Source organism: Lemur catta, chromosome 12 (assembly GCF_020740605.2).
Source record: "Lemur catta isolate mLemCat1 chromosome 12, mLemCat1.pri, whole genome shotgun sequence".
NCBI lineage: Eukaryota > Metazoa > Chordata > Mammalia > Primates > Lemuridae > Lemur > Lemur catta.
In genome coordinates this window covers 71,278,863-71,350,951 of record NC_059139.1, presented here as the reverse complement: position 1 = coordinate 71,350,951, position 72,089 = coordinate 71,278,863, and the positions used below count along the sequence as shown (strand labels likewise).

Sequence of the window (72,089 nt, the reverse complement as noted above, 5' to 3'; positions counted from 1 at the left end):
ACTCACCATCTTTCACATAAATATATTTTAAAAATGTTATCCCCATTTACTGGAACAAATCATAAAATGAGATGTATTATCATCAATGTCACGGAATTCTAAAGGGCTTCTTGGTGAGATTTCAACAAGTGTTTTTGAGGGGAATTTTGTAGAGATTTACAGCCACTTGATTTTTTAAAAAAATAAAATTATCAACCTCTCATATATGAGTTAACCTTTGCTATTTCCTCAGAATTAGCTGAGTGATACATTATGTTCTAGCTGCTTATTGTGTCACAAGGAATAATATGATTGATGAAGTTAGAGTGCTATAAGATTAAATTGCTATAAGTTAAGGTCTGTGTATTTGGTTTTCATAGCCAAAAATCCATGGACTTGGGCATTAAAATATTCTCTAGGCAGATACCATGCATTTTTATAGTTGTTAGACATTTTTACATAGCCACAATAATAAAAATAAAATATGCCATTGAAATTGAGGTCTTAACATATCATTACTTTTCTTCATACAATGAGATAGAAAGTTTATAATTTCACTTACTGCCTTTCAGTTTCCAACCCCTACTGATAATAAGCAATCAAGCAAACAAAGCAGGTAGTACTGGCATTATATGCATTATTAGTATTTTCTTTACAAAGGAACTTTACTTCCACTAATAGGAAGTGCAGTTAGAGCTACTCAGTTTGACCTAGAATACAGTTTTTACACACATGTTAAATTTTCTAAAAATTAGATATTTTCTGAAGCAATTTTTGTTTGTTCAGATGAAAACCCTTGAACATCATGATATATACACACCACTGTAAAGAGAAAAAAGGCAATTTAGTTCACTCTAATCAAGCTCATAAAATTTGAATAGAGAAAATGATATTTGCCTCAAAGGAATTGTAAAGAATTTACTGAGGAAAATGGTAATTAATGATGCTGAACTCAAGCCAATACCTTAAATTATCCAGATGAAAAATGTTCTGAACTCTTCATTGCTTTCATGGTTATCCTTACTTTGCCTCATTATCTGCACCAGATTTGCACATTCTGAGCCATCTTTTCCAGTGTTAGACCTAAATTACACATGTAAACTTTGTAGTTGGCCATGAACTTCTCATTTATGCAGAACAACTTTGCAGTTATTTGTTACACAAACCTATTGAGAGCATACTAGCCTGTTGGCTTGTGTGAACATTTGCTGAACAGCTGCTCTGGCTTTAAAATTTGGACTTTCCAAGTGCTGTTTGAAATACCAACAGAAAATGTGGAAGGTTCAGAAGAGAATAATTACTTAAATATCATTTCTTGAAATTTATGTTTTTTTCTATTAAAAATAAGAGAATGAACATCAGATTCAGAAAACAAAATGAAAGATATCTAGAAACATTTGACTTCATGACATTTAAAACTATGCAAAATTGTGTGTTTGTATGTGAGTGTGTAAAACTTGGAAAGTAGTAACAATTATAAAAAGATTACAAATTATTTAAATAAAACATGAAAATAAAAAGGCTATATAATAAATCATTATGAAGAGCACAAGTATAAAACTATTATCTATACCAAAGGATGTCGTCGATGTTTTTGGAATCCTGAAGTGTACAGCCTAAAAGTTCTTTCGATAGGATTTATTTAAAAGTGGTATTTGTTTAAAGAAACTGTGTTGTAAATAATGTAAAACCACACAGCCATTAAAGGCAATATTGAGGGTCCATTTTTATTAGCATGAAAATGTCCACACTAAATGACTCAGTGAATCAGTTCACTTCCTTATAAGTTGAAATACAAAGAAGTATTTTTAATATGATGCCATTTGTATGACGACACTAAAGCACTCTGTGTGTGTATGAAGATATATTAATAGTATATTAATCAGGTCTTCGAAGTAACAAAACAACCCTAATGTTTCAATGGCTTATTACAATATTCTTTTGTTATATGTTGGTAGCTGTGGGCCAGTTGCTGGAGCTCTGTATTTCTCTTCTGCTACTAAGTAACAAATATCACCAAGATGGTGGCTTAGAAACCACACTCATTTATCATCTCACAGTTCTACAGGTCAGAAATCTGGGAGGCTCAATGGGGTTCTAGGCTTAGGGTCTCATATGACCGAAGTCATGGCCCTGGCCAGTTTAGGTTCTTATCTGGAAGCTCAGCAAAAGAATCTGTATCCACGTTCGTTCAGTTTTTCGAATAATTTAGTTCCTTACAGTTGCAGGGCTGAAACCCCCTCTTTCTTGCTGGCTGTCAGCCGGGAACTATTCTCATTCCCTAGTGGCTGCTTTCAGGTCCTTGCTTTGTGGACTCCCCCACCTCAGATAGAGAATCTTTCTTACATTGAATTTCCTTCATACCTGGAATGTCTGATTTCCTCTTCTACCAAGTCAGAAAACACTCTCTCTGCTGTTAAAGGACTAGAGTGACTAGGTTAAGTTCATCTGGGTAACCTCTCTATCTTAAAGTCAATTGATTAGAAACCTTCATTTTTTATTTAAGATTCCTTTGTTTCGTACCATAACATAACCATGGGTGTAACCTCAGAGGGTAAAGGTCAGGGAGGCCATCTTAGAATTACACAAAGCACAAGTTCTAATCCATTTTTTTCTCATTCCAGGACTCCGGGACCCAGGCTAAAAGAGCAGCTGCTGTACGAGATATTCTTTTCTAGTTGAATAGAGAAAAGAGCAAGACAGCAGGCAAAAATATACAATGTTTCAACAGCTTTTGCTCAGAGAAGGTATACATAATGTTTACTCATACTCTATGGGCCAAAGCAAGTCACATGGACAAACACAATGTCAATGAGGCAAGGATGAATACTTCTCTTTGGAGAAGCTACAAGTGACATGACAGCTTGACTTATATAGGAGTAAAGGGGAGAGTAATACTTGGGGAACATAATTCAATCTACCAGACACAGGGAAAGAGATATAAAATGTGCTTTCCATAGTAGTACAAGAATTAGTTCTGGATGGGAGAAACATTATTGTTTATTTATTTATTTGTTATATTATTTATACTTTTCAAAAATTATGTGACTCATATAATTGAGAAAAAATATTTTAGAAGAATATGCAATATAAGCCATGGGGTTAGGGTTTTTCAAATCTGCTTTATAGATCAGGAAAATGAGTCAAAGAGAAGCTGTCTCTTCTTAGTTATAAGTAGCATTTATGTACTGCATATTGTTTCTAAAACATTTAAAAATATCTATTTAAATTTAATCTTTGATTAATCCTAGGTAAGAATTGTCATCTATATTTTACTTACAGGAGAAAGTGAAGCTCAGATATATTTAATAAAATTCCCATGATAAGAATTGGAAACCAGGACTTTTGACTTTGGATTCTATGCCCTTCTAAAATGGTATTGTACCACTTATTTACATAAAAATTAAAAATAGCATCTAATACCAATGGGCACTTGCTATATTTCAAAGTGTCTATTATGGAATTAACAGAGATGCATACATACTGATCATACATTCTGACATGGGTGCTGTTATCCTCTACCTTTGCAACTATCTTTAATCTACACTGAGCCACCCATCTGACGCATTGGCAAGAAACTCAAATTAGGTTATGCTTTGAGAATACCTTCCCCCCTCCCTTCTGCTGTGCTAAAGATCTATGATGCTTATCTAGTCCAAAATATAAGGGATATCTCTGTGGTTTTCTAAGTTAGATAACACACTAATTTTTTAAAGCTTGCATGTCAATTGCTATTATTGTTCATGATGATGATGATGATGATGATAATGAATAATTGGTTGGAGCACATTGTCAATTTAATTCCTAAATTTATGACAGTTCTTAAATGAGTAAGTATATCCTCACTAATTTCTGCCTGAAAATGAAATGGGTTGACATGGAGCTAAAACTGAGGCAGGAGGAAGCTGAGTAGGTTGACAGGGGTGTTTGTGTGTGTCTATGTGTGTGTGAGTCGCAGGGGGTAGGGGTAGGTAGTACAGACACTATTTAAGTTAGTAAGGAGCCCAAATATCAGGTATTGAGACAGTCAAATTTTGTATGAAATGCTTCAGGAAAAGGAAGTGGTCACCTGGTCAGCGGTGACAAAATGCCTCTTTAACAAAGCACTTTGGTCCTGCCAGGATGCTCCACTTGGCCTCGATTCTCTTCCTCTCTCTCACTTCCACACCCACAGGGAACTTAAACATCTTTATATCCTGCAAAACATCAAGGTCCCCGTTTCCGTTCTAATGTCCCTTTCTGTGTTGGAGATAATAGTTCTCCTAATTGTGCTTATTGTCTCTCTAAAGAGTTATTCATTCAAAAAATAAACATTTGTGAAGTTGATTCTGAATGTATGGTGGCGTTATCCTTCTCCTCTGATAACATTTAGCCTCCTCTCAGCCACCTTTAGAATCTTTTAAGAATGTAGACACAGAGAATGCATTGCGATTCTAGGCCATTTTCCTTCCCTAATATACTTCAAATGATTGAAGGGACTAAAAAAGATTCATTTCTGGAACATTTAAGTTTAATTACAAAAGATGTTTTGTATTTAAGCACATATTTTAGTTTTTTATCAGAATTAAAAAAGCAAATATATTTAAAATGTATAGCATTATTCTTGCATTTATACTTTTTTGTTCTTTGGAGAGCAGTTACTATATGATGGAAAGCCATGAGAGCATCTGGCTCCTTGGCAAGTCCCAAATACAACTGGCAACCCAGAGATACTGAACGGCTGTCAGAACGGATGCTATAGATGAGCTTTCTGTCTCAACCCATCTACAACTGCCTCCATTCTTTATATTCAATGTATTCAATTTTCTATATAAAATAAATCCATCATTTATACACATTTTTTTCTTATTTATAATAATGTAATTAATTACACTTGCCTAGTTTTTTCCGTATTTAAAATAACTATGTTGGAAGTATGGTGTCTTTCTGAGTAACCAGATTTTATTATATACCCACAGCAGTGATGCCTATAGGCAGGTTTCTATTCTTCATGTACATTCCTCCACAGTGATTAGTGGATTAGTGCCTTTTTTTTTTTTTTTGGCTTGGCGCATTTAATTATTTTAGGACAACACTTTCCAAATAATGCTATGTCTCATATTTCACTAAGGACCATGGACTTGTTTTTTTCTAATAAATAATTTAGATTCCAAATCCCTGGACCAAGATGATCTTGACCTTCCGGCATGTATGCCATGTGGAAATCACCCCAGGAACAGACTGAACCAAAGGCAAACAAACAGAGCTGGATTGTTGCCTCCTCATAAATCTGAACTTGCGGTCAGTGGGCAACTGCCAAGTCATAGTGAGCATTCAGACGGCATGCCCAGCAAGCAGCTGAGAGGAGAAGATGGTGCATTCTAAATATTATTTAAAGTTTTAATTCATTTCCAAGCATAATATGCAAAGACGTTCTAAAATAAAGCAACTTATATAGAAATAATAATTTTAAAAATAACTTACTGAAAATTATGAAAAAGATTTAAAACACTATTTCTGTTTTATTTTGCCATAAAGATTTTAAAATTCCAGTTTATAGCTTTCTTTACACTAAATGTATTCTGGTTTTGTATCATTCCTTATCCATTTACTTCAGAAATAATTTCTGTGATATTAGAAAGCTTTTTCCCCCCATTTAATATCTTGGAAAACATGATATGGCAATGAGACTTTAAGCATTTATCTTCTCTTGTTACATATCTCATGCCAGGATTGACCCATCAGAAGTGATTCTGCCTATGTTGAAATCGCAGTGTGATTTACTTTTAGTTTTGAAAAACATATATATAAAGGTTTTCTGTATTACTAAATATACCAATAAACCAATTTTCTATAACAGTTTATATGTGGGACAAAAAATTAGGTCTTGTCAATATAAATTAAATATTTGAACATATACTATCCAGTTAAGTGGCTGAATCTATTTTCCTGAATGGAGTCATCAAAAATTAGGTAGTTATCAGATTAGTTAGCTCAGTGATTCTCAGTTTTCATAGAATATCACAGGTGTGGTAATTGGCTTAATTTTGAAGCATCTCACTCCATCACAGCTGTGTAATTCATGCGGTTGTGGACTTGGTTTTGTTTGGGTCACTGTTTTATCTTCAGTGCAGACAACAGCGTGAGGCACATTGGTGCTTCCTAAACAGTCTTCAAAATGAAGGCTTACTAGATGCATGCTGGTTGGTGATTTACTTACACATTTTATAGAAATTTTAAAGACCTAGGATAAGAATTTTTAAAATATATTTTATGATGAGGAGCCACTGAGTGTCTTACCTGAAATTTTAAGTCTGTTTTGAAGATAGCCTGAGGACAAAGTACAAGCCTGAGTTAGAAAGGGGAAACAAGAAAATAGTGCTAGAAACACTCAGAGTGCAGGAAATTGGGAATATAACATCTTTGTAGTCGGTAATGTAGGGTTATCACTTCTATTTTTTTAGGAAATGATCTGATATAGAAAAAGAAAGCTCCACTAGCCATATTGTCTCCTTTCTAATCCAATGTTGAGCAAAGGGAGGTGTCACATAGGTGATGTGTGAGATAATATTATAGGTGACTCTGTGGCCTACTGTTTAATTTCTTATTGAGTCTTTCAACCCATAAAAAAAGAATAGAATCTCTTAAAGAACCAGTTTTATCTCCATTCCATAAAGGTGATGTAGGCTTCTAAGTGATTTAGAACCAATAATTTCTTACCTTTACCTCCATTGTTATCCACTGTGGACAATTAATAGGAAAGATAACTATCTCTTCTAGTCCTTTAAATAAAGGAGAGACATGTTTTCAAGGGTACATCAATCAAGTTCTTCCCAGGAAAATAGAAATTATGCTAGGTCATTAAACATGGAATTTAGAGAATTTGCTGAAGAGTTGTGAGACCAGAAAAAGCAAACAGGAACTGATGTAACATGGCAATCAAAATTTTTGAAAGCAGATAAAAGTCACGGGGTTACCATCATGAAGGAAAGGTTTGGGATAATCAGAACTGAGAAACACAAAGGAAGAACACCTTGGAGCTAGTACATGGGTCTCCAAGAAGCCGTCAGTGATCAGTTGCTTCTGGCATTCCAAGAACTTAGCGGAGGATAACTATACAAGATCTAGAGATTTTAGATCTCTGAGGAGAGACGCAATTAAGCTAGCCCTGAGAGCTGAAAATTAGAACCAACTGCTTTTGCTGAGGGTGCAGTACTGTTGATGATGGTAATGCCAACAGGAAACGAGTAGACAGCAAGAAAGGAGTGTTATCTTTCTACTCCTGTGAATCAGTCTCTAGTACCTCCTACAGGAAAAACCTAATAGAAAGTCAGCTGGTTCAAAGAAAATCAGAGTCTCAGCGAGAACACAACAGCATCATAAAACAGAATGTATAATGAGTTTGAAACTTAGAGACAGCAGTATGTAAGTGACACAAAGTTAAAAGCTTATAGTTAGTATGTTCTCCTAAATAGCAATGAGACAATAGAGAAAATTAATTCTGTCTTCAAAGAAATACCAGTAACTAAATAAACAAATAGGTGGAACAATTCCTAAGAATAGTGGTTTTAGTAGGAAAAATAAAGAGTTTGCTTTTAGGTACAGTTTCCAGAAAAATCTGACAAAGTAAAATTTACCAAGATGAAGGGTAACCAAAACTTGTTTGCAACATTGAAAAATTCCCTAGAACTTGAACAATACTGAAAGAATAGACACGAAGGAGCTAAATGAGGAAATCACTCAGATAGCTACATATACATGTTAATCAAAACAACCATGTGGCTAAAAGACTAGTCAGAATGATGAGGAGAGGCTTGAGTCATTACTATTGACTTATATTTGCCTATATCTACTGAAGGGGGAGAAGTAAACACTAAAAACATAGCAAACAAAAAACAAAACAAAACCACATATTTAACTTGGAAATAAACATATTACTGTGTCCTTATGAATATGATACAAATGGATCTCCTCCCCCAAATTCACTTTATTTAGGTGAGTAATCAAAACAGAGCCAGCACAGGATATTTACTAAACATGGAGGGAAGGTACCAGAAAATAAATGTATTAAAGATGAATTGTCATAAGAAACAGTGTTTCATGAAACAAATAAAAATTGTGATCATTTACATTATGTAGTATAAATGTAACAAAATTGCAAAGCAATATAATTTATAAGATGACTAGCAAAGATAATAGAACTCAGAACATTTAGGAGAAAAGGGGAAGAAAGCACAACTGTTTTAAAGATAAAGGTGTATTTGAAGTACCTGGTAAAAGCCAAAACTGGACAATGAAGTAAGGAATTTAGATGATAAGAGACAGGAATGAGAGATGAGTACAAAAGATGAAATGGAAACACTTGACATGTTTAAAAGTATTATAGAGAAAATATGGCGATTGACTATAACAGTCAACAATCCAAGATCCACATAATTTCCCAAAGAAGAAAATTAAAATAACTAAACAGAAGTTTATAAATGTATTTAATAACTCAAGAAAATATTTCCAGAAAGAAAATAATAATTTTGATTTACAGATTAAAAGGACATACTCTGGCCCAGGCAAATTTGACTCAGATAGTCAATAATAGTGTGCCCTCTCATAAAATTGCTTAATTTCAAAAAGTCTGCTTGTTTGGGTATATAAGCAAAATAATGAAGTTTCAAAAAGAAATAATGATCAGGCTGGCTTACATAACTTTACAGCAATAGTCAATGCTAGAAGATAGTGGAGCAATCATTAAAAGTACTCAGAAATAAGTAAGCATATCCCTAATTTTTACGTCCCAAATATCTCTAGTTCCATTATAATGTTAACAAGTATTCTTGAATAGAACAGAAATCAGAAATAATTCTATGATACCTTATTAAATTATTTAAATAATAAACTAAAACATATTTCTAAATAATTTTAGATAAAGATAGATTGTATTTGATGACAAAATTAAGGTTCAAAAATGTGTATAGTAAGTATAACTTATCATGTAAATGCAAAATTTAAGTATTTAACCAAGTAAATTGGTTGAGGAATGTGGGAGATAAGTTATAAATTATTAACTGATCATTACAGATGAAAGTTAAAGGTAAATAGATAAATCACATAATAGACTTTTAAATATATTTAACAGTAAAATATATATTTTAAAATAATATAGTTATCTTAAATTGAATGAAGGGGCAAAAGAAGGAAAAAATCACAGATGCTAATGTTCATTTCTGCTGTTAGGAAAGATAATAGATGCTGTGAAAAGCAATATAAGGTTCAGATATACAAAGTTATGGTTATAAAGGTAAATATAAGAACTAAAATATGAACATTCAAATTGTCAGGCTATGCATGTATACACTCATAGGAAAAAGCACTAGTAAAGTTTTTAGTGCTATGAAAATGTAAAGCACAACAAAACATGAAAGAACAAAGACACCCATAGTTGACCTAGTAATAAATAAAAATAGACTTTGATAGTATGAAGAGATCATGTAGGAGAGAATGCTAAGATACAGCAGGGAAGCAATGAGAAGCACTAAAAGTGGGTAAAGAGAGAGTTCAGGGCAACTTGCCTGGCTGGGGACTGATTAGCTAAGAGCCCAGAGAAGCTCCTGGACATGGGGAAATAGTAAGAGAAGAGCTTTCTTTCCATATTCTAAGACAAGCTTTTATGATTTTGGCTATCATGGAACCCCCCAACCCACACAAGTCTCAGACCTAACTTAGGGAAGAGCTTGGAGATTGCACAGAGATGTTGCTCCAGTAAGGGAACCTATGTGGAATCCCACAGGCATCCGAGCAACTTGAACTGGGTGCCATTCTGAGAGCCTTGGAGCTGTGGGCAGTTCCAAGGAGGGATAGAGGAGCCCAGGTACTTCTGTGCACTTCTGGAAAGATCCCCAACACTCTTCTGTGGTCTGTTATTGAGACTGAGACATGAGCAGACAGCATTTTCCATTTTCTTTTTTGCCTGGGTGGGGACCTAGCCTTTTCAGTAATAGGCCCAAGGAAACATTTTGAGAGTTTCACACTGGGCTGCACACCATCCTTGGGTTGAGTTTGAGCTGACTTTACTTCAGCCATCACCTGGCTAGGGAGGGTCAGGGAAACCAGGTTTTCCAACACACATCTAGGACAATACCCACCATCTTGCAATGAGCTGCTGTGAGATCCAGTCTCAGGTGAACTACATTCCTCACAGTTTCCTGCCAATGCAGCCTGCTTGAGAAGGGCCATGCCCTCTCTGGTCACAGGACCAAAGTGCCATTTGGGGAGTTTAAGGCTGGACAGCATTCCCTCCCCACCCCCGCCAAGCTGTTTGGTCTGAGGTAGCCACAGCTGCTACCCAGCTGAGGAGGAACAGGAGAGCCCAAACTCTCCTACACATCCTAGGACAATTGTCATTACCCTACTACAAGTTCCTGGGATACCAAGATCCAAGCAGACCACACATCCCACAGTTTCTTGCCCATGCTGCTCCCCTGAAAGGGGCTTTGCCCTCTTTGATTGCAAGCCCATTCTGAGAATTTAATGTTGAGCCACACACCATCCTGTGGCCAAGTTCAAAGTGACATGGCTGCAGCCACCACCTTATAGATAAGGAACAGGGGAAACCAAGCTCTCCTAAGCACACTTAGGGCATTACTCACCACTCTGCTACAGGTTGTTGTGAGACTGGAAACTAGCCTGCCAAATCCATTGCAACTGCCAGTAACACTGACACAGACCATTGGGTCCTAGTGGGCAGATCCACTACCACTACTGTAACTTATCATATCATACCAGACCTGCTCAGGGAGCTGAGAACCTGCCCACACACCTGGCCCTCTGCTCCAACTATTAGCTTCTGAGCAAGCCACTTGAGGCGCAAGAATTGCCCCCACCGCCCCGCCCCAGGACACACTAACTCCACTGCTAGAGTAAGCTGCTCTGGGGCCTAAAATCAGGCATACCCAGCCCACAGCTTCCACCACAGAGGCCCAATTCTGGCTTGGTTGATGTTCAAGTTCCCAGCAAAGCTTTACCAAAGCCTCAGCTAATAACTGTTCCCTAAGCCAACAAGGAAATCACAGATAGCACTAACTGTGGAAACTATCTAAGAAATCATACAAAGATTACACTACTGCAGGCACCCAAATCAAAGCCAAAATGTCCTACTTAATCAAGAACATATACATATATCTTCATAAAAAAATTTTCCCATTCAAAAGCAATTTCAAAAAATTGGAACAAGCAACTGCTACATCAGATGCTCAGCTATCAGTGGAAGGACACAGGAAACATGAAAAACCGAGGAAATATGACACCACCAAAGGACCACAATTGTCCAGCAATGGATCCCAATCAAAATCAATTGCTTGTAATGCCAGATAAAGAATTCCAAATATTGACTCTAAAGAAGCTCAATAAGATGCAAGAGAAATCTGAAAACCAATACAAAGAAATCAGAAAATCAAGTCAGGATGTGAATGAGAAATATACAAAGGAGATAGATATCACAAAATACAAATATACAACCAAAATTCCAGAGCTGTCTGATCTCGGAAACTAAGCAGGCTCAGGACTGGTTAGTACTTGGATGGGAGCTGAAAAATTCATTGAAGGAAATACAAAACACATTTAAAAGCTCCAAGGATACACTAGACCAATCAGAAGAAATAATATTAGAACTTGAAGATGGGTCTTTTGAAATACTCCAGTCAGATAAGAATAATAAAAAAAATAATAAAAAAAATAAGTAAAACCTTCAAAATGTCTGAGACTACACAAGGTTGACCCAATTTATAAATTATTGGTATTCCTGAGGGGGAAGAGGGATCAAAATGTTTTAAAAAATCTATTTAAGGAAATAACTCATGAAAACTTCCCAGGATTAGCAAGAGTTAGATCCTCAGATACAGAGGGCTTAACAATCTATAGGCAAACACATCACTAAAAGGTATTCACTCTGACATATTATAATCAAAATGACTAAAGTTAAAGTGAAAGAAATAATTTTAAAATTCGTAAGAGACAAATGTCTAGTCACCTATAAAGGAAACCGCATCAGAATAACAATAGACTTCTCGGTATAAACCTTATAAACAAGAATAGAATGGGAAGGCATTTTCAAAGTGCTAAAAGAAAAAACTGTCAGCCAAGAATTTTATATCCTGCCAGTATAAATTTCATAAATGAAGGACAAATAAAGTCTTTCCCAGACAAGCAAATGCTGAGAAAATTCATCACTGCTAGATCTGCCCTAAAGGCAATGCTCCAAGATGTCTTAAACATGGGAACAAAAGGTCAATATTCATCAGCACAAAAACTCATGAAAACATAAAACTCAAGGGTCTAATAAAATAATCACACAAAAGAGGAAGAGAAAGGCATTAAATGGCAATATGAGAGAAGCTCAGCAAACCACAAAGACAAGACAACAGAGAAAAAGAAAAAAACAAAGAATTTATAAAACAATTAGAACTCAACAATATGATAAGAACAAAGCCTCACATATCAATATTAACCTTGAATGTAAATGGATTAAATTCTTCATTTAAAAGACAAAGATTGGCAGAATGATAAAATAATATGATCCAACTATATGTAGGCAAGTGAAAAAATAAAGGGCATTCAAATTGGTAAATACCAAATCAAATTATCACTGTTTGCTGAGGAAATGATCCTACATGTGCAAAACCCAAAAGTATCCTAGATTTGATAAATGAATTAAGTAAAATCTCAGGTTACAAAATCAACATACTTAAATCAATAACATTTTGATATACCAAAAACAACCAAGCTGAGAACCAAATCAAACTCAATCCCATTTATAATAGCTACAAAATATAAAACACCTGGGAATAAATTAAACAAGGAGGTGAAATGGCTCTATTAGAAGAACTACAAATCAATGATAAATGAAATCATAGATGACACAAATAAATAGAAAAACATCCCATGCTCATGGATAGGAAGAATTAATAACATTAAAATAACCATATTGCTCAAAGCAATCTACAGATTCAATGCAATCTCTATCAAAATATCAATGTTATTTTTCACAGAATTAGAAAAACAATTCTAAAATTCATATTATTTTTGTCAGTTTTGCTTTGCTATAAAGGAACTATGTGAGGCTGAGTACTTTATAAAGAAAAGAGGTTTATTTAACTCACCATTTTGCAGACTGTACAAGGAGCATGGCATCAGCATCTGTTTCTGGTGAGGGCTTCAAGGAGCTTCCAATCTAGGCAGAAGGAGAAGGGAGAACAGGCAGGTCACATGGTGAGAAAGGGAGCAAGAGAGGGAAGAGGTGGTGCCAGCCAGTTTTAAACAACCAGCTCTCATGTGAAGTAGTAAAGGAGAACTCATTCATTATCATGGGGAGGGCACCACATCATTCATGAGGGATCCACTCCCATGACCCAAACACCTCCCACCAGGCCCCACCTCCAACACTGAGGATCAAATTTCAGCATGAGATTTGGAGGAACCAAACATCCAAACCATATCATATATGGAATTAGAAAAGAACCCCAATAGCCAAATCAATCCTATGCAAAAAGAGCAAAACTAGAGGCATCACATTACCTGACTTCAAATTATACTACAAGGCTATAATAACCAAAACAGCATGATAGTGGCATAAAAATAGACTCATAGATTAATGAAACAGAATAGAGAACCCAGAAATAAAATTATATATCTACAACTAACTGGTCTTTGACAAAGCAAAAAAAAAAAAAAAACATACACCACAGAAAGGACACACTATTCAATAAATACTGCTGGGAAAATTTGATCACCATAGGCAGAAGAATGAAACTGGACCCCATATACAAAAATCAACTCAAGATGCATTAATGACTAAGATATAGGACCTGAAACCATAAAAATCCTAGAAGAAAATGTAGGAAAAACTCATCAGGACATTGGCCTATGGAGAGAATTTATGACTAAGATCCCAAAAATAAATGCAACAAAACAAAAAATAGATAAATGGAATCTAATTAAATTAAAGAGCTTTTGAACAGCAAAAGAAATAAAAGAGCAAATAGACCATTTTCAGAATGAGAGAAAACATTTGCAAACTATGTGTCTGACAAAGAACTAATAATATTCAGAATCTACAAGAAATTCAACTCAGCAAGAAAAAAACTAACAACCCCTTTTAAAAGGAGGCATGTGACTTGAATAGACATTTTTTGAAAGAAGGTATACAAATGGCCAAAAAACATGAAAAAGTGCTTAACATCTCTAGTCATCAAAGAAATGAAAATTAAAACCACAATGAGATACCATCTTACTACAATTAGAGCAGACTATTAAAAAATCAAAAAGCAGTAGATGTTGGTACAGATGCAATGAAAAGGAACATTTACGCACTTTTGGTGGGAATCTAAATTAGTACAACCTCTGTGGTGATCAGTATGGCGAGTTCTCAAAGAACTAAAAGTAGATCTACCATTCAATCCAGAAATCCCACTACTGGGAGCTACCCAAAGGAATAGAAATCATCATATCAAAAAGGTACCATCACTTATATGTTTACTACTACACAACTCACAATTACAAAGATATGAAATCAACATAAATGCCCATCACTGATGAGTGGATAAGGAAAAAAAAATACACACATGCGCACACACCATGGAGTACTACTCAGTGATAAGAAAGAATGGAATATAAATAAATAAATAATGTCATTTTTAGCAACTTGGATGTAAGTGGAGGCCATGATTCTAAGTGAAGTAACTCAGTAATCAATTCTAAGTAAATAAATATTGCATGTTCTCACTTACAAGTGATTACACAAAGACACACCAGGTGGTATAATGGAAATTGGAGATATAAAATGAGGGAGTCTTGAAGGGAGAAAGGAATGAAAAACTACCTATGGGGTACAATGTACACTATTTGGGTGATACACTAAAAACCCAGACTTCACCACTATCCAATATATACATGTTATAGAATTTCACGAGGACCCTCTAAATTTATTAAAATAAAGAAAAGGAAAAATATTCTATTAATAGAAAAAGGAAAAATATTCTATTAATAGAAAAATTCATATTAGATAATAACACTTAAGGCTTCTATAGTATACTAAAAGGGTGACACCACTTTAAGTGTTTTACTTCATCTTATCCTCATTTTCTAAAAAAGCAAAAAGTAAACAAACAAAAAAGCAGGCAAAGCAAAAGTTTTCATGCGTTATTTTATTTCTATTTGGCTGGTGAATACTCGAAGGCATAGTAGGTTAAGTAAATTGTACAAAGTCACATAGCAAATGCAAGGCAAACAGGTAGCAAATAAGCAACATAGAAACAGACATTCTTTCTACAAAGTAGAAAGATATTATTTTAATATCAGAACGTATAAATTCAGATTTGTCTGTGTTCAGCTTTTAGCTTTTTTTTTAATTTGAATATTTTAACATACATGAACTTAATTAATATTTTGCTTTCTGTCTCTACCTATCGGATATAATCATTTTAGTGTAATTATTCTTAATTTTAAGATTTCTAATATATTTCAGATATGTGAAACATTGTAACAAAGTAACCTTGCAATCTTAGAGGTCATGAGAATTATATTGTGCAAAACTGAGTTTCATATCAATTTAAAACAGATATTTACCATACAGTTTTTAGTAAAAACTGCGATATAGTATATTTATTAATACCAGAAATACAGTCTTTTTTCTTTATAGTCCATTGAGTTTTGACCAATCCTTTTTCAATGAAATAGGGAAAGGATTTTTTAATAAATGGCTCTGGTACAATTGGCTATCCCCTATTAAAATGTATTTATTTTTAATCCTACATCACACCATACACAAAAACCAATTTGCAGTGGAGCAGAAAACTAAATGCAAAAGATAAAACTATAAATCTACTTGAAGAAAAATTAGGAGACTATCTCTATCTTCATGACTTTTGCCAAGCAAAGTTTTTTTTAGACAGGACCCAATAAGCATTAACCATAAAAGGAGGGAAAAAAGTAAATTAAAATTTATAAACATTACATTATTTTCTGAAAAATCAATTTAGAAAATGAATGTAAAAGACATAAAATAGCAGAAAATGTTTGGAATATATGCATATAGAAAATTACAAAGAACCCCTACAACTCAATAATTAAAAGATAAAAAAATAAAGACAAACACCCACCACAAACAGCAACAATTTAAAGGTGGGTAAAATACTTAAGCAGCCACTCAAACAATTAGATATTGGAATGGTCTTATGCACATGAACAGGCACTGTCCGTCATTAGTCATCAAGGAAATGAAAATTAAAACCGCAATGCAGTATCATTTTAGTCTTCCTGGAATGACTACAATTAAGAAGACTGATTAAATGAAATTGATCTGCTCTCTGCTTACTTTCCCATCTTTATCTTTTCCAGTTCTTCAAAGAAATATTCTCTGTGTATCCTATCTGAAATAGCTCCTCCCCAAATTTAATTTTCTTAGCATTTTTATCAAATATGAAATTGTATTAATTTATTTACTTTCTAATATATTTTATGCTCTCAATCTAGACTGTAGACCAAAGGCCAAGACATTGGGTGTGTTCTGCTTTACTAGGTCCTTGGTCCTAGATCAGGGCTTGGCACGTGGGAAGCTCAATAAGTGGACCTTCTCATCTTCTTATCCTACCTACTGGTGATTTAAATCTGTTTAGCCCTCTTTTGATTACATTACATGATTTTTCTAGTGCATCTAGAAAATCACTGTTATAAATTACACCTATTGCTAATAGTTCATAGAAAAAATTATTAAAACACAAATCTTGTAAGAAATTTAACCATTTTAAAATACTTTCACAGTGCATGATTTTAAAGTATATTATAATAATATATTAACCACCCCAATATAAATAATACACTACTGTTTCCTAGAAAAATTAAACAAAATAAAAGTTTATTAGAAAAAGTGCTAAAATTCGATCTAGAATAGAGGTTAAACAGATATTGAAAGCGTGGGTTTTAGGGATTCTACCCCAATATTTACCAGCTATTGTTCTTTCTCAATTAACCTTTCAAGCCTCAGTATCTAGGCCAGTGAAATGGAAGAAATCACCCACCTATCTTTTTGAATTGCCAAAACCATTAGAAGGCTTAAAATTTACACAATATTTAAAGGCACAAATATGGCATCAATAGTAGGCTCTGATTAGAATATAATTTCATTGCAAATGAACTGTTTGAAAATATTTTGATAATCTTTGTTACCAAATTCTACATTCCATTAACATTTCTAAGTTAAAACCTTTATACATTAATTACTTTTCAAACAACTCTCTCTGAACAACATAAAATACATCTATTGTCAAAAAAGAGAATCCAAAGGCATACCCAACTATCTAAACAGTTTGAGAAGTTGAAGTTTGAATTTAGGCGTTTACTCTTTCTGTCACCAGGCACTACCTTTGAAGATACATGCAGCATATCTGCATGAAGAAGTTATACTCAGCATTTTCTAAAACACTTATTATTTTAGCTTCTCTTTAATAAATTACATAGCACAAGGAAAAGAAATTTATGAAAGAGCTAATGATTTGTGTTAGAGTTTAAATAGTGAAATCAATTTAAAGTAGATCATTAGCATAGATATCTATCCAGGAAGCTTTAGATTAATATCTTGAAACCTTTGGATTGTGACCAAAGAGGTTGGTTCCTGAGTTGGAATTTTTTTGGCAATTTAAGGAGGATTCAAAGGGCAGAGTGCAAAAGAGTATAAATAAGACATCTATTAGCATGGACATCAATCCTGGTGGGTAGGAGCTAGGGAATATATTAAGAAAATAAAAGAAAATAGAAACCACAGTAATGATTTCTACATAGCATTCTAACCACCCATTAAAATATCTTTTACACCAAATACACCTTTTAAAATCAAAATAAATGTGTCCATTTTTCCTGTTGTTCCCTATATAGCTTTGCTTTTTCAGAGGGCATCAATGCATCTTTAAGATATAAATCTGTAAAATATATTTTAGTGTCAACAAACTGTTAAAAGTTAGCAAGTGAGGAGTCTCAATTTTGAAACAGTAAATTCTCAGCAAAGCAAATACAATAGAGATTTCTGAAGCACACATATTCAAAATATGTGTTCCAATATCTTTCAACAGTTTTAAAAATAACAAATTTTGATCCGCTATTATCACTATTAGAAATCTATTTGATACAAAATTCTCATATATCAAAAAATATCATTGAATCTACGTTTATACTAAAATCTAGACTTACATGGAAACATTGAGGTCAACCTAAATGCCCAGAACACACATAAGCACACACAAATTTGCTTTAATAAATGTAATGTATTGTAAATAATAAAGTATCATGCAAATATTATTACTTTATAACTTTTTAAAAGTCATCTAACGAAGCTTAAGTTATAGTTGTTAAGGAAATAAAAGAAAAACACAAATAAATGTTGGTTATAATTACAAGTACATTAAAATATTCATAGAAAAAAGAATGGAGAGAAATATTTGAAAAAGTAAATCATATTTTATTATGCATGAGTTATTACAGATTTATTTTAAATGGTGTAGTTTGTATGTGAAGTAGGTTCACTGTGTACTGGCTACAAACTTGTCTAAGTCTAGCGAGACAACACCGATGCACGTAATAAGTTACACGAACCGGGTTTATCATAAATAGGCAGCAAGGGATAACAGAAGCCTAGGGTTTATTGCAAGCTGGCCCCCCCAAAGCTCAGGAAAGCTGCCCAGGGCGGCTGGAGTCATGACTGTGACTTGCACTGCAGCTGAGAAGCTACAAAAGGCAAGCTGCACAGGATTGTATACCTCAGGCACTACATGACACACTGGGCTAAAGCATTGGAGTATATCCTGTTTCTAGGGGAAAGAGGAAAGAATTCAGGCTGTTCCGGCCAGTATGGGGTCATCTCTCAGGATGCTACATTCCAGCACATTTTATAGTTTCTTGAAAACTACAAGCAAAAAAACCTGGGGATGGCGGGTGGGGCGGTGGGCAGGGAGAATTGAATTGGTCCAAGGCTACCCAGAGAACTGTCCTGGAATCTACTGTCCATATTTTGACCAGTAAGAATGTATTATCATTTATAATTTTCATGGTGCAAAAAATTAGTTTTATACTGATGAAATTATTATCAATATTACCTTATAAATAAAAACTAGAAATAACTTTAAAAATTTATTTAAAACCTAATGGCACAGTATTTTACTAAATGCCATATGAACTAAATTAAATAGAAGAGACTTTTTCTCTCAAGATTATTACAGTCTTGTTGGAAAGATAGACATGACTTCTAGAAACAAAAACAAGAAAGCCATAAAGCTATATTACAGAGTTCAAACAAAAAAAAGATAAGTGGGAGGACTGCTTATTAAGATATTTTGATTAATTTGTAAAAACTTTGTCCCATTCAGTCAAAAAGGGGAAGACTGACTTACCAAAAGTAAAAACCCTTCTAGGCAGGAGAAGCAGCATGGAGATGGGAGAGAATACATTATGCATGGTGAATATGATAGCAGATCTAGTCTAAATGCAGTGCTGTGAAGAGAGCAAGTTGTTTTCACAAACAGAGTAGTATATGAAATTCAGAGAGAAAATTACTTTCCCACCCCCTACATGTGATATAAAAAGAGAGACATTTACATGTAAATAAATAGAGTGAACCTTAAACTGTTATGCTAACACTATTGACAACATATCACAAAATTTACTAAAATAAAAAATGTAAAAGATGAAAGTTGAAATCACAGAGAAATTTATCCTGGATCTAAGAGAGGAGCATTTGCTATCCAGAATTTTTATACTCTAGCAGAGTTCTTATATTTCTCTGTAAATAAATTGCCATAAAATTTGGCTTGAGCTTATAAATACCAATAATACAAAAGGCCAAATATAGAAGGCCAAAGCTATCTTGATTTGATTATTATATCCTTCCTTCAATCTATGGAAAATATTCCCTTTTTAAGGAGAAACGTGTAATTCTACCAAGTTATTTTTAAGAAACCAAAAAAGATTATGTTTTATTTTTGTATACCTTTTATTACCTAACCTAGTTGTTACTGAAACATGGGAGGCCATGAACAATTTACTTTTATTGAAAAAGAAATGCATCAACTCAAAAGACTACACAATTAAAAGCTTTCCACTCTTGCTTTAAATTTATGGCAACATTTTCTCCAAAATAAAATCTATTAACAGTTTTTCTTAGATATTCTTCCAGAAATATTCTTAATATGGAAATTAATTTGCCTTCATTTATATATTTATATTTTTATACAAAGGGGACATGTACTATGAGGGGAACTCTCTCACTGTTCTTTTCTAAATCTGCATATCTAGCAGATTATTCATATCATTGATGTTGGTTCACCTTACACTTCAAAAAAAATTAAAACAACTATGTAGTATTTTTTCTACTTTTATGGGGTTATTTTAGATTATTTTACTGATACCTATTGATGAATATTTTAAATATCCATCTTTTTCTATTACATAATGTACAGTAATGATCATCTCTATTCTTATATTTTTGAACAAACATATAAACCTGTCTATAGAGTAAGTCAACTGGAGTTATATTTTGGGGTTGAAATTATGATGCATTTTAAATGCGTATATATATTTTATCAACACTTTTTGAATAACTATTTTTCCATAAATTTAGTGACATTGCACTTACTAAATTTATGGTTATTGTCATGTTTGATGAAAACTCTGTCTTATGGTGTTAATGTTTTAACTATGTGTGTATTTGAAGAATTTTTATGTTTTTACTCTATATCCTTTTACTTTTCTATGAACCACAAATTCTTGCCCAATTCACTATTGATTGGTGTTTTATTGATATATAAGGAAGCGTGCCTTTGTGAAACAGATAAATATTTTTCCAAGTTTATCCCTTTCAAGTCATTTTTATGACTTTTTTATTTAGAAAATTCCTATTTATTATATTTTAAATTATTTACTTACTTTTTTCTTTTAGAGTTTCAAGGCTTAGGCCCTGCTTAGAAATTGTTTCCCTATCCTAAATATATGTAAAATAAATTTTTTCCACATTTTCTCTAATAATTTTCTGGCCTCATTTTGAACTTTTGAATTATTATCCATCTGGAATTTAATATTGTGTAAGAAGTGAAGTAGGCATCTATCTATATTTTGTTTTGTGTATATATCTCTGAGAGCCAGAAGGCTGAAACTCATGTGTTAAAGTAATTCATTCCCACTTTTCTCACAATTTGAAGTAACCTCGCATTCACCTACTAAATCTATATAGGAATTTGGGGTTATCTCATGTCTCGCCTTTATATTTCATTGATCTTGCTAGAAAAGCAAAAAGTGATAGGAAATGCTTTAATTAAGGTTTAACTACATATCTGACATGTGGAAGTGCAAATGCCTATCAAGTATTCCTCTATAAAAATTTATTTAGATTATTTTACATTCTCATTTTTTCCATATATAATTTAGAATACAGTATATATGGGGAAAAAAACCTGTTAACGTTTTATTGTGATCATAACATAGTTCTAAGTTAATTTAGGGAGAAAATTTATCTTCATAAAGTCATCACTGTTGTCAAATTTTACTTTATCATAACCAACAAAGTTAAACACTGTGCTATAAATACACCCCCAAGCTATAAGTTTATTAGTTGTGCAGGAAGACCCTGAAATATAGTAAAACAGTAAAGCATTTAACTACGTGAATGAAAAATCTCAGTTAAATAAGTATACATAAACTTAGCCTTATATAAAAAAATAATGAGTGATACCCAGAATTTCTGGAAATTCTCTAAGACATATCTTCTTAAATTGATTACTGTCAACCACTAGATTTTGAAATATCAATGTGGCTACAGTCTATATCTGATTTAAGATTTAAAAGATCCAGTATTAGTGGCCTTTTTTCCATAACATTTCCACAGGCAGTTTTACAGAGATTTCTATTTTATAAAGTATTTTCATATTTATTATTGCATTTAATTTTTAAAATATTCTGATATTGGTAGATAAAGGATCATCATTTTCATTTATAGGCAAAATACTGATGCTCTTAGAAATTAAATGCCTTAGGCAAAAAAGTTAATAAGTAGCTAACCTAGAATATGAATTCCAGTTCTTCTGATTTCTGATTCAGTGTAACTATATTCACTATTCAATATTTCAGAGTTTGTGCCTCAAAACAATTTTCATTGCACTCATGTATTGTTGTCATGGAGGTGTGTGTATGTTTTGTTTTAGGAGATTTATTTTTGTTTTTGTTTTATTATTTGCTTGTTTATTTGTTGGAAAGAAGTTAAGAAAAAGTCAGTATTGATGAGTAAGTATAAGCTTGAGAAAGACAAGAGCAAACAATAAATTTATTATTATTATTTCATAGGGACTTGACCCTGAACTTTATTTACGCTCTTGGGTGAGGCCAATATGAAGATCTGTTTTTTCTGTCTAGTTTAACAGTCTCAGGAGTTTGGTTTCACTGAAGCTTTAAAGTCTTAAGTACTGTAAGACCAAAAGACCTCTCCACTATAGAGGAGACAGAGTAAGATAAACAAACAGGAAGTCTGAGACAGTGTATTTGCTTAATAAAAGAAAAAGCAGTGGGAGAAGAAAGGTAAGGTGGACAGGGTATCCATGTGTGAGTGTTGTTTTGTTTAAAATCTTCATCCCTAGAAAATATTGGCTGAACATTTTACCCAAACTTGAGAACTTTCATTAACCTTGGGGGAGGGATTCTGCGGACTGGATGATTCAGTCTTAGGGAGGAGTAAAGACAGTAGAGGCAAATGATCTTTGCACTCCAGTACAACAAATCACAGAAAATTATCTCAGCAAGCTCATAAAGAAATGGCATGTTATTTAGGGCAGCTTCGGAAAAGGATAACTTGACCCTTCAGAAGCAGGAGCCATTTTCTCCCTCCCCTGAAAATCTGCTGTTTTGTTAACTCATTGGCTTTCTTTCTGATTTGAATTTTTCCAGTCATACATCTATTACTCCATATTCTCTGCTAATAATATATGGCTTTTGTGTAGTCTTGACATCTTTCACTTTATGGCTTCTACCATAAATAGTAGTATTAAAAAAAAAAAAAGGTATGTGGTGGTAGGGTGGGGGGAAATGGGAATGTCACAGCAAAAATTATGCAGAATAAAATTAAACAGGTGACAAAGACTTTATGAGTATTGCACTGAGGGAAAGAGCCCAGAACTCGGTCTGAGCTCAACGCCATTGAAAATGGGCTGTGGAGGTTTTAAGAGTTGGGCTGGGAGGAATCATAGGCCACCTGTGTTTATTAATTGGCCTTAAACAAAGGAATATTAAACTTTCTCCTATCTTTATGACAGGTGGTAGTTTTATAATTTGGAGCAAGTCTCAGCAGAATTTAGGCTCCTACTCTCCCACAGAAACTGGGAGATAGGAGCCCTATCTTTTTTGAGGATTACATTTCAAAGGGATGCCTCCCAGGTCCTTAAGAAAGACATTTCTGGGCTGTAAACCTGGCAAGTGCTTTTAAAAAGATTTACATCTCAGAGAAGCAGAGAAAGAATTTACAATTACAAGTTCTCTAAAGTAAATGTTCTAAGAAAAGTGAGGTCAGAGACCTAAGAGTCAAGGAGAAGCCTGTCTAAAACTGTAGTCAAGTTGAGGCAAACATTAGGGCCATCTAGGTCAAGACACAAAATCTCTCACGGGTGTTAATTTATCTTCACGAGTTTGCTTTTTGATGATTTAAAAAAAATTTTTTTACATTGCTTCTGGGTAAAAAGAATCATTTTCTTATGTGGATTCATATAACTTGTTTTATGTACTATTATGTTTCATAATGCAACACATTTTCAAGAACTCCATTTTCCTCTGAGATATGAAAGTATATAACAAGTGGAATCTCATGGTGGGAAAGGTAAAAATGTTCTAAGCTAGGAGATAATATACAATGTTGTAGGGGAGGCTCATGCATTTTGCACACTGGAAATAAAAGTATTGGAATCTATCTCTTCATGATTTCTGATTCCTGTCTCTTGTCATCTGCACCACTCCCCTGTCTCTTTCCCATAGCTTAGTCTCAGAATTGAGCTATAATAGAAAAGGTATGATTGAGTTAGTCACTGGCAAGTAGTATATGCTGCTGCAGAGTAGAGATTTCACATTAAATTCCCAAATGGATGTTGGACTTTTCTGTGTCTGGCATGAGGATGGCAGCCTTGGATCCAAGTAACAAAGCCTAGTGTGTTAAGCTGTGCAAAGCCTTGCACGATCTGCACTAATCATAATTATTATTTATGTAAGGACCTACTTGGAAGGCAGATATGGCTTTGGCAACCTCTGAAAGCATTAGTTAATTTTCTCAAATGCAGTTCTAAAGAGAAAGATATTCAGCATCCATTGGAAAGAATGCATTTCCTTGAAATGAAGAACAAATCAGGAGGTTAGAATACAGAGGTACTAAAGGGAAAGCAATTGTGAAATTTCTTAGGATGAGTGAGGTGTAAGATATAAGAATATAAAAGGATTATATATTACATATACATATAGATATGCATACCAACACACACATATCTATACACATACGTATATCTAAATATCTAAATTCCTAATATTGACTAATATTCTTAATATTGACATTTGGATCTTTCTTACTTGTCATAAATAAAAGTACACTTTGTCTGGAAAAATACTACTCACTATTAGCATTATCAAGATATATTGATCATTGGGCTTATTGACCTCACTCCTAGAGTATCAAACAACAAACAAGAGAATTTATATCGTGTGAACCTGTATGAATGTGCAGAAAATAAATATGTGTCCTCAATATGAGCACTGTCTACCTGTAATCCAGTGGTTATAATAAGTACTATGGTTTGAATGTGTCCCCAAGTTCATGTGTTGCAAAATTAATACCCAATGCAACAGTGTTGAGAAGTAGCACTTTAAATAGGACTTTAAAGAGATGATTAGGTCATGAGGGTTCTACCCTCCTGAATAAATTAATGGCATTATTTTGGGAGTGGGTTAGTTATTCAGGGAGTGGGCTCCTGATAAATGGATGAGTCTGGCTTGCTTCCTTCTCTCTCCTACATGCTCTCTTGCCCTCCCGCCTTTTGCCACAGGGTGAGGCAGTAAGGAGGCCCTTGCTCCTCAACCTTGTACCTCCCAGCCTCGAGAACTGTAAGAAATAAATCTCTGTTCTCTATAATTTACCCAGTCTCAATTATTCCATTACAGCAGAACAAAAGGATTAAGAAAATGGTGCTGTCTGCCAAATGCTCTATTTGGAACATGGAGTGCACGAAAAAAAAAAAAAAAACAAAAAAGAAAATGGGATTGTGCAAAGTAATCATGTGGGCAAAATTGTGAATTACATATAGCTGAATGCCATTCCTATATATGAGGGATTCTTATATAGTGAAGAATATTTTATTACATAATGAAGAAGGAATATTTTCAAAAAATTCCTCCTGATGCTTGCCCTTGGTTAAGAACTATTGTTTTAAGTAGGTAATTTACATAAATACTGAAGTATGAATTTGTCAAATGGATACTATTCAGTAATCATTATGACAGAAACCACGTAAAAATTTTTTCTCCCTGTGCATTTCCTTAATGTTCATACATAAATCAAAACAAGATACATTCATTCAAAATGCCATGAAATTATCATATGCCATATCAACCCTCAAAAAATCTCTTCCACAGTAATTTGGAATCATAATCTTATTAAAGTTTTCATATTCTCCTTAAGAAAAAAATTAGAAATTGCTAATCAAAATCTGAAAGAATAAGGTGATTATAAATCAATCACAGCTATTTACAAGAATTTTTTAATGTACTCTGGAATAGATAATCTGGGAAAACATATTTTTAAAAATCTATGAAATGAATGTGCTTATTATAATGGGAGAATTTTAAGTTGATTTAATTTTTTTAAAGTCCACCCATAACTATATATTCATTTAATTAAGTGCCTAGAGGCCAATGTTCCCCTGTTAAAACAAACTCAAGGATAACAACTAATAAACAAGGTAAATAATTCGTGCATTTACTTAAACATTTATTAAGCATCTACCAAGTACAGATCACTAAATAAAAATTATATTAGATCCTATTGCCTCTACAGATATAATCTCTGCCTCCAAGAGTTTATATTCCAGTAAATAGTCAAGTTTTCAAATTTTAAGATTACTACAATTTATAAGATAAGACAGATGATATTAGCAAGTATAAAGACAATAGGTATTTATCACAGAAGCATCTTTTTATATACACTTTTAGTAAAAGTAATAATGAGAAACTCTTGACAGAGAATGAAAATGAATTTTGTATCTTATTACAGAAGTAAAAAGTTAAAAAATTATTACTAAAATTATATAATTTATATTAGCTATATTATATCTAACATATGAATTATAATTTATATTTATTTAATTGATACAGTTAAATGTTCTAAGTTTTCTTTGAAAAAAATGGTATCAGAGCCATTTATAATATTTTTAGCAAGGACAATACATGCTAGTGCAAAATTACTAACCTAGAAATTCAGTTTTAAAATGCAATACAGGTTGGTTTTGCAGTAGCAGATGGGGATTTTAAAGAGAAAGGATATCTAGCTGACTCTGATTCAAGGAATTCTCAGAACTTTATATCTTAAAACAAACCACCTCCAAATTGTTTTAGTTATAGAACATGTTGCAAACAATCTTTAATCATCCCATTTTTCTCAATACTGATCATTTTTTTTTTTGATTCTGCAAATGTGAGTGACTCAATGAACAGACTCAGTATATTCAGTGTCTCTCATTTCAACCTTGCCTGTTTCTTTTCCCTCGGCTGTATTTGCCTAAGTAGCTCAAAGGATTGTTCATTAGAAATTCATATTTTATGAAAAAAATAAATTTTATAATTTTATATTAAAAATGAACATATGCATCTACAAAAACATAATTTTTCTTAAATTGAAGATAATGGATTTTCCATGTTGCCACTAAAGGAAAAAATTACCATATAATACTTATGATATTGCAATTTGAGTGACATCTCAAATTACTTCCATAAATTTCAATCTAAATAGAAGTAACAGGCCAAAGAGTTCTCAAAATCAATTATGCTATAAGAAGTACCCTTGAAATCTGTATATTAATATAAAGAGGCTACATTTTCTAAAAGAGAAAGATTGGCTGAGAAAGGTAAAATTGAAAGGAAAAAAACATCAAGAACATAGAGTTCACCTATCTTGCTAGCTAGAGTATTCTTAAGAAAAGAGACAATAATGAGGTGGAAAGAAAGCTAGTACAGTCAGCAAAATTAATACAATTTGGAAATTAAAGATAAAATAGCTGAAAATTTGAAACTTGGCTGTTTCTCAATACTGAATCTTAGTAGTGAGAATTATAAATGCACTCATACACCATGGATGTTAAGTGCTTTTTAAAAGTCAAAGTTTATGCAAAGTCTTCCAAAGGTAGGCAGAAATCTTTCATTATCAGATCCCTGAAATAGATGCCAATGGCTCAAATCCAACTGAGATGAAAGAGAGAAATTAAACTGCAATAGAGAAATCAGGATTTCAAGAGACACAAAATACTTAGCTGATCCTCCTAGCTCAGTAGCATTTATTTAGGCTTCTAATATCAGAGGTCTGGCTTCTTTAACTAGTTTACTAAAATAACTATCAGACTATTTTCTCTTGACTCTTTTTTGTGACTCTTTTTTTCTTTCTCTGACTCTAGTTTATCTTGCACACGATCTCTGAATTAATCTCCCTTAGGTCCTTTCATTATATTAGTGTTCAAAAAGTCTACAACAGCTCCCAGTTGTCTTCCTAAGCAGATTTAAATTTCTCTCCTTGTTTTCTCTGATTCTCTGCTGTATTTCTACTTCCCACTGAGTCAAGACTATTTTCCACTACTCCCAAATATGGACTTTTCTCTAAAGGCAATATTATCACTTATGTGTACCATGTACTTGCTGCCAGGTTCAAGCGTAATGTCAGGTTCATGCATTCCGTGGTTCTTTTGTCTCAGTACCAAAAAATGATTACTGAGACTGAGTTCACAGAACAAATGAGCAGACCAAACAGATGCAAGCAAGGCCAAGCACCAAGATGTTTTAAGCATAGTATGTTCCAGAGAAGGAACGGATCTATGTTCCAAAGCATAGACAATCCCAGGTTTTTAGCACTCACTTGTATTCATATCATAACCAGACTGCCTCTCCTCCCTGTAGGTGGAGATTCCCTCTCCCCAACTCCTCCGTGATTGATGGATTGGGGTTATATAACTAAATACTTTGTGTGCATGCGGAATTCTCAGACTACCCCTGCTTGCCCACCGGTTAGGGTGAGGGGGGCAAATCTGCAATGCTAATTAGATGGTAATGAACATCAGGTCCGTTGAGGACACCAAAAATCTCCTGGGGATGCCCCAGTTCCGCCAGTTCGCCCCACCCATGGCCTTGACCGTATCTGCCGTTCGTGGTTTCTCTACCTCTTTTTGGTTGGTCATTTCCTATCATAGACAAAACATCTGTTCCTCTCCCTTCTCCTTGGCCCTACCTAATGTTGCTTTATCATCATACCATTGCTCACCTTGCTTCCTGCCTGAAATCTAGGTTCTCTTCTTCTCCAGCAGCTGAAATCTTTCCCATCCGTTCTGTAAGCTTCACCTTAATTCCTGATTGATTGACACTTTTTATGATCTTTGTTTACGGTGTCTTATAGAAGTATTGTTTGCTCCAAGTAATTTATAATTTAGATGTCTTTTATTTTGTTTTTCATTAATTTTTATATGCATTAAGTCAAAACATGAATAAGATATAGTAAGCTACTAGAAGGCATAAACTACATCTTACATTTTTATATTATAGGATGGATGGTAAATAGATGGAGGTATTTTGCCTCATTAATAAAAGGGGGATTCAAGGAGCCCTATTAAAATACATATTGTACAATGAAGGATAACAAATTAAAAATATGAGAAGGAATTGGAAAAAGAGGCAATGTGTTAGTTTTCTATGTGGCTTACGATAACAAAAAGTTATTCTTTTTACAGTTCTAGAGCCTAAAATCTGAATTACAGATGCTAGTAGCCCCATGATCTCTCTCAGTAACATCCTAGGTAACTGTTTCACTTGCCCAGATTCTTATTTCCTACAGTAAAGATAACTTATCTTTTTGTTCTCTCGTACATTTTCTGAACTTTCCTTGTCCTCTTCCATATGAAGGTCAGGTGTGTGGGGGATGGATAGTTTGGGGTAAGAGGGGAGATAGCCAACAAATTGTATTTCCCAGGCTTCCGAGCTAACTGGATTAAGTTTAGATATCTTTGTATTTCTCCTGACTTACATTTTCTATTAGCATCTCAGCTGTCAGTTATATATCTTTTCCATTAAATGGAAGATAGCTTTTTTCTCCCTCCAGCTGCTTTTAATATTATCACTTGGTCTTTGATTTTCTCCAATTTGATTATAATACACCTATGTGTGTTTTTCTTTGTTTTTGTCCTACTTGGATTCACTGACAATATCTTCCAACTGATATGGGAAATTATCAGGCATTATTTTTTCCGGGTTTGTTTCTATCCTAACTCTCTGTATTCTCCTCTGGGACCCCTGTTGACTGTGTTCTGTGTATTCCTTTTATGCTTCATTCTGTTTTGTTATGTTTCTATTCTTTGTTCGCTCTGTGTTTCAGTTTGCATATTTTTCTAACGTATTTCTGAGTTTAGTGTATGTTGTATGCAATGACTGGTCTGATTTTCATCATCTACATAAGAGCCACTTAACTCCTCTTTATATAAATATATAAATATTCTATTGATATTCTCCATCTCCTTTTCTCTCTGTTCTACAACAAAGGAACATAGATATTTTAAAGTCCTTATCGCTAGCCACAATATTTACATTATCTTTGGGCCTGATGTTATTGTAGACTATTATATCTCTTTGTTACTTATGACTGGTTCCTGGTTAGTCATATGACTAGTAATTTTATATTTTATGTTACATATTGCATATAATACATTGGAAAGACAATGAGTTATGTTGCCTTCTACATCTTCTATATATTCTTAGGGCATGGATCTTAATCCTAAAATCTGGTCCTTTTTTCTACAGCATAGCCTTTCTGGTTTCTTAACCAGAATCCCTTCTTTTTATCAAAATAGTTTATTTCTGACTGAGTTTAGACTCCAATGGCTCTATAGAACTATGTATCTACTCAAATCTCTCCTTCATTACTGTGACTGTTCTCGGCTAGTTATCTTGGAGTTTTTCTTAGTAGATGCATAGCTAAGCAGTGAACCAAAGATACGGAATTTTATATAATTTTTTATGGCTCTTTCTCTATCATGCTTTCCTCTTTGACTCCTTGTTGCTGAAACCCAAGCCAGTATGGCAGCAAATAGTACTTTTTTTCCTTCCAGCCAATGATATTGCCACTTTCTGTTTGAATTCTAATTATGTGCACTGTGATTTGGGAAATATTCCCACAGATAAAGCCGAAGTGCAAGCCTGATTGTTCCTTTTACATGCTCTCTTGTCTCAACAACTCTCAGCCTGCATTGTTAATTTCCCAATGTCTGTCTGCTTGAGATGTTTACATAAGTTTTCTAGTATTTTTTTTTTTTAGTTAACTAACTGCATAACTGCATAGAGTAAGTACATTAGCCAGTAGCATCAAAGGCAATATTATGGACATTGCTGGGGTCTGCTTTTCTTTTAATTCTTAAGGTTTGTGGGACAAATGTCTCCCTGAGGGAAGCTGGGTATTGTCTATATGTAATGGAGGCAAATCTGTGCATGGAAGAAAATGAAATTTAGTATCTAGAAGGGAAGAAGAATATGGCATAGATATTTATTGCTTATCAAGTATCACCATATTTTCCAATCCCTTGCTGTGGGATTTGGGCCAATTCTGGAGAAATGATATGAGCAGAAATAACATGAGAAAAGTCTCTGTAAAATTCTTATAAACACTCTTCCCCTGCTTTGAAGCTCCTGATACAAGACAATTCTTGGGTCACTAGTTAGAGGAAATCAACCAAGCAACCTTGGACTGCAAATGAGTAAGAACCACACTTTTATTGTGTTATATCTCTGGGATTTCAGGACTTATTTTGTAAAACATGGCACATGCCTAAAAGTAATCTGATTACTGCATAAACTCTAGATGAATTCTGGAAATATTTGTTTCAATTATTATGTATATTTTTTCACTATATTCAGGAAGACTTGAGTAAAGGAGAGAATTTTTTTTTAATAAAGGAAATTGTGACAAAAAAATTCTGGTTGTGAAATAGCACTATCTTAAGTCTTCCTCAATTTCCCAAGAAAACAGACATAGGAACTAATTGTTAAGAAAAGAAATGAGTGAATAAATAACATAAAACATTGAAAGTATTTTAAACAGAAGTTGGTGAAGAAGTGCCCTTACAAATTCCAAAATTTCATTCAGCTGTGCCAAACTGCCAACAGAAACAATACCTGTGCATGTAGTTAACAGTATGAGAGGAAGCAGAGAGAACACAAAGTAATTTCTGATAGCCCTGATGCTGGTGAGCCCAGAAATTGCTAAAAATGATTCATTCAGAAAGCAAGAGAAGACACCCTGGAGTAGAAGTCAGGTATAACAATCTGAGAAAAATAACTGAACAATCACAGAGGAGGCTTTGCTCCATCCATTTAAGGGTGAGTTTAAGGGGACTTAAGGAATGTTAGTGCTGAGGTTGTCTGGGTGTGATGGAAGCTTGAAATCAATCCACCAGAGAAGGTTCCTTTAAGGACAAAGCCCATTCTAAAGAGAAAGTGTTAAGAATAGAATATAAATTAAGCAGGACAAAGATACCACAAGGCAGAGAGAGAGAGACAGAGAGAGGAAGGAATACTGGTAACAATAAAAAAGGAAAACAAAGAAGATTCTCAGGTAGTATTTGAAATAACTTGGTGCTTCACTTTAGAAAGCTCTAGAGCCATTATCTTGACACATGTCCATAAACAGGAAGGTAATTTTAAAAATACTAGAAAACTCATCTCATATAAATATTCATAATACAATAGGATGTGTATGAATTCCATCCAAATGCATTCTAGGCTAAAAAAAAATCATATGAGCAGAATAAACTTCTTTCTCTCGCTGACAGCAATGACATACCAAAAGAACATGACCTTAACACCAAAAATTTAAAACACTATAGTTAAATATTTCAAAATAAGCAATGAAATTAAGGTGTGAAAAAAAAGCATAAATGAGAACTAGGAAAAATTAAAAAAAACTTTCGTCAATAAAAGAGTTCAAAAACAGGGCTTGCAGAGTTCAGAAATGATTTAGAAATAAATTTCAAATAATTTCAGAAATGTGGACAAAACTAGAAAATGGAAATTAGCAGATATCATAGATGATATAGTAAAAGGAATAGGCAAAAATGAAGAAAGACATAAAATGAAGGAAGAAATAATCAAAAAAGGTAGAGAAATCTATGTAGAGGATACACATATTAAAAAATAAACCAAAAAAAGAATAAACATTAAAAACTGTAATTAAATAGAACTTTTCCAAAGTAAGATAAAAATTATATCTTCCTATTGAAAAAAAATACCATATCTCTGAAAAAATTTTCCTAGGCAGCCAAAATCAACAATTATGGTAAAATTATTTGACTTTAGCTCCAAATGCTTTCATAAGTGAATTAGTTTAAAGAATTTGAAAGATAATTCCAGTATTACTTTAAGAATTTTGAAGCATAAATGATGGGAGCAAAACTTCAAAATTTTTGTTATAAGATGCATATTGTATTAATTACAAAACCTAATAAAATTCCATTAGAAAGAAAAATATAAACCAATTTGACATGTACATTTAATATAATTGCAATATTCATACCATTTTTTTGAGCTAGAAAAGTTTATTATAAGGTTCATGTAGATGGGCAAACAAGCAAAAATAGAGGAACCATGGAAACCATGAAAGGAATGTGTTAGCCATGCCCTATATGAAATGTATTGTATAGCAACATGAAAGGACCAGAAGAAAAAATCTAGAAATAGACATATTTGCATATGTAAATTTTCTATATTATAAAGATTGCATGAGAAATTGGTGAATAAAAAATGTACTTTATGATAAGTGGTGTTGGTATAATGGCATAGTTATACCAAGAAAAACCAAAATTGTCTTCTCCTGCATACAAATACTAGAAGAAAACATGTATGAATTCATCTATAAATCTGAAAGTAGGGAAAAGAGTCTTACCTGTGTCTTGCAAAATAGAGGCAATAATGGGTAAGATTAATAATATTAGTTACGTAATTTGTGAAAAAAAGCTATGACAAATAAATACTATAATTAACAAATAAACAAATGACAAAACAATGAAACATATTTGCAATGAAAAATGCTTAAAGGCTGTCATTTCTATTTATTAATTAGGATTTTACAATGTACTGATTTTGCAATTATAGACAAATCATATATTCAGATATATTGTAAGGACAAAAAAAAAGCAAGGTTTTGCTTTAGCAGCACATATACAATAGTTGGGGTTATAGAGAGATTAGCATGACCCCTGCCTAAGGAAGACATGCAGATTCATGAATTGTTCCTTATTTTTCTGTACACTTAAAAATGGTAAGAATGGTAAATTTTATGTTATGTATATTTTCCCACAATTAAATAAACAAAAACATAAAAATTTAAAATAAAATTACACAGAAAGCAAAAAAAGGCAAGGACATCTTAAAATGTTTTCAGTAATCATACTTTTAGTAATAATGTATTGGTTTCATTATGAGTTAATATTATACCAAAAAAGTAAAAAACTGATTAGATTAGTCTCAATAAGAGCGCTAACAATGAAAACCAGAATGATATTCTTATGATGTGATACAATAGGAAGCTCACAATTCCTCTTGTGAAGTATTCTTACCAAAAAGCAAGAAATAAATTATCAGATTAGCCTTCTAAATGTAGATACTTTTTTCCACAGTAAATAATTGGATCTGTAGACCATCTTAAGTGACACAAGTGATACAATAAGCAAGATCTTGAAAATGCAAAATTATACAGGATCAATGCTCTCGGTTTCTTTATCAAATAAATTGTTTAAGAAAAAGGAAGCTTATACATTAAAAGCAATTAAAACTATACCAATAGGCTGTAATATTTTTTTAAGGAGTATCAACACTAATATCAAAGACCAAATAGTATCTGGTCAGGGAAAATGATTGTTACAAGTTATTTTCAGGCTGTGAATGAGAAGAACAATGAAAGAGAACCTAAGCTTATCCATTCTTCATTTATCTTCTTTTAGTTTCTCATTGTTTCAATCCACTATTCACTATGCTCATACTTTCCTATCTTAAAATGAATATGGCTGGACACCTAGAAATTTGTTAACCAAAAACAAGTTAGTCAATCTTTTTGTGATAAAGTATTTATTTTTGTCTTACATAATCAACTAATCTTCAGGATTAGGCATTAAATGCCAGGTACTTTTGAAAAGTACATTGCTATTTACTTTCCACCAGGGAGAAATGTGACCTCATTCCATGTTCTGAATAACACAACAGTGCCCTAGCGATTAGTACATCAGGTCAGATGGGAGAAAAACATGTGGCTCTGCAACTTTTAACAACCTGCTCAGCCTTAAATGGGTTACCAAGGAATCTAAAGGCAAAGCACAGAAAATGTTACTTGATTCAGGACAGTGGGCAGTAAATTTAAAAAAATTAAACAATATCTCATACCTACATTACTGATATAAACAGTCTTCTGAAAATGTTTACCTTTTAAGCTCTATTGAGATACAGTAAACATCCAAAGCTTTTCATTCATTTGGGTTGGAGGAAAGTCCAGTGGATTGGAGGAAAGTCGTGTAACTATTACCACAATCAAGGTTTAAAATACTCCCATCACCACAAAGTCCCCTTGTGCCCCTTGCAGTCAATCCCTTATCCCAGGTAGGCACCCAGTGATCTGTCACAAAGCATACTATGATTTTGCCTTTTCTAGAGTTTTATATGAATTTAATACAAAACTCTAGCAATATGGAGTCTTTAGTAACTGGCTTCTTTTACATAGCTCCTAACAATGTAACACTGGAAAACTTTGCTGTATGATTCAAGAGTGACTCTTTGATATAACAGAGATAACACTGAAAATTAGGGCAGGAGGCTTGAATTCTATCTCTGCAACCCCAGTCTGTATGAGCTAAGATATATCTCTTAACTTTTCTGGTCTGTCAACAGCAAGATGAGGATAGTATTATTCTGCCCTCCTCAAGGCTACTGCGTGGATTTAATTAGAGAGGATGCACAAAATGCTTTCTAGAGTGTAACACGCTACACAGGTGAATTCTGAAAAGGCTATCAGAAATAAGAGAAATGACAGTTTTTTTAAAAATTGTCATTAAACATGAATAAATATATATTAAACATACGATTTAAAAATTTTATTTTTTTACTGTGGAGATGGTAATAAAATGAAGGAAGGCTGTGAATGGACTACATGAAGATAGGCAAATAAAATAGGGGAAAAAGCTGGAACTAGAATTATAAGAAGGAAGACAGGCTTAATGAGCCTATCTAAATAAAAAGCAAACAGCTATCTTTAGAAGTAAAAGTTATTCTTTTAATTTTTGTTGTCATCATCAAAACTTATTAAGAATTTGTTCTATACAGGACACATTACTTGACAAATTTATTGATATAAAATACATAAAGCATATAATCCCTGTCTTCAAGTTTCTTCTGCTTTCCCTGCAAACATTGGAAAAGGGCAACTAAAATTGCTACTAAAGGAAGTTGAAGGACAAAGGAAGAACACTCGTCCATTAAAAAAAATCATAAATATTTTGTAAAAGTTGACATTTCTAACATTAGAATAAGAATATGTAGGTTTTTTGTGATTAGTTATATTATTTTTTATTTCTTTTAACTGGTGTCAAGGAAGAAGATAAGATAAATTGCCTCTCTGCTCTACATCCATACCATAATGATGAACCTCCTTTCCTGGTCCCTTTTGGGGGCCTGAAGTTCTCCTATCTCTCTCTATACCCTGGAGAACAGGGAGCAATTTAATAGTAGTGTCAGAGGCCTGACCATTTTTGACACCAAAGAGCAAGCTTAGAGAAAAAGGCTCTAGTTTGGGATAGGAGAAATCTTGTGATTAATTAGCAGGTGAAAAGGACCATGACACTTGGAAAAGGGAAAAAGTAGTCTATATGAGAAGAGAGTTTATCTGAGTAGACAAGATTTGCCGTGTGAAGTTAAAAAAAAATCCAAATCAAATTCCTGGAAAATCTAGTCAGTGTAAAAATTTTAGGTAGACTATAGACAGAATACTTGACTTTTCTCACATTATTTTTCTTTTGTATATTAGATAAATTATATGGCACTGAAGTAAAGAGGAGATTGAAAGTTTTTCAATCTTCTGTGTACTTTTATCCATTAAAAAAAAGAGAGAACTTTCAATCTGTGACTATAAAATGTCAGATTCCAATCAAATGTCTTAGATCTCTTTATTAATAAATGGGCTGAGGAAAAATAAGTTGATCTATTGAATTAATTGGGATAATTAGCAAATAATACTGATTCTCTTCAATTCTATCTGTTTTCAGGAAAAAGTACAAATATACAAAAATTTAAATAAACTTTAAATTACTATTTAATATAATGAATACAGAAATATGTAACATACTGAACAACAGTTTTATTAGTAGTGAAAGTGAATCATTGATTGTTGGAACACTTGAACATACTGGGCAAGAGAAATACACTCACATAATAAAAACTTAAACGTATAACTTTTAGAATTAGAAAATGAAATTTCAGAAAAATTATGTAATGTGTTCAAATTTAATAATGGGGAATCAAGGCCAGATTTTATGACTCTAAATGAGAAAACTATATAAATCTCCTAAAATGATTGATATTCCTTTATTTGTTCAATATTATTGAGTGCATATTATATACTAATTTCTGTTTTAGCTGCTACAGATAAAGCAGTGAGCAAAACAAAGCAATGAACAAAATAAAGTCCATCCCTTAATAGAGCATGTATACTAAAGAGAGGTTGCAAGATAAAATATAACAATTAATTAAATAGATATATAGTATAATGCCATAAAATGCTATAAGAAAATTAGAAATGGTTAGTAGATAGAAAATGATAGTGATTCATACTTTTAGACAGGGTGGCTAGGGAAGATATCTCTGGAGAGTTAATATTGAAGGATTAATCTAAATGAAGTTTTAGGTAGAGAGTGATGAGGGTACAAAGACTCCAAGGTGGAAATATGTGAAGTATGAAATATTATTGGCAAAGACATCAGTATAGCTAGAGAAGGATGAGCCAAGGAAAATGATTAGATTTGATGAAAAAGAAGTCTATACATTTATGCACGTATAATAGAAAAATTTTAATGTGGTGTTATTGTTTTGAAAGCCTCTGAATATCCAGTTCCACATCTGTATAATTTTGATTTACGTTTGAAGACCCTGGTCACATTTCTGTGAAACCTTCCTGATCTTACTAAATAGCAAGGGTGCCATTCCTTTATTCTTCCTACTTTCATATTAAATGTATAATAAATATGTTATAAGACAGTCCTTATCACACTGTGCTCAAAATATTTTAGCAGTTTTCTCCTATCCTAGATTTTTGATATTTTACAGTTTAGTTATGTCATTGCACCATATATATATAAAACAGAACCTAATTTTAGTGGCTTTTTAAGTCTTTATTGAAAGATGCATTGGTAAATTGATGAATAAATGAGTGACTGTATTAGTTAGTTGTTCTCGTATAATAAGCTATTCTACATTTGAGTGGCTTATGCCAATAAGTTTAATGACAGAAATGAAAAAAAAAATGTTAAAAGACATAAATAACCAAAGCTCACTTAAGAAGAAATAAAGAGTCAAAATATTTCTTTATCCATTAAGAAATGATATTGATAATTAAAATTCCCAAACAAGGAAAACTAGTTATTCAAGTGACTTTACCAATTAATTCTAGAAAATATTAAAGGAAGAAATACCAATTCTATAAAAAAAATTTTCAGAAAATACAAGAGAGAAGACCTTTCAACATTTTTTATGAGGCTAGCATACCAAAACTAGACAATAATATAAGAAAACTACAGACCAATATCACTCATGAACATAAATGTAAACATCCTTTAAAATATTAGCAAATGAAATCCAGAATATTTAAAAAGGTACTATTTGAGTAACTAAGATTTACCCTGAGAAGGCAAGATTAACATTAATATAGAATTCAAATATCAGGCCAGGCGTGGTAGCTCAGCCTGTAATCCTAGCACTCTGGGAGACCAAGGCAGGAGGTTCACTTGAGGTCAGGAGTTTGAGACCAGCCTCAGCAAGAGTGAGACCCCCATCTCTACTAAAAATAGAAAAAATTAGCCAGGTGTGGTGGTGCATGCACCCACAGTCCCAGCTACTCGGGAGGCTGAGTCAGGAAGGTAGCTTGAACACAGGAGTTTGAGGTTGCTGTGAGCTAGGATGATGCCACAGCACTCTCCCAGGCAACAGACTGAGACTCTGTCTCAAAAAAAAAAAAAAAGAAAAGAAAGAAAGAAAGATAGTATGGTACTGTTAATACAATAGTCACATATAAATGGAAAAGAAATAGATCCCACATGTATATGATCAAATAGTTCTACTAATATATAATATGCAAAAGAAATTAAGATATGTTTACATAAAAGCCTGTATACAAATGTTTATAGCACTTTTATTAATGGTCAAAAAACCTGGAAACAGCTTAAATATCCAACTGCTTAATTAATAAATAAACCATTATTTATTCATATAGTAGAATATTACTCCATATAAAAAGGCATGAGCTGCTAGTCACTCTATGACAGGAGTGAAACTCAAAGGCAATATCCTAAGTGAACTTAGAAAGACTCAAAAAAATCTACATTCCGTATGATTCCATTTATAAGACATTCTGGGAAAGGCCAAAGTATATAGAGAGAAATCAGATCAATAGTTATCAGGGGCTACAGCAGTGATGGTCGTGGATGTTTGATTATAAAAGGACACAAAGAAACTCTTTGGAGCCATGCAAATAATCTATATAATCATTGTAGCAGTGGTCATATAATTATATGTGTTTTTCAAAGTGCATAGACCTGCACATTTAAAATAGTATTATAGATTTTATTGTTTGCATCATATGTGTCAAAAAATCTGAAGAAATTATAAAATGTATAAAATCGCTCAAAGACAATAATCATTAATTATTACTCACTCTTATATGTTATGTAGAAGTTTCTTTTGAGGTTGGATGGACTCGGTTGATCTTGGTAGCTCTAACTAATGTATCTGAGATCAGCATGGGTAGTATATACAATTCAAAGACTACAGAATAAACTCTAAAACTTGGGTTGTGTAGTAAAATTTAGTCAGTGTCAGCTAACTTGTGCAATTAGTCCAAATTAAGAGCTTTTACTCACATTTTCTGAGGCATTCCAAAAAAAATAAGATGTATTGTACAAAATGCATTAATTTGTGGAGAAAGTATTTTAGCAGAGACCTTTCAAAGGGAAGCAGAGTATAAAAACTCCAAACAACATAAAAATGAATTTTAAGAAAAAGTCAATTATTTTATGAGAGACAGTGAGCCTGAACAATATATACAATAGCACTTACATTAAATTAAAAAATCATGAAAAGAGGTTCTCCCCTATATTATTTGTGTGACTATGGGGATTTCTAAAATATAAAGTTATTTTCTGATTAGATAACATGTATTATTAATATGATGCAAAATAAAATCACATGCTTATAGAGTACTCACTATAGGCTGAAAATTATCCTAAGTAATTTACATATATTATATATTTTTAATACTTACATTAATAATTTTGCTGGTGGTATGTCCAATAACCCTTACTCTACATTTGAGAAAATGGAGCACAGAGACATTTAGTAACTCTACAAGGTAACTTCTACTATGACAGAAAGCCAGGGTTTGAACCAAAGTAGTCTAGCTACAGATTAAAAGCCTATTTTGGCAGAGCCTGAGATGAAGGTTTATTTGGGAAAATTGTTCCAGGGAGCAAAATTATGGGATGGTAGTGGGCCTAGGGCACTGTGAAATAGGAATGGAGGAAAAGTCAATATAAGGCATTATTGGGTTATCTAACTCTGTAGGTAGCTGGCATTGACATGGCAATACAATCAGATCAGTCTTCCCCTGGGACAAAGAAGGTGTCATTTTATCCACTTCTCTTAGCCCTTATGAGCCAGAGGGGTTAAAGTCCTTGCTTTTCTAGGTAGCTCATGAATGAGTCCCAGCAGTTTTCTTTAGGCATCACAAATTGCAGAGATACATGAAATAGGCCCTAGACAAGACAAGGTGAGCTTGCATTTAAACGAAACTAAAGCCTATGTTCATCTAGTCAACTTTTCCAGATGGTGGAGCTTTGAAATGGTGCATAGGCAGAAACAAGGCTCTCAATTGCGTTTAAAATTTAGAACATAAAAAAGGTGATCTAAAATGGTAGCTGTCTTGTCAATGTTTTCGTGAGATTCATTTAAAATAATAGCCATGATATAAAAATATGTGTTGAATGCATAAATCATATTGATTATGAAATGTAAATAAAGGTACGTAGTTATTTTCTCATAGTGTTTTCTGAATTTCTTACTCAATATGCAAATGACTTGGGGCTAAAGCTAATCATGAAATATATTACTTTCTTTATGAGAACTATAAATCAAAGAGGGCAGACCACTCCTTATCAGAAAGAAATGGAGGTAGGGGGAAGCATGTATTATCTTCAGGCTAAGAGGTTGCAGAAATATAGTAGGCCATATCTTATCTCCAGTTAGAGATAACAGATATTTTAATATTCAAAGGATTATTGTTGTTTACTAGTTTCCAAAATACAAATTGATAAAGGCTACCACTAAATGAAGGAAAATTGACTGCTTTATTCTCTTCTATATAGGAGGACATTTTGTGGAAAAGGTATAGAGAGATTAATTATACATACATACAGCGTAACTCCTCTTAGCATATAGACACATATTTTATGTAATATAAATATAATGTGTCAAAGGAATAAAGCCAGATTGCACTAGATGTTTGGAGGAACAAACTTGAACAAACCTTAACAATAGCTAAGGTACACAACCTTCTTCAATAACTCAAGCTCAATTAAAAATGCCTTTAACCTTAGACCCATTAAAACATCCCTGGGTGCAAAAGTCTGCTTTAAAGAAAGTGGAATTTTTTAAACTGTGGTTTACTTATCCGCAAGTTAAGCTAGTGAGTCTTAGGAGAACAAGAATAAAATATCATGCTTTCTTCCTAGCTCAAAGTGAAGCTATAGAAGGATATTATCTAATGCTTCAAAATGCTCTCTTTCTGCTTGATTGATATTGCCTGGAAAATAATTGCTTGAAGAAGAGGAAAAATATCAAAAAGATAATCAAACTATTCAGGAAAAACACTTTTGTTTTTAAAAGGACAAATCACAATACATGAGAATGGCTTCATTAAATATATCAATCAACAAGCTAAAAGCCCAGCTGTGGTTCTTGCACTGCATGCCAAAAGGCATTCAAAAGTATCAAATGACATTACATTTTCAATATTCACATAATCTGGATTTAGTCCTAGCTACATTCATTTGAGAAAGCGTTCATATGTATCCTCATGTATCTTTTTTTCTTTCTCCCTGATTACTTTTCTAGATTGTTCTTTTGAGAAGGAAATATTTCTCGTGAAAGTTAATTTCCAGCAATAAAACAGTATTTGACATTTTCCCCCAAATTTTACATTAAGAAATTTACTAAAAAAGATAAAAGACCTTAGAAATTTGCTGTGTTGTCTCCAAATTAAGCTTTAGTTAGAACTATTGCTCCATTTGTGAGTATGTTATTAAGAATAAATGGAATTCATAGCAAGGCCCTGTTCTGTCATGAACAGGGTTTATTAGCTTTTCAATAGATTTGCTTTGTATTTAGAAGCAATTTTTAAATTTTCTGCTTTAAACAGCACAAATGTGCTATAAGTCTTTGCCAATAAATGGTGAGTGTAAATGCTGAGTACAAAGTATGTATCTTTAAATACATATTATTCCAGTCATAAAGGAATTATGGAAATATCATAATTTCATGATTGTTTACAATGCTTATATGGTTATTGAAGATATAATATTCATTTTCCAAACATTTTTGTAGTTATCGCCCAGGCTCAAAAATAGCCAATTTGTGGTCATTTAAAATCTATACTTCAACAACTTCTACTACTGTATCATTTTGAAACAAAACTCATATATCATATTATATCACTCTTAAATATTATAGTCCATGATATAAATATAATTTTAAATATCATCTCTTTTATAATTTTAAGAATACTAAGAGAATTCATAGAATTTTCCAGATATATAGGAGGGCATTTGAACAATTTGAGGAATATAAATACCTAGGATAATTTCTGGCATATAGTAAAAGAATAAAATATGTCTAAATAGAGCAATGCCATAAACAAGAAAATCTTTTGCTATGTTAATAATATTGAAATTATGTTATCTACATAATCAAATAAAATCATCGTATTTGATGGATTATTCAACAGAACTCACAAATATAAGGTGCTTTCACACAAATATAAGTTATTTATATCACAACTTCTGCTCAAGATGTCAGACTAAACCCACATAACAAGATTTCCATTTTATTTTTACCAACAGAAATACTGCTTTAAATATAGTGGATCTGGGCATACAATCTTGGATTTAAACACCCATGTTAGGAATAAGTCGGAGGTAGTCAGACCTAACCTTGGTGAAGCACTTTTATTTTTTGCATAAATCAGAAATCCTAGACAAAAATAATAAAGAAAAAGGAGAGAACTTGGCATAAACTGCTCTATCCAAAAAAAGTAAGAAAAGATTTGCCCCTACTGGCAAAGATACAGATTGGGCAAGCCAAAAGTGAGTCATCAGTCTCAAGTCATATCTGGAAAAAAAAACAGTTATTTTAAAAGAAATTAGTAAACCAAGCACTATACATGAAGATATATTGGGCCCCAAATCAAACTAAACATATAGAAAATTAAACCCAGGCTGAGAGAATTCCAAGTGAACCTGGTTAAAACAAACAAAAGTATTCTTTAAAGACAACTGCTTAATCTAAGACACAGGTATATCTGAGATTTTCATGGACAAAAACTCCTACTGATGTGACATCCATAGACAAAAATTTTAAAAACACATGAGACAATCCACTAATTTGAAAGAACAGCTGTAAATTCAAAGGTGATGAGACTTTATGTTTACAACTTGCAAAAGAAAAAAGAAATAGAATCCATAAAATAACAAGGGACTTTATAAATAAAGGAAATGCCAAGAATAAAGTGGAAACACAACTTGAAAATTGTGGCCTTTAAAGGAAACACTAGATAAACCAGGAGGAAGACCAAATAATTTACCACATTGAAAGACAGAGTTATAGAATAAATTAGAACATGTCACGGGGGAGAAAAACATAGGGATGATATGGACATGCTTAAGAAATTAGGATTATGCAAAGTTGAGACTGTCATTTCCAAATATGATTCCAAATTGGCAGTAGATTGGCCACCTACAATAAAGAAAATGAAAACAGGACAAAATATATAAAACAATTGTTTTCATCTAAAAACCAGGCAGCACAGGACTGTGGTCCCTAAGAGAATGAAAATAACTTGAGTCTTATAATTAACCCAGCTATCTTCCCAGAAGCACTTACCAAATTGTTACACAAGAAGACGGAATAGAAATAGACCACAGCAGCTTTTCTGTGTTCAAATCAGTCAAGGTGGCTGGAATTTGAGAAGCAAAGTACAGGATAAGAGGAAGCTAGGCAAAAAATTAAAATATAAACAACATACTCTTGAACAAATAGGGAGTCAATGAAGAAATTGAATGAGAAATTAGAAAAATATCTTGAACAAAAATATAACATACTAAAACTATGGGCTACAACAAAAACAGTACTAAGAAGGAGATTTGTAGTAATAACCACCTATATTTAAAAAAGAAGAAGGATCTCACAGATCCTAATGTTATACCTAATGTTATACCTTAAGGCACTAAAAAGAAAAATACACCAAACCCAGAGTTAGCACAGAGAAGGAAATGATAATGATTAGAATAGAAATGAATTAAACAGAAGATACAAAATCATTGAAAAAAATCAGTGAAAGTAAAAGTTGTTTTTTTAAACAGAATAAACAAAATTCACAAACCTCAGTAAGTACAATAAGAAGAAAAGAGAGAAGGCTCAAATACACAAAAATTAGAAATGAAAGACATTACAACTGATACCACAGAAATAAAAAGGATTATAAGAAGCTACTATGAACAATTATACCCCCAAAACTGGATAACTGAAAAGAAATGGATAAATTTCTAGAAACATACAACCTACCAAGACTGAATCATGAAGCAATAGAAAGTCTGAACAGAGCTATAACTAGTATGGAGGTTAAATTACTATTCAAAACCCTCCAAAAAATAAAAGCCCAGAACCAGATTTCACTGGTGAATTCTATGGAACATTTAAAGAAGGATCAATGCCATTTTTTTTCAAACTCTACCAGAAAATTGAAGAGGTGGTTGCTGAGTGAGAAAGAACAAGCATGGGTAACAGAGGACAAAGAGGGTAAGAATAAATTACACTTTCAAGATCAACTCCACTATTGTAGATTGTCCTGCTGAACTCGCCTTCTAAGTTTCCCCTCAGGAAGAAGCCCACTAGAAAATATATGTATATATGAAGAAATATATCCAAGCAGTAGAAGAGGTTGTTTATGATGCACATGGTAATACACTACCCATATAAAAATTCAAGGAAAGACTTGATATCCAGCTGCAGTAGGGTTAACAGGCAATCTCCTTTGGTCAGATCCTTCAGGGTTTTCTTATTTATAAAGATGTGCCTCGCCTGATTCACCCTCTTGCTGTGGCAGCCTACACACAGTGATTGCACAGGATGGGGGTATAATGGGCAGGCCATTTTGGAGAGGGGAAGGGCTACATCTGGAAGCTACATTCACACTAGGGATCCTCCCAGACTTGGCCAGGACTGTGTCTCCCTCTGCTGAGTCCTGCTTCCTCCCTACCTTTCTGACGTATGGGTATTAAGTCTTAATCAACACCTTGCTCCCCAAACTGCCTTAGAAACTACTTCTGGAGAACCCAACATGTAGCAAAGTTCAAGTTCTGTATAATGAAAACCACAAAGCATTTCAGATAAAAATTAAAGAATTCATATATTTAAAATCATAGAGTGGATCATGAACAGGGAGACTCAATATTTTTTAGATATGAACTCTTCCTAAATTGCTCTATAGACTCAACTCAATCCCATTCAAAATCTCAGTGGGAATTTTTAAAAATAAAAATTGACAAACTGATTTGTAAAAGGAGAAAAGGAGAAAAAAAATTGCAGGATTAATGGTTGCTATAGAGTTCTAGTAATTTGATAACATGATATTGGCATAAATATAGACAAATAGATCAATGGAACCAAATAGAGTGCTGAAGTAGACCCACACATAAACAGAAAATTAATTTTCTATCAGGGTTCTAAAACAATACATTGGGGAAAGTAAACTCAATAAATTGTTGTGAAACAGTTTACTATCAATATGGGGATAAGGACAGGATGAATCTAGATCCATTTGTCATACCATACACAAAAATTTATTCAATATGGATCATGAATCAAAGTATAAAAATTAAAACCATAAAACTTATAGAAGAAAATATAAGAGGCAGGATACAGTATTCAGAAAACACTAACCATTAAAAATATTGTTAAATTGACTTTATCAAATGGTAAAACTTCTACCCATCCAAAGACATTTTATGAAAATGAAAAGGCAAACAGCAGATTGGGAGAAAATATTTCTAATGGATATATATATCAAAAGATTTTGATAGTTGTATACATACATTTGTATATTTAAGTATCAAATATATATGTTTCAAATCCTCTGAAACATATACCATCTATTTTAATTATCTTTATTTGAACAGAAGTTAATATGTATGTATTTTTTTCTTATTGATCAATAATAAAATTGCAGACAACTCAATTAAAAAATACATGCAAAAAACTTGAACAGGTACTTTACAAATGAAGACACAGAAATGGCCAATACATCCAAAAAACTACATATTGTTAAATCACAAAAATTCATTTAAGTAAAACTGAGATAATACTGCATTCCTACCAAAATAAATAAAAAGAAAAAAAAATGAGTATACAAACTACTGGTGAGAATAAAAAGCAACTTGAACGTTCATATATTGCTGACCCAATTTTAGAAAGATTCAGCCACTTTGGAAATCAGTTTGAACTTTTCTGGTAGTTAAACACACGCCTAGCCTATGATCCAACAATTCTACTTCTAGGAATTAATCCAAGAGAAAGGAAAATGTACTTATACAAAACTTGAACAACAATATTCATAACAGCTTTACTCATAATAGTTAAAAACTGAGAACAACCCAAATGTTCTACACCAAAATGGGTAAAAATTCAATGGAATAATTCTCAGCAATAAAAAGTAATAAACTACTGATACATGCAAAATGAACGAATCTCAAAAACACAATGCTAATTGGAAGAAGCCAGAACAAAAAGAAGACATACTATATTATGCAGTTTATATGATGTTCTAGAACAAGTAAAACTGTATGATGGTAAATGAAGGCAGAACTGTAGTTGCCTGGGGATGGGGAGTGTAAATTGACTGGAAAGTGACATAAGGGATCTTGAGGATGAAAATGTTCTACACTTAGACAGATGTTTGGATTATATTAGTATATGCAATTGTGTGTACTCATGGAACTTTACTCCTAACATATGTGCCTTTCACTTATGTACAATAATTTGTCCATATCCCATTAAAAAATATCATCACTGAGTGTTATTTGTTAGACTATGGTAAGTGCAATAAAACTATAAATTTCTGAAAAGTGAGATAAAAATTGTTTGATTCTTCCTGCTTCACAAAGCATATCAGAGTATTGGCTTTTTAAAATAAACTTTTAAAAGAAGAATAATTATTTCAAAATAAATACACTATGGAAGCAACAACTCACCTTAACAAGATTGAAATACTTTCATTGTTTGAGTACAGATAAGTAATCAACTTGTACAAGATGCAAATATTCATATTTCTTTTTCAATGTTCCTGGAGGCCCACCTTCACTTTAAATGTCCAACTGGGGAGAGGGAGAAGCAATATTTTTCAATGAAATTTGCAGAGGCATTCCAATAAAATCCGCAAGCACTCTCAAAATCAGTAAGTTTAAAGGCTAATTCATGATTTCTAATCAATAGTTTATGCACAAACGACACTTTCCTTCCCCTTTAAATTTAGGCTAGCAAGTGTGAGCATGAGAAAATAGTCATTATGACTTTATTCATCTCTCTGTTTTTAATGAAATATTGAGGAACTGCAAAGAATCTCTTTATTCCTTTGATATGTGTTAATTCATTAGAAGTACATTTCTCCTACCTCTTTTAGGTTGCCATTTTTGATGAATTTTTTTCATTTACTACTGTCCTCAAAGCTATATTTATACTTTTCTCTTTATTTCCTTGGTGCTTGAGAAAATGAAGAAAATTTTGTATTGCAAAAGAAATACTGTTTTGAATCATCCACTAAGTGGAAGCTGTAAGATACTAACAAGTCTAACATATGTTAAAATGTAAACAGAATGAAGAATAGGAGATTTCAAAATGATATTTCCATCGCTCTTATTCCTATAATTTATCCATCTGTCAGTGCTGACTACTAATAGTGCATCTTTTTGAATGGAGTATGATAGACAGTTTAGATACATTGGAGGACGGACAAAACATTTAACAAGAATACTTAGCTAATCCATTATTTTCAGGAAAGAAGATATCACATTGTCCATATGAAATTTTAATAGGTTTTTTTTTTAATCTCACTGCCAAAGTAATGAAAAAATAGCATTCTGTATACCAATAGATGCACATTAAAAATCTGGACAATTTCTTTTAAAAATAGCACAGAGAACACAATTTCATTATTTTATGCTCAGTTACTTTGCTTTTTGAATGCAGATGTTACATCAACTTGGTGACACAAAGCAAGATGTATAATTTAATAGCCTGAAAAGATACAAGCTCAACTACAGCATGGAGTATCCCCTAAATGTCCACATGAAAGTTCTGTGGAGAATCAAGCCTACATTTATCTGTAATTAAAACAGGATGTTCAACTGAATAATTCAGTCCTTTGGGTTATTCTGCATATAAAAGAGGAAATTTAGTGTTATGAGAATATCTTTAGCAAGTAATAGAAAAAAATTCCTAGAAAAATGTATCTAGTAAATACATAGAAAATTTTTTTTGCATATAATCATTCGGTTAAAAACACATTAACTTTTTAGAAAGGCTTATTCTATGTGCATAATGATTTCATGAATTTTAGCTTGCCCACTGTAGTGAAACCTCCATGTAGGGAAGTTTATAAACTCATGAGTTACACATCAGCTACTCAACATTAATTTGATCAAATGACTATAATGGAGAACTAAGACAAAAAATATAGTGTTAACGGTAGCCATGAAAATGAGTGGTTTCCAATCCTGTGAAATTTATGGGTATGTTCTCTATGTAATGTAAAAGAGAGGGCATGAACCCTAATAGCATACATAACTATAATACAGGAGTCCATCCAAGTGTAAACAATATTTCAAGAAGTTGCCTCCTGTTTGTCCACTCACAAAAAATGCTTATCTTGAATCAAGCACATACATTGTGGCAGTACTAGGCGATAGAGTTGATTAAAAATTACATTGCAATTTATTTTAGTAAATAACAATTTTAAATTACAGGTAAATATAAAATAGGCAAGATATTGCAGTAATATAAAAAAAGTAATTAAAGGAGTCTGAAGGAAATTACAAAAGCTTCCCAGAGATATTAATGATATCTCCCTTAGTATATTATTCCTAATAGAGGTTACATGTTAGAATATCCTTTACTAGATCATTGTCATTCAACCTCTGTCAATTACTCAACTGAGCAGTTGTTATATAGATGTGTACTAATCACTCTGGAAATGTGCAAAGTGACATTATAAAAGTAATCTAGCTGGCTGCAGTGGCTCATAGCTGTAATTCTAGCATTCTGGGAGGCCAAGGCAGGAGGATTGCTTGAACTCAGGAATTAGAGACCAGCCTGAGCAAGAGTGAGACCCTATCCTTACCAAAAATAGAAAAATTAGCCTGTTGTTGTGGTGTGTGCTGGTAGTCCCAGCTACTCCAGAAGCTTAGGGAGGAGGATCACTTGAGCCCTGGAGTCTGAGGCTGTAGTGAGCTATGATGATGCCACTGCACTCTACCCAGGTGACAGAGCAAAACTCTGTCTCAAAAAAAAAAAAAAAAAAAGTAGTCTAGCAAAAATCAACAAGCTTAGGAAGACAGGTTTTAACTCCCTAAAAGGATTGAAAAACATTTTAATAGTAGTATTAAAAAAAAATAACTAGAACTGAAGCCCCATACTGCTTCTGCTACTAACCATGTAGCAAAATAAGAATGCAGAATACATTATTTGGCAAGTGAGTTAAACTCAGTTAAAACCTTATTATAGTAAGCCCTTACTTAATGTCATTAATAGGTTCTTAGAAACTTCAACTTTAAGCCAAATGACATAGAACAAAAACAATTTTACATTAGTCTAATTGATATGAGCAAGAGTTAAGTTATTCCTACAGCATAATTCTCATGATAAAAACATCACCAAACTTATGAAGTCCTAAAAATGTCTAATGTTAAACATTGAAATAAATGTGAGATATGCATACATTTTAGAAAGATTAATAAAAAAATTAAGATCATTATTTTTTTGGTGAATCAATGAGTGACTGTGGTCATAGTGGTAGTGTGTTAAATCAAAGAATAAATGTTGACAAAAAGAAAATTGTCAGAAGCTCTTTCTGCCACCACATCCTTCAAAAACAATCACAGATGTGGCAGGCTTGCTGAGAGCGCTTTTATACCTCACGGTTATTGTAGATTTGACAAATTTTTATTTTATAGTACTTTGTATTCATACCTTTCTTCCTTCATTCATTCTACACCCTATTTATTCCAATGTAGCATTGAGTGCTAGATATCTATCCAGCCAACTTAGGGTGCAAGGCAGGAACCTGCCCTGGGCAAGACACCATCTCATGCACACCCACACTCACTCAGACTGGAACCACTAGGACACACCAGTTCATCTAACGTGCACATCTTTGGGATGTGAGAGGAAACACAGTACCCAGACAAAACCCATGCAGACCTCAGGAGAACATGCAAACTCCCCACAGTGGCCCAGGCCAGGAATCAATATTTTTTTTCTCATCAATGTTATAATGAAACCACGTTGAACAAACAGCATTATTTGAAGACTTGCTGTATCTATATCTATAGAAAGAATAAATTGAGTTAGATTATCTCCACATTTTCTATTTACTCTAAAAAACTTGACATAAAGCTAACATATTTGGACCCAGAAGGAAGCCATGATTCTTTAAAAAGAAAAGAAATAGAGACGTCGATGTCCATTTCTTGCATGCAAAACTAATTTATGTGTCTACTAATAATTTATAATTTGTTGAAAGGATTAAAATGGCCAGTGCTAGAGATATTTAGTTAAAAAAATAACCACTTAATGTAATTTTTGAGCATTTTTGTAGAAATATAAAGGAGGAACTACATTGCTCAGCATTGAAAAAGAGCAATCGAGAGCCAGCCATTCCTCATGAAAAAAATCCAAATTGCGTTGTTGACTTGGATGGAACATTTCAGAACGTGAAAGAAACAAAATACTATTATTATTGCCGAACTCATAGAATACAAAGTATTCTATGATGAAAAAAGATGAAAAAAATGAGTAATTAGAGGTAAAAAACAGAAAGGAAATCTCCAGTTGAGATGAAATTAAAATATCATAAGTTTCTGTGAAGTTATCCCCTTGAATTTTATAGTGTAAAATTTGGAATATTATTCACTAAAACAAATTTCTTATAAAATATATATAGCTACTTGATATTCACACCAAATTAGTAGGAAAGCAAGCCAAGCTTAAGCTTTAATATGTGAATATATGAGTTAAAAATGGTTTATTTCAAGGAAGAACATTCTTCTTTTGGGACAAACAGATATGTGAATGTTTGATTATGAGAAGGAAGCCTCTGGGAAAAAAGAAAACTAAAACTAGAGGAATTATTCTTCATAATATATGATCAGGAATTTGAGAATAAGATGCAAATCAGCAAAGAAGGAGGTCTACTAATGTGAGAAAGACTGGAATCTAAGTAGAAAACATGCCAAATTCCCTCATGATCATAGGATCAAAGGATAATTAGAAGGATATCTACTCCTCATTTCATGTTGCCTGCTTTTCCTGGTTACTCCAATTGCTTCAAATAATTCCAAAAACAAAAGTGTCATAGCTGTACTATCTATGAATAAGAAAGGGACAGCAAAGGTAGGAGATAACAAACATACCGGGAAATGGACATTCAGTTGAAAAAGGACAACATAGCCAGAGACAATTAAGCAGAAGCTCCTCAAGAATCTCAAGAAACAGGGAGAAGGATTCCATTTCTCTTTGAAAATTGGATGTGTAGCAGTGTTCCATCTCTGTGTAAGAATTTACAACAAATTTAGCAACTTTAAACATCATTAATATATTAATTCACAATTTCTGCGTCTCAGCAATCTGGTTGCTCTGATTATGGTCTCACAATTCTGAAATCAAGGTATCAGCCAGAGCTGCTATCTCATCTGAGACTTGGGGTCCTCTTCAAAGTTCATTCAGGTCATGGCAGAATTCACCTCCTTGAAGTTATAGGATTGATGTTACTATTTTTTTGTTGGCTATTGACCTGGACCATTCTCAACCCCTAAAGCCTGCCTCTTGTTGCTTTAAATCTCTGACTTCCTCTCTGTCTGACATCTGCACCCAGATTTAAAAGGCTCATGTGATTAAGTCCGCTCACCCAGATAAACTTCCTTTCTTACAGTCAGCTGCATCATAGAACACAACTAATCACTAGAGTGAAATCTCATTATACTCCCTGGTCTTGTCCATTTTAAAGGCAAAGGGATTGTACAGGGAAATGTATACCAGGGGAGGTGAATATTCAGGACATTTAGAATTTTCCTACCACAGGTGTTCAACTCAATTTTTGCTTTAATTTTGTATGTCTAGATGACCCCTAGGCACTTGCAAGATTTGTGATTATGCAGAGGATGAAATCTCTACCATGTATAAGAAATTTATCCAATTTTTCTGCTATAATATTTCCATAATGGTTCAAATATTTTGGCTCATGTTTTTTATTTCTATCATATTCATGACTAGCTCAGAGATGACATTTATTTCAAAGAAAAACATGAAATATGTATCATTATTTTACAAACACAAAATTTTGAAAAACAAGTTTGACTTTTAATATAATTCTAAGTTTTCCTAGACAATATAGTTGTGAAAGAATAAATATCCTCAATTTCCTATGAAGCAGGCGAGCAACACAAACTTATGATAAGGAATTGGAATTGTGGAAACACTCTGATCCTAGAAATATTCTCAAGAGTGGGAGTGAGCAAACTATTTTCTTTTCTTTTCTTTTCTTTTTTTTTTTTTAGAGACTTGGTCTCGCTCTTGCTCAGGCTGGTCTTAAACTCCTATCCTCAAGCAATCCTCCCGCCTTGGCAAACTATTTTTTAGTAAGAGGAAGATAGTAAATATTTTAAGCTAGGAGAGCCAAGAGGCAAAATCCAGGATATTAAGTCGTTGCTTATATAAAAAGAAAGAAGAGTTTCCAAAACTTTTTGAATTGATGCAACTCAAATGTTAACGTGTGCGGATGAGGGGAAACTTACCCGTTTCCCCGAAAGTTCACTGATAGATCAATTTACAATTAAGGCAGATTAATAGGAGAAAGTGCATGGGGAGAATCACAGAGTGATTATTCAATATTCAGATATTTTTATACATGCCTTTTCGAGAGGAGGGAGATGATAGAGAGTATAAGTAATTCTGTTTAGGGGCAGTAAACAATTGCTAGGGAGGATGAATGGACGGGGGAAACAGATTGACTTGTACATTAACCTGAGAGACAGGTATTATGATTTGGGCCAGGTCTGCTTGCATTATTTATCTGCTTTCCTGCCATGTATTGAGATAACTGGGAGAGGAAGGGAAGTGCATTGTTCTTTTGATCTGTCAGTCCTGATTATGCAGATAGAGCCAAAGCCCCTTCCAGTGATTTTCATCTAAAAGGACCAGGAATTCAGAATACTCTCTATACCAAGAAGCCATATTTTGGTGTGAAATTTCCTGAGCACCTGCATTCCCCCGTCTGCAACTTCCCTAGAAGTTTCACACATTAAAAGCTGAGTTTGTGGCTGTGGAGAGAGAGTTCTGGTTAGTAGTCAAGTAACAGGTGATCTGAAAAGGAAGAAAAGAACATAGATTAGAATCAGAATAAGTAGAAAAGAACAGCTCTAAGTACATTTCCCCACACCCTGTTAAACCAGTCTCCCCTTCTTGGAAATAGGTCTTCATTAATCTGATAGAGAATGTTTATCTTGTCTTTTAAGAAGTGTAGATTATAATCTCTACCTGTCCTGTGTGGCTTTATGTAGAAACAGCATTTTTTTTTTTGCTAGTAATCATGCAATCTCCTCCCTTTGGGCTATCAGGGCATCCAGAATTCAGTGGTTTTTAAATACAACAGAGGCTAGGCTGTTGACTTCTAACTGAAGTCCTCCAAATGCTTGCACAATGATATTAAACTCTTGTTCTAGTACCATGGAGAGATACAAAACTGTCTTTTCAATCTCATGAGTTCCAAAGGCCAGGCAAAGGGTCCGGAGCATCAAAAAGAACTTAGAATTGTAATATACAAGTAAGTTTTTAAAAATAGTATGTCTAGTATGTTTGCTTGGTACCACTTTATGAATGAAAGAGCCCAAGTTTGTAATTTAGCTGGCATTTAAAGTGGAGTAACTGGTAACAAAGGGTGTGAGATAATCAATTCCATAGTGTCTTGATCATTTAGGTGGGAAACACTTGTATACTTCATCGCCACACAAGGTAAAAAGACTGGTGTAATTTACAGATAGGGTCAGGTTGGAACCTGTGACCTCTCAGTCTGGAGTTAGCTATGCCTCTTCTTCCTCACTGGCATTCCACATCTCCAGTTTCCATGTGTCCCTGCCAGTCTATGGGAACAAAACAGGTTGTGAAATGTTTGATATAAAAGACCTTTGGTCCAGTTCTGGCAGTTATAAGGCTTGTTTTTCTCACTTAACCAAGTCAGTCTAGACTTTTGCTCTGTCCAAATACAGTCTTTAGTGTCTGGCAACTTAACAATGGGGGCAAGTGAACTATCCCAAGGTGTATAGGCCTGGCTTGTGAGCCATCCATAACATCTGGTGATTTGACAATCATTGACAACAGGGTTAGTGTCAGCACCATCCAAGAGTACAATGTGTGGAATCAAATAGAAATTCATGTAACTAGATACAGACAAAAGAAAACCATATATATAAGGGGTGTGTGTGTGTGTGTGTGTGTGTGTGTGTGTGTGTATATATATATACACATTCCTTATGATTTTTCTGGTTCCAAAGAGACTTGGCTCTATCATTTACAATTAAATTTATTATACTATGTATCAATAATAATAGCACCTAAAATTTATGATGTTCTTTGTGTCTTTTCTACAATTAACACAAAGATTTTGTAATGAGAAAAATTATATTTTGTAAACATACTGTTTGAATACTACTTCTTGGATTTTTAACAGTGGTAGCCTGTGGTCTGCAAAGACAGAAGTTAGATGGCTGGGAATTACACGCTGTGTATTTGGGATTGGTACAGAAAATATGTGCTAAAGGGGTCCTTAACAGTCTAGCTAGCCCATAACCTAAAATCATTTTCATGCTCTTAAAAGAATTTCAGAAAATGATTTACTCAAAAATTGCTGCCTATTCTACAGAAAGTATTTTTAAAGTTCAGATTCAATAATAATTTCAAAAGATGAAATTATGGTCTGTTCACCTTGAACCCACGTGGGTGGTTAAATACTTTCCTTGGAAAGTAAACACCAATGGTTAATGGAAGCTTCTAACATTAAAAAGTGATGAAAAACAGACTTTTATTCTTTATTTTTTCCAAAGCAGGATTTATGATCACTTTTTTGGCAAACTATTATTTCATAAATACATTTAAATAGCATTTTATAGGTTTCCAGGGAGCTTTCTTGAGAAAATGTTTTAACCTTTTGTCCCGAGAAAGATTTCTAGCCTACAGATGCCTTACCATCTTTTTTCACTTACCAATGAGGTAGCCGTGGGGCAAGGTGATTACCAGGGAAGACTCAGTTTGTTTTCGCATTTCAACTAAATGAAACAAAGAGATTTCTGAGAGATAAGAAACTACATAATGAAAGCAGAAGTCAGCTGTTATCACCTCAGCCATGGGAAAGAACTAAAGGACTTCCAGGAGATCGAATCCCGAAAATGAGCCAGTTCATTAACGTCTCTGAACTTGACAAATCCATGGTAGCACGTTTCTTAGTCTCTTAATGTACATATTAAAAGGGGACATGGGGAAATGTGAAGGTGACAAGTCAACATCTAGGAAAGAATAAAATGACCAATTCTAACTGTCAGAGAAATCTCTTCTGGGTACAATACACAGAATCTCTTCTAGGTTAAAACACAAATGAACAAAGAAAACCACATTTACTAGAGTTCTTATGTAGTAGTTTATATTGTACAAATCTAGTCACAGAAAAAAAGAATAAAATAGAGGTAAAATTAGAAATTAAAGTAATATAACCCCTTATTTCTATAGTCTCAGAAAAATAAGTCTTAGGTAGATGCCTTCCTTCAGTGAAGTGATTGCTAGTCACTAGCAACATCTTGACTAAATGGATTTTCAAGTCCCTAATTGGCTCCAGGAATGCTGGGTAAAATTTTAGGCTACAGAATAACAACCTTACTTTTAGGCCAGTACCAAATTACTTTAATTATATGGAGAGGAATACTTGCCACAAGTGTTCCTTTATATTAGAAATTTTAAATGATTCCAAAGCCCCTGTCCTGGTGAGTCCCTTCAGATAAAGAGTTGGTTTTTCCTTCTAAGTTGGAAAAGCAGTCATGGCAGTTAAAACATAGGCAAAGGTGATGATACCATGAAACTTAGTAATTTCAATTTTTAACAGAATCTGTTGAATATTTAAAATAATTTATTATTTAAAATGCTTTGATAAAATAATATGGAACCCCCTACCTATTTTTAGAGTACATTAGTGAGATTTAAAAATTACTTATGGGTATTTGTAAAGGATTTTTAATACTTAATTAAGTAGTTTAACAATATCATGTAGAAGGCTACAAGCCAAAAATAAAGATGCATCAGCACTCAAATATATCTAGTAAAATGTCCACTAAGCCTCTCCATGTGCATCATAGTTATTATAAAACAATTTTTTTCCATTGTGACTGAAAAATACAGGTTTTCACTGACCCATGGTTCTTTTAGAAAAGGATTCTGTATTTATTTAAATGGTATAAATGCTCATATTCCCATTTCCATAGAAGACCAAAATATTTAACTTTAGTATTTTATTTATTTTACTGTCAAAAGCTGTTAAGATTTCTAATTGTTCTTATTCATAACACCATCTGGTATACTGAACAGATTTTTTAGATCAGAGATCCACAAATTACAGTATCATGGCCAAATCCAGCTGTGCTTTATTTTTGTAAATTAAGTTCTATTAGAATATAGTCATATCCATTCTTTCCCCATTGTCTATGGGTGCTTTCTCCCTACACCGACAGTGTTGAGCAGTTGTTTCAGAGACTAGATGGACTACAAAGATAAAAAATAAGTATTATCTGGCCATGTATGGAAAAAGATTGCTGACTCTTGACTGTTCTGAATAATCAAAACTACTTCTAAGTAAACATGCCTAATTGTTCAAATGTTGATAATCAGAAAACATACAGAAAAGTTTAAATGAAACTTTTAGTTTTATCATGTGATGCTCAAAGATTGCCTAACCAAAGAGAATGCTTTGTAGTGCCTTCATAATATTAACAAACTGCTGTCTTAGGTACAATAAGCAGCTGATTTATTGAAAGTGACTTGTGCAGTCAATATCTGGAATGAAACAGCTAGTTTCATCTTGTCCAATTTTTACATTACTCTTCATTTTCTCTGAGAACTACATAGCTGAAACACTTTTCGTAAAGCACTTCCTTGTAAAATGATCAGTTGTATCTGTCACCAGGAAGAAATGCATTTTCCTGCTTTATTACAGCCATCTGCATCCTTCATTTTCTTTTAATTCAGTCACTGGAGCCCTAATGATCGCAGCCATTTCAGGAGATGCCATCAATTACAGCAAGGAGCTCATTCAGAAGTGAAAGATGAGTTCCATTCTCTGTTACTTAGAGGTCAGTGATCATTCCCCAACCTCTTCCAAGTGAACAAATAGTACAGTAACTTTCACAGGCTCTCTTCATTTTTCTCTCTGCTTTTTTAGGACTTTTTGTAGACCTTGGTTATAATAACTTCATATGTTTGATTCCGGAAGCCCTAGGACAAGACTAACCCAATCATTTCCCTTGCATTCACCACGATAAATGCAATCATATATAATTCTGTCTTTCAGGTGGGCTGTTTAAAAGAGCAACTATTGTTAAGATAATATTTTTAAAATTCTAAAGCAAACATAGCTTGTAAAATTTACATTCAAATGTTTCTGAATTAGTAATTATTTTTCATCAACAAACGTTATATTATTTTCTATAAAATAATCATTTTGAAAGATTCAGTACATTATACAATATTCAAAATGCTAACTTCACATGCTATATCTAAAACATTTTTAATAATTAGGAATACAAATCAGTTGTCAGTATTCTGCTTGATGGTAAAAGGATTTTTATATGACAAATCAAGGCACACAACAACCAGTACATAAATGTTCATAGTTTTATACATAAACACTAAAAACAAACTGTGATATATCTGTACATGGATATTATTCAGCAATATTTAAATAAAATGAGCTAGTAAGCCATGAAAGACATGAAGGAGTCTTAAATGCATATTGCTTAGTGAAAGATCCAGCGTGAAAAGGCTAAATACCATATCATACCAGGTGTGTGACAATCTGAAAAAGGAAAAACTGAGGACATAGTAAAAACATCAGTGGTTGCCAAGTAATCAAGGGAAGGGGGAGGTAGTTAAGTATATGGAACAGAGAGGATATTTATGTTGGTGAAATTATTTTGTGTGATATTGTATTGGTGAATATATGACACTATTCATTGTCAAACCCACAGAACTATATAGCACAAAGAGTGAATCTTAATGTATCCAAATTAAGAACAAGACCAGGCACAATGGCTCAAGCCTATAGTCCTAGCACTTTGAGAGATCAAGGCCAGAAGACTGCTTGAGTCTAGGAGTTCAAGACCAGCCTAAGCAGCATAGAGGGACCTAGTCTCTACAAAATAAAAATTAAAAAATTAACCAAGTGTGGTGGCACATGCCTGTAGTTTTGTCTACTAGGGAGGCTGAGGTAGGAGGATCGCTTGAGCCCAAGAAGTTGGAGGTTGCAGTAAGCTATGATGATACCATTGCACTCTAGCCCAGGCAGACAGTGAGACCCTGTCCCTAATAATAATAATAATAATAACAATAATAATAATAAAGAACAAATAATCATTTAGGAAGTTGGAGGATCTCAGGTTGGAATGAAAAATTTGACAAAATATGAATGCATTAGAAATGCACGGAGGGGGTGGGGAAATATGATATCAACCTATATAACTTTGGAAATGATAGAGTCTTAAAGGTAAAAATGAAAGAAACTATGCATGAGAACTATACTCTAGTTGATAAAATTGTGTCCCCAGGGGTACATGATACTGATTCTCATACTTTCATATGAGCATACTAGATGTGAACAATTAATTAAATGGATGGTGAATAGTGGGACCAGGTTTCTCACTTTTGAAATAGACATTTACAAATAAATAGAAAGAAAAGACTAGAATGATCTACGTGGTACTGGCTTAGAAATGGAGACCTCTTTATGAACACATGTTTAACTTGTTACGGATACAGACAGTTGCAAAAAGAAATATCAATAAATACATGTATTAGTGTTCATTCATGTATAGATGTGTGTGTGTGTGTGTGTGTGTGTATGTATTTGCTCTGTCAGCTAAAGAGCCTTGAAGCAATGATACCTAAGAAAATTAAAGTGATTCACAAGAGAATGATGAAAAAAATCAAAGGGGAGAGTCAACTAACTCATGTCAGAAAATAGAAATGTCTACTTATTAAGAAATAGGATAAATGAAGTGGACCTTGAAGGGCCAGAACTTTTAAATATTTCACTCCACTCTCTTTGTGTTTGCATGGATTCTGAGTAGAAATTCAATGTAATTCTTATCCTTGATTTTATATAGATAATATATTTTTTCCCTCTGACTTCCTTAGACATTTCCTTTTTGTCTTTGATTTTCTGCAGTATAGATATATTGGTGTTTATCAATCTTAGTATTCTTGATCTGTGATTTGATATGATTAATTTTGGAAAATTTTGAGCCATTATTACTTCAAATATTTCTTTTATTTCTCTAAAGAAATCCTAATATTTTTACATGCATATATTAACCTTTTGTAATTTCTTCATGCTTCTTGAATATTTTGTTTTATCTTTTTAAATGTTTTCTATTTGCATTTAAGTTTTAAAAGTTTCTATTGATATATCTTCTAGCAAATTGATGTTTCCTTGGCCATGTCTAGTCTATTGATGAGTTAATAAAAGACATTCTTCATTTTCAATTTTTTTTTTTTTCTAGCATTTCCTTTTGACGCTTTCCTAGAGTTTTCATCCCGTTGCTTACATTACCCATTTGTTCTTGCATGTTGTCCATTTTGTGCATAGAGCCCTTAGCATATTAGTCAGGGTTGTTTTAAATTCCTGTTCTTACAAATCCAATATCTCTGCCATTTCTGAGTCTGGTTCTGATGTTTGCTCTGTCTCTTCAAACTGTCTTTTTTGTGTTTTAGTATATCTTGTAATTGTTTTGTTGTTGTTGTTGAAAGTAGGATATGATGTACTGGGTAAAAGAAACTCAGGCATATAGGCCTGTAGTGTGAGGTTTTGTTTATCTATGTAGGCATCAGTCTGTGTTTACTGTTTTCTATAGCTACAGGTGTCAGAGGCTAAAATTTCCTCTGATGTCTTTGTTTTTGTCCCCACCTTTGTCTTTGAGTTTCTGAAGAAACTTCTTAAATAACTTCTGAGAATTGCAATTTTTTAGTTGTAATCTCCTATTATTATACAGAACCCTGATTCATATTTTTGTAAGGTGTGGGGTAAGGGAAAGTGTTCTATAGTTCTGTGATTAAATCTCAGTCCTTCAGCAAGACTGTGCCTTCCTGAGTGTTTCTTAGTTATTTAGTTTAGTTTAGTTTTGTTTTGTTTTCTCTGTGGATGAGATAAGAGGGCTAAAAATGGATGGAGATAGGGATTTTTCTTTTCTCACATGGATGGATGGAGTTGGAGGGGTTGGCTATTTTCCTTCCTCCAAGTTGCTTAGGCTTGGGAAAACCCCACTTGGTTCTTCTCTGGTAAAGTCATGGAAAAGAAAAATTCTTAGTTTATTCAAAATGGCTACTTTACCCTTCCCCTTTTAGAAGCATGCCTCAGGAATTGTTCTCTTATCTTCATTATAAGAGCCTGGTATAGCTCTTGAAGGAAAAACAAACAAAAATGTAGAGACCTCCCCTAAGACGCAGTTCCCCTGAAGTTTTAATTCCTATTTTGTCTAAACTGAGTCTCCAGTAATTCATCAATTATAGCTTTTTTTTTTTTTCCTTCCTACCCTAGCCTGGTTCCAGCTGTGGTTTCATTTCCCGGACTTGCGTTCTGATAAGCTGTGATTCTCTATATCTGCCTATCTATCTCTTCAACTGGGGGAAGGGGTAGCTATTTGCTCTGTGACCTCAATTCTTTGATGTATGTAAGTGGAGTTGTTAATTTTCAGTTGGTTCTGCTTTTTTCTTGCATTGAGGACATGATTGATGACTTTCAAACTCCTTACGTGCCATACCCCAAATCTGCTTTAATGAATGTATCCTAAGGAAATAATGAATAAGTATAGTCACATATAAGATAAATATTGTCAATCATAGTATTAAAATGCAAAAATGTAGAATTTAAAATAATAATGCATATTCACATTTATAGAGATAAGAAGTAATAAACTATATATAAACTAATAAGTGGGAAATGGAGGTTACAAAAGTATACAGTCTCATTTTTTTATACAGTTTTTGAAAACTGTAGTAGTGCAAATTAATACCAAAATGTTAACAGAAGTCATCACTTGGTAGGACAATAATAAGTTACTTTCTTATCTTGTCTTAATTTCCTTAAATCTGTATCAAACATAGTTGTTTTTTTTTTTTTTTTGAGTAAAAAAAAAAAAAAACTGTCTTGGTTTGTTTTTAACTTATTTTCTTCATAGTCTACTGCTCTCTTCAGCAATTTCAAACTGTGTATGAGCCCTAAATAAATAAATTACAACCTGTCTTTAAATATACTGCAGTTTACATATATTTACATAAATACTCACTGATAAATCCAAGAAATAATTCTGGGAAAGTAAGCATCATACCCTAACAGTAAAACAGTTGATCTTCATTTGGATTAATCTCCCCAAATTACAGAAGGGTTCTTTACCTACAAAATAAGGAGCTCTAATCACACTTATAACACAATTAAGTTTCAAACATTATTCTTTTTCAAGTTTAGCTACGGATATCATTAAAACAGTCTACATTTTAGAAGAGGAAAAAAAAAATAACTTTGGCTATATCAATTTGTCCTTCCAGGATTTTCCTGTATATGCTATTGGTGGTAATTTTTTATAATCTTTTAAATTAATAATTTATTTGATATTCTTAGTTAATAATTTACTGTAAAATTCCCTATGTGCTATAAAAGTGTACAATGATAATAAGAACTATAAAAATTCTGACTGTGTTTCAGGATTGAGCAAAAAAAAAAAAAAAGGAACAAATTTTATTTTTGGTTCAGACAATGAGTCCCCAGATATTCTGCTACTTCCAGAGTGATTGCTGGTAAAGAAATAAATTGGGTTAGAACTCCAGCTGACTAAGTACTATATTCAGCACTTCCAGAGTACAGGCTACATCCATAATAAATGACTTTAATTTAAATGTGATTTCTAACAAAAATAATTTTACCACTCTGACCTTATATATAGTAGTTCCTTAGGATAACAATTATTTCTAATAATTTAAAACTTTGAACCTGCTGGCATGAACTTTATGTCAAGCACAACACAAAATGAAACATTTAAATTGGGCAAAGCCAGAGGTATAGTATAAGATTCTCTCCGTCGGCCCCTCTTTCTGCTCCTCTCCTTCTCCTCTCTCTTTCTCTGTCTCTGTCTCTGTCTCTTTCTCTTTTTTTTTTTTTAAGTTTTGAATGATTACCATTAATGTTGGGAAGCCAAGTTAGATATTTTGGGATATAAATTTAAATTCTCATTAACTCTTTCAAAAATACTGAATGTCAGCTAGAGGTTGAGAAATATAACTGGTGTATCCTGCCTTTAGGGAGATGATGGCTCAAAAGGGAAAATAATGATACTTATAAATAAGTATATGTGATAGTTATCTCAGCTTCAAGAAGAGTGTGTATTTTTAAAAAAAGGGATTCAGAGGAGTAAGAACGTTTATTTAGCTGATGGGATTAGAGAAGGCCACATTGAGCATATGATGCTTAAATTAGTTTTCTAAGATTAGATAGGACTTACAAACATTACTAAAGAAAGAATTTCTTGACATTGATTTCAGCCTGAGCTTGGAACTATGGTAGGGACCTTGGGGCACATACAGAAAATATAATTCAGTTTGGTGTATGAATGTATACATCAGATGTATACATATTTTATTTACTCAAAATAATGAATAAATAAAATTAGAAAAGTAGCTCATACTCTTATTTAACTAAATACATTGACTATATCATCATTAAAAAATAATTTTTAGTGAAAAATTCCAAAGAAATCTTCATAATTTCTTGTTATTGTTTTTGATTTTGCTGTTTTCTTGCCTCCTTCAATGATTCCATAAACACTATCATTCCAGATCTTTGCAAATATGAGATTATCACAGAAGCTAAATAATGTACCATTTTCTTAACGAGAAGAGAGAAGTATCAAAATAATTTATAACCAAAATGACTTTATATCATATCTGTATATTTATAACTATATATATTTCCTGTGAATCTATAATTATTTAAAAAATTTAAATTAAAAAAAATTCCCAATAAATAGCTACTTAAGGGCTAGGTCTTCAATCTATACATTTCTAAATAAGAGATCTATGGATTTCAATGCCTTATTATCAATAAAAGTGGCTATGAAGAGCATTATATCATTTTCAGGCATCATTAGAATTCCCTCTAGTTTGTCTCCTGGCCTTACAGTTTTTATGTATTTATTCAATTATTCATTTGCTTCCATATAAGAGGGGTCTACAAGTAGCAATCTAGATGAGAAAGTAGGCTATCGAAATTTCCCTGAGGGTTTATATTTAAACCAATGTTAAATTTTGTGTGTATAGTATGTTTATTTTGGGTAGCCTAAGTAACTAACTCATGGAGCTCAACAGAGAAGGAAAACCTACTCAAATTACTACTTGCGGCCAAAATTGTCCATTCATTCAATACATATGTACCGAATGCTAACTGTGGTCCAGGGACGTCCATTGAAGACACAGTAACAAATAAAAAAGATAAAACCTATTATGTCTTCAAGGAGACATCGAATATTTGACAAAGAGAAGAAATTCAATATGAAATTGCACTTTTAAATTAAAATGATATGATACAGCTAAAAATACAATATTGGTACATAGATATAGAAATATCGTATGAACCCCAGACCCTATAGAATTATGTATTCCTGCTTAACACTATAATTCTCTTATCAACTGCCTCAAAATTATGTATTTCTAGAGTTAGAAAGTTACTTGAGGATCAAAAGAATTACAAGTTAGTGAGTAGGAGAGTAGGAGAGAATTTTATAACATCTTAACATTAAATAATAATCTATGAGCTCTCAGCTGGAAATTTCTTATAGTTCCAGAGTGCATATCAGAGTCTAGCAATCACAACTGGATCATAGAAAGTGCTGCTTTATTCTCTTATCCACATACACAGGAAAATTTGCTGAAGAGTAGTCTCTGCAAACAAAGATAATAAAATGTGTCAAATTGTAAAATAACCCTACCATAAGAGTTAATGAGGTCATATCAACATATCTTCATATGTTGAGTAATGATAATACAGCTATATGTTCGTATGGGTTTTTAAAATGCATAAAGCTTTTTCACACATATCACTCCATAATACATTTTCATAAAGATGTATTACATAGGCAAGATGAATAATTTATACTCAGATTAAATGGCTTTTATTTCTTTGTTTTTAATTTTTATTTTTCAGTCCAAGTTTCTTACGGCGTGAGTAGCCGTTACAGTCCTTGACTGCCTAGCTAGCATAGTGTGTTCACTGGCCCATACTGATAGCGCTATTTATTGGTTAAACTGATGTGATGGAATTATAGACTTAAAACTAAGGATGACATTGAATCAAAATATTCATTGTAGTCAGTTGGCTGAGGTGGCTATTACAAGTTTTTTGTTTAAACAGGACAGCGGGTTATATTGGATGTAGTTGAAGTGTGGGCAGAAGCAGGGATCGATTGGCTCCATGTAAGTTCTTACACTGAAACACAGGCATACACCTGCTTTCAGATTTGAAGAGAAGGAGCAGAGGGAATCCTCACCGGAAAATGTGGCAACTACTTAAAGAGGCTGGAGGACCAAGGATTCTAAGAGGCAGGAGGTAGGTGTTGTAATTCAAATTACATGCTAATTCTCATTGATCAGCCTATTTAAATGGTAATGAGGCATAAATAGTGCTTCTGGTCCAAGTGTTTGAAACTCTGTGCAGAGGGTATCTGTTAGCAAGAAAAAATACTGCTGCTTACTTGGAAAGTTGTGTTTGCTTCAGGGACATGTGATTGTAAAACAGAATTAACTTTCAGCCCTCTGACCTGTGGAGAAGGAGATCTGATCAAGAATTTTTAGGACTATAGGTGCCTCCAACTGTTGCCATTTTTCAGGGCTGTCTTCTTCCGTAACCCAGAAAGAAGAACAGACACAGCTATAACTGCCACTTTTGTGGTGGAGATGGATGAACAACATCATACATCACCCTTAGCAGAGCACAGAGGAAGTCTGATTGTTTTTCATGTTCTGCAAAATCTTAATTATACTGCATAGTTGTAAAATATTGATTCAGGCAACAAAACAAAATTAAAATACAATTGTTTAGAGAATGAAATGCTGTTGTATGAAAGGAGGTTATGGCGCAATAGGTAAGGAAGGATGAAAATACACTTAATACATGGTAGTAAGTGACGCTGGCCTTAAGAAAAATATAAGAAAAGGTACCAGGGGACATCAGAGGAGGGAGAAATTGTGTAAGGATGGAGGATAGGAAGCACATCACTGAAACTCTATTACGTGAAATAGGTGTTGAAAAAATGTATAGAATGTGGGAATTGAAAAACAGTGAACTGGAAAAGGAGTGGAAGACATTTGAGACCTAACAGGGTAGGAGTCAGCTTAGGAAAGGCTCTCAGAAGCTATAGTGCCCAGAAATAAACGGTGCCTCCTGCCTGGGATGCCTCTGCAATGCTTGGAAGAAGAATTAAAATAATTATTTTTCATCTAATAGTTGTTCATTTGACTTTAGGGTCAATGCTGAATAGGTAGATTGTAAAATACATGTATGTGTTTGTGTGTGTGTACCCCAATTTTCATTTTATTGCTTATAATTTCAGAATTTTGTTGTTATTTGTATTAATACTTAGTACTCACATTTGGTTCGTAGGAAAAAAACTAAGTGTTTTTGTTTTTTAAATGTTTGCTGTCAGATAATGTATTAAGCACTTTACCTACATTTAAAATATAAAGTCCATCAAGTTATCACATTAAAAATATATTTTCCTAAACCTGAGAAAATGTCAGTATTATATTTTCAATCATTTTTGAAAACAAATGTTTAAGTGATTTTCTAGAAGATAATCTGGGGCCAACCTTATTGTTAAAAGTAATGAGAAACTTCTCAGAGGTTATATTATAGCCTGGACAGCTATGCTCATGTCCAGCCTAAAAATCAAACCAAATATTTAAATTGGCAACATCTTCTGACCAGTATAATGACTACCCTAAAAATCTTTAGCAAATTCTTCCCTCTGGTACCTATATTAATTTAATCTAGTAACTTTTTTCCCTATAAAATGCTCTACCAAATATAAATATCTAAAATGGCTTTCCTAGAAGCCTTTTTCCCTAGTGGTAAATTTAAATAAAACTTTGGAAAACATAGTCACAAATATTCTTTTTGAGAAGTGGTTTGAACATATTCAAATTAACAATAGAAAGCTAAAACCACTTATGTCTTTCTGTGGTTATTTTTTTACGAAAATACAAAAACATATAGTCTCATTAAGCACAACAAAATTCCATAAAAGACTTTTTTGGCCATTAACGTCAATCTTTATATTTCTGTTCTATCACAACTACTCCAAGGTCTTCTCGACAATGCCAGCAAAGAAATAAAGATCCTCCCACTGGAACGCAGCTTAGGAGGCTCTCCATTATTCTCACCTGTCAGCTCTCTGGCTCGGCTCTTCCTAATGTGCACCAATTTAGCCCTTCTTGCTTCTCCACTTCTATTTGACAATAACCTGGACTCTTCACAATAATGGAGAGCCCAGGAATTGATTAACAAATAAGAACTCTTTCTCCTTTTTCTCTTTGAATACTCATGTGGCAAATAGATTTAGTTTCTAACATTTGTCTGGTTAGATATATTTGGTCTTTTGCCGAAACAGACATAGTTAAAATATAATTTTGAAAATAGTAACAGCATAATTCTCATGCAAATATAAAATGAACACGTGTCTAGGGTTTTATTCAACTCACTAAATAATAAGAGAACCAATAAGTTATATTTAAAACCCACATAATTTAAAGAACATTTGAGGAACTCGGTCTTTCATGGGCAATCTAGCATAAAATTATTGGATTAGATAGAAAACTGCTTAATGTCCTACTATTTGGGTTATTTTTGTTTTTCTATCAAAAGAAATTACTTGCCTCTCTTCTAGACAAAAATATACAAGTTAAAGTCTACTCCTACAGAGTTGTGAAACAGCCCAGTCAATATAAAATAAATAAAAGGTTTAAGCTCAGAAGCCCAATGAAAGAACACCTAGAAATTTCTTCTGCCCATTTCTACGTTCAGATGATTTTTCTAAGTCAAGTTCTTCCCTTTCTGGCACTGTGAAGCTGCTATCATGGTTAATTTATGTATTTTTATCAAAGTTTCTCCTAGGAAATCAGAGTTGTGGGAATTGAGAATTGTTGAAATAACTGTGTAAGCATAATCTCAATCTCCTCCCATTCCAGGGTTTCTGCCCATTGAAATATGAGAAAAATAACACATTCCTCAGCTTTTTTGTTTCTCTCTCCACATTTCATACAGAAATGTTACATTCTGGTTTATACAAACTGAAATTATTATAGGACAACATTTTTACCCATGTGTCTCTGAGAAACACAAGTACTATGTATCTCATTGAGCAGTAGCATTTGTAAAAAAAAAATGTCATAGTAAAAGCAAATTATGGGACAAAACTCAAATCTGAAAAATTAATGATATTAAATTTATTGTATTTTGGTGGAGAGGTGGGAGGGGGTGATGGAGGTGAACAAATCTACAGCTGGGGGTGGGAAACCTGCTAATCCTTTCTCATTAGGACTTTGCTCCTTGGGATCCTACCTGTGCTGCTTTTATACCCCAGATGTGCCCTAGCATCTCTGTCTGAGTGGAATTATTTATTGTCACTTCCTGAATAGAGCCCATGAGGTTTTATTTTTTTTCCCTGATTCTGATTAGCTACAGAAAAGAATGAGACTTCAAGGGCACTCATGGTTCCTGATGAATTATAATAATGGTAGGTAAGTTGTTGCAATAGATTCCTCAAGAGACAAGTCCAGTCATTTCTGTCCAGTCATTTCTGACTCTCAGAGCTATTTTGCTTCATATTAGATAGTTTAACTGTATTGTCCATTAGCAACTGTATGTACTCATTCACTATAATAACTTTTTAATGTGTTTCCTATTATTATCCACTTTCTAAAGAGATGGAACTAAGGGGCAAAAAAGTTAAATGGATTGTTCTTACACCACTATCTATGGGAAAATTAAGATTGAAATTTGGATTTGTTTGCAGAGTATGCATAGAAAAAAGTTTGAGCTCCATTACTAACCTGTTGCCTTATATCATAGAGAATTTTAAATATTTTAAAATATACACAATTTTAAGGCAAGAGAGAATTCTTACTTAGTATAAGCGAGACATATAAAATGGACAAATCACAAGTACAAATTTAATTTCCTAAGCTACTAAATATGATGATGATATCTGCCAATTTTCAAAACTAAAGAAAAGCACATGTATATAATAAATTATAAATACTCAAGATGACCTGATTTTATCTTTTAACTTAACATATACCTTCAAATTTTAATTTTATATATGTATCAGTAATTTGGTAACATTTTGTACCGTGCTACGTCTTTTGTTGAAAACAAAACAAAACAAAATAAAACAAAAAACCCACTAAATTGTACACCAGAAAAGTAAACGTCAGTTTAATAAATTTAAATGCCTTATCTTTTTTCTTTCTAGGAAGAAATATTTGAGTTTTTATTTGGTAGCTTCTTAACTATCATTCCATATCAGAAATGTTGCTTTGTTCTTGTTATTTTGATTGATTTGGTTTTGATTTTCCTTTTCTAATTTTAGGGACTGTGTCTAGATTTATGATTAATTATATGATATTCATATAAACATCATTACATGCTGGCAAGAGTACAAGACTATGGGGTCCAGTTGCTTCATAATTGCAAAACAGTTTAAAATACCATCTCTGCTTTGAAGAAAATGAAGGACTGGATTAGATGATCTTGAGAGTGTCTTCTAGACCTAAGATACTATATTAACCATTTCTGACTATTCATATATTAGGTATCATTCATGGGAAGTTACAGTTAACATTTTGGCTTATAGTGTATGTATTTCAATAGTTGAATAACCTGTGATAATAATAGTATTTTTCCTGTCCTAATCCTTGCCCCAAATGCATTATTATCCTATTTTTATTATTACTTTATAACATTATTGTATGAAAACATTGTTGGTTGCTTATATAAATAAATATTCAATTAAATATGTATTATGCTAATGTCTATCAATAACTTATGTTACTGTCACAGATGAAATAGATTAAATGAAAGTGTATCAGGATAGATTCACTGTGGACCATAGTGATAGATATAGAAAATTGTTTTTGTGCAGATGTGCATGCCCACATGTATACATGCTACCTCTTTCTTATATATGCCTCTAATATCATACTTAGTTTGTATGATGTTAAGCAAGAAAAAAATTCATTTCAGAGAAAATTTCAGAAAACAAAAATTTAAGACAGTTTGTTCACCAGAATTTTTCTTGACACTATTTAAAAAATGTGAACTCAAAATTATTTATTATTCTATAACTATAGAGATTACACACATATGCATATACATATATGTATGTATATTTTTTAGTTGCTTTCTGCTATGTTTCAGAGTGGAGTTAACCAGGAGTAGTTTTGCAATAATAAAGGCCTATGTTATTGGAGGCCTGTAATTTCTTACCTCTTTTTCTCATTGCTACCAAACACAATTTATTTTCTGTTGACAAGGATAGGATATTGTCTGGGAAAAAATTTTGAATAATTCAAAGCAGAGGGCAATTTCACTTTAAAGTGTTTAGAAAATGATAAAATGTGAGCTCTCACTCAGAACTTTGGCATACACTGTACATAAAATAACTGCTTTGGGAAACATTAGTGCTATTCACTCTACTTTTTGGAATTTATATGATAAAAAATTTTCAGTCTTACTTTTCTCATAAAAGTAGAAAGCTTAACATTTGTAGGATCCAGTTATGTGCCAAATACATTTGTTGTTACTATTTCCATTACGATGAAGACTAAGTAAACTTATGTTGTTATGGAAAAATTTATTTTCACCTGTAATGTCAGTTATCAGATGGGAAAGAAACATTATTTATAATGACAGAACTATACTGCATGTTACAGTAGTGTAATTTGAAAGAAATTTTTAATATAAAATATTATATTGGGTCATTAAATGAAATGTACAATTTCTTTTTTTTTATTTCAGCTTATAATGGGGGTACAAAAATTCAGGTTATATATATTGTCCATGTCCCACCCATCCCCCGAGTCAGAGCTTCAAGTATGTCCATTCCCCAGACAGTGTGCAATGCACTCATCATGTAAGTGTACAATTTCAAATCAAAATTTTATTATGTCTTAAACAAGAAGCCATACTATTAATCAAAGTATGTGCCTAAACTATCAACACAGTTTTGCCATCTTAATGGTAGCTTGCTTATGCCAGCAGTGAAGAGCTTGGAGAGTGAGTGGTGATGAAATCGCAAAAGGCATTTTCCACAGCTTGTTGAGAATTCAATATTTTTCTTGCAGGAAATTTTCTAAAGCCTGGAAGAAGTGGGAGTCAGTTGGTGCAAGGTCTGGTGACTACCGTGGATGACAGAGAGTTTCCAAGTTCAGCTTCTGTAGTTTGAGCAGCATTGTTTGTGTGACATGTGGTCTTGCAAGAGGACAGACCTGTCTTTATTGACCAATCTTGGCTGCTTAAAAACAAGCATTCTCATTATTCCATCCAATTGGTTGCAGTAGACATCTGCTGTAATCGATTGACCAGGTTTCATGAAGCTGTAGTGGATATTACCAGTGCTGGACCACCAAACAGATACCATTAGCTTTTTTTGATGAATATTTGGTTTTGGACTGTGTTTTGGCACTTCATCTTTATCCAACCATTGTGCCAAACCCTTGAGATTGTCAAAAAGAATCCATTTTTCATCACACATCACAGTATAGAAATGGATCACCTTTATGTCGTGACAGCAAAGAAAGGCAAGCTTCAAGACAATTTCTCTTCTGATGCTCATTTAATTCATGTGGTACCCATCTATCCAGCTTTTTAACCTCCCTCATTTGTTTCAAGTGGTCCAATATTGTTGGAATTGTAACATCAAACCTTGTGGCTAATTTTCACATAGATTGAGATGGATTCTCTTCCACCACAGCTTTCAGCTCATCACTATCCATCTTGGTCTCAGGTCACTAAAGTGACTCATTTCCAAGATTAAAATCACCAGAACAGAACTTCTCACACTGTCAGTGTACTGCGTGTTCATTAGCCACATCCTTCCCAAACACTTTGTTGATACTTCGAGCTGTCTGCACTGCATTGGTTCAACGATGGAACTCATATTAAAAAATAACGCAAATTTTTGACTTATCCATGGTTTCACAAAAATTGCTCTAAAAAAATTTGAAAGATAATTACAAGCCAAAACATGTGTTTGAAAGACTGAAAATGTACCTCCATGATAAAAAAAAAAAAAAAAAAAGAGTGGCAAAGTGAAATGTCAGAGATTTCAACTGTCAAACTTAGTACTTAAGGAAATTGGACATTTCATACTTAATAACCTACTAAGATGCCATGTGAATACATCATGTCTTTCAATTGTGTTTTTAGACAGATCCAAATTAAATATTTAAAGTGATTGAAGAAAGTTTCACTTTATTTTTTTCACTTTACATCATAGAGAGTAAAAAGTTTTTAGGTTTAATTGAAATATTGTTTTTATTAGCAGTAGATAATTTACCAGATACAGAAGTGTCCCCCCAAATCTGGTAATTTTTAAACCAGGGTCATAAGTTCTTTGATGCTCTTCCCACAGACTATCCCCTCACCTTTA

General features: G+C 33.1%; 1 pseudogene; it reads left to right on the top strand.

Annotated features, from left to right (window-relative positions):
* Positions 1-33,442: 33,442 nt before the first annotated feature.
* On the top strand, positions 33,443-33,542 carry LOC123648711 (annotated as a pseudogene).
* Positions 33,543-72,089: the final 38,547 nt, after the last annotated feature.